General features: G+C 43.9%; 1 protein-coding gene across 1 annotated transcript; it reads left to right on the top strand.

Annotated features, from left to right (window-relative positions):
* Positions 1-24,039: 24,039 nt before the first annotated feature.
* mvb12ba (multivesicular body subunit 12Ba) lies at positions 24,040-65,912 on the top strand. The gene is made up of 10 exons (XM_084034449.1): positions 24,040-24,263; positions 26,643-26,765; positions 37,080-37,187; positions 37,342-37,438; positions 37,679-37,808; positions 42,636-42,779; positions 60,598-60,692; positions 61,748-61,803; positions 62,115-62,174; positions 62,539-65,912. Exons 2-10 carry the CDS (start codon positions 26,655-26,657, stop codon positions 62,623-62,625), a joined length of 888 nt encoding a protein of 295 aa, XP_083890575.1. The 5' UTR covers positions 24,040-24,263; positions 26,643-26,654; the 3' UTR covers positions 62,626-65,912.
* Positions 65,913-68,239: the final 2,327 nt, after the last annotated feature.

Below are 68,239 nucleotides of genomic sequence, written 5' to 3'. Positions count from 1 at the left end.
GCTTCGTTTGGGGAAGTGGACGGGGGGAGGGATTAAGAAGATACTTTTTTCTGTTGTTTATTTCTTTTTTGCTCTCTTTATTCTGCACCAAGGCTAATGCTGCTAATACACTAAAATGTGTCAAATATAAATAAGGTTCTAGTATGACTGCTAACAGCCCTCTTCCTAGTCTGACACTGCTTAGCTGGAATGTCAGAGGCCTGAGAACCAACTTAAAGAGAGGCAAGGTTTTTTCCCATTTAAAATCATTATCTGGTGACATTATCTTCATGCAAGAAACACATATCAAACATACAGAGCAATGGAGGTTAAAATGCAATTGGATATCACAAATATATCAGTCAACCTTTTCTTCTAAAGCCAGAGGTGTAGCAATATTAATTCGTCGAAATATCCCATTTGAACATATTGCAACTATTTCTGACCCCAACGGTCGTTTTCTCATTGTATCAGGCCATATTTTGTCACGTCATGTAACTTTCTTAAACATATATGCACCCAATTTTGATGACCCTGGATTCTTTAGGAAAGTTTTTAATCTTATCCCAGATTTAGCAACCACTCACTTAATTGCTGGTGGAGACTATAATGCGGTTTTAGACTGTTTTGCTGATAGGCTCTCCAGTCGTCCCACCACTCCTTCTAATTCTACCATTATCTTAAACAGTCTAATTGGATCTATGAATCTTGTTGATGTCTGGAGATTACAGCACCCGACTGATAGAGATTACTCGTTCTTTTCGCACGTGCATAAATCGTATACAAGAATTGACTACTTTCTAATAGATGCTAAACTGACCTCTAATATTATTTTGACCAAATATCACAATATTTTAATTTCCGATCACAGCCCTGTTGAGTTAAAAATAGATCTTGGCAGAGCAAAGCCCCCATTCAACTGGCGATTCAACCCGTTATTACTAAACGACAAACAATTTCACCAACAAACAGCCAACCTAATTGTAGACTACCTGTCCCACAATGACACTCCCGATGTAACCGACTCCACTCTGTGGGAAGCCCTTAAAGCTGTTGTGCGAGGACATATTATAGCTTATGAGGCAAAGTTGAAAAAAGACAGACAGAAGAAATTATTAGAAATCACTGCTCAGCTTTCAGTGCTCGAAAATGACTATAGAAAAACGGCCTCACCTTCCAAACTTAATGATATACTTAAATTGAAATTCAACTACAATTCTATTCTTTCCAACCAGGTGAGTATTACGCTATTGAAAGTCAAACAAAAACATTTTGAACTTGCTGACAAGCCAGATAAATTATTGGCACGTCAGCTCAGAAATATACAGGCCAAGAGGACAATTCATAAAATTAAAACCAGAACAGGAACCATGACCACAGACCCAAAAGAAATTAATGAATGTTTCCGCAAGTTCTATGAGGACCTCTATACCTCAAAACTCACCGCTGATGCCACACAAATATCTGATTTCCTCCATGCTCTTCACCTACCCAAACTGAGCTCCACGGCTCAGGCAGACCTGAATGCTAGCATAACATCAAGGGAAGTGGCTGAGGCAATTCGGTCCTTCCCTAACGGCAAAGCTGCCGGCCCAGATGGATTTGGCATAGAATTTTATAAAGCATTTTCGGACAAGATTACCCCCATCATTTTAAGAATGTTTAACCACTCAATTGAAAATTGTCGACTCCCTGAATCATTATACGCAGCAAACATCTCCCTGATATTGAAAAAGAATAAAGACGAAACTGACCCAGCTTCATACCGTCCCATTGCTCTCCTCGGCTGTGATCTTAAGGTGTTTACTAAAATACTTGCAAACAGACTTAATAAATGTATTGCTAACATAATCCACCATGATCAAACTGGATTCATTCCAGGAAGATTTTCCTTCTTTAATGTGAGGTGTCTAATGAATGTAATGTACTCCAGACACAACAAAGATTCTAAAATTTCTGTTTTAGCACTTGATGCCCAAAAAGCCTTTGACCAGGTGAATGGAGGTATATTTTGTCAGTAATAAAGGAGTTTGGTTTGGGCGATGGTTTTGCCTCTTGGGTCAAAATGCTATATGCCTCCCCGACGGCCTCAGTCATTACTAACTCTGATAAATCCCCTACATTTCTTTTACAACGGTCCTGTCGACAGGGTTGCCCTTTGAGCCCTCTTTTATTTGCTATCGCCATGGAACCTCTTGCTATAAGTATAAGAAATCATCCCTCTGTTGCTCCACTGATCCTGGGTAAGGTTGATCATCGCATCTCGCTTTACGCAGATGACGTGGTTTTGTTCCTTTCCCGGCCTGAAGAATCTCTGCCTCCCCTGTTAGAACTCATTAAGACATTCGGTGAACTTTCCGGCTATTACTGGGATAAAAGTGAATTTCTGCCACTCAAAGGAGATTTGAACCCCAATTTTCTTCAAAACTTACCATTTCGCGTGGTCACAGATAAAATTAAGTATTTAGGAGTTGTTATCCCTAAAGATCCCAAATTGATTTATAAACTAAACTTTCTAGACATGGCAGAAAAATTGAAATCTAACATTGCAACCTGGAGACTTTTACCCCTATCTATGATGGAAGTGTCAATGCCATTAAAATGGTAGCTCTTCCCAGGTTCCTTTACCTCTTCCAGAATCTACCTATACTTATACCTAAAGCCTTTTTTAAATTATTAGACTCTATTATCCTGCCTTTCGTATGGGGATTCAAAGTGCACCGTATCTCCAAAAAACACATTATCAAGCCCAAAGCCATGGGAGGCCTTAGCCTGCCCAACTTTCAGCACTATTATTGGGCTGCAAACTGTAGAGCATTGATGTACTGGCAAGATGCATATCCAGGCAGGATCACCGCCTCCACCCCCTCATGGCTTGCAGTCGAACAGGATCTCCCCAAAAGCTCCCTGCCCGCTCTTCTCTTTTCAGCAGCCAAACCTCCAAAGACTATTACAAATAATGACTTTATGGTTACAAACTCTTTAAGGATCTGGTACCAAATTAGGAAGGTATTTGGGTTGCCTGAAACTTCTGTCCACACCCCTGTTTGCCATAATCATGCCTTCCCCCCTTCTCTTATTGATGGTACTTTCATGATCTGGAAAAATAAGGGCATCATCACTATAGCAGACCTTTATATTGACAACATCTTTGCCACCTTCATACAGTTGAAGGAAAAATATACACTCCCAGCTTCACATTTTTTCCGTCATCTCCAGATAAGAGCTTATATTCGCACAAATATTTCAAACTTCGAATCACTTCCACCCCCCAACGAGCTATTTAACCTTTTGAATAAGGCCCCTGACTCAAAGAAACTTGTCTCCAGGTTTGTAGATTTTTTTACAACATATAATCCGGTTTCCACACTGTACTTAAAAGAGGCCTGGGAAAAAGACCTTGGCATTACAATCAGTGATGAAAGCTGGGAAACTCACCTTAAAGCCATTCACAGCTGTTCTATAAACTCCAGACACCAACTTATTCAATTTAAAGTCATCCATAGGCTACATTACTCCTGTACCAAACTGCATTCATTCTACCCTTCTGTTTCTCCAACCTGCCCGAAATGTAAAGCAGCAGAGGGATCTCTGGGACACCTCTTCTGGTTTTGCCCCAAGCTGAAGACGTTCTGGTCGGACATTTTTAATTGTTTTTCTGAAGTATATAACTGTGACATTACACCAGACCCACACACTGCCATTCTGGGCAGGACCCAACATCTACTGACTCTATCCCACTGGCAACAACGGACAATTCAATATGGCATGGTTGTCGCAAAAAGGAATGTTTTGACCCTTTGGAAGGGAGAGGATGTACCTTCTTTCAAATCATGGCTAGCGGAAATGACCAACTTGCTGCATATGGAGAGGATTCGACACAATGTCTCTCTCACCTCTGCAGTGTTTGATAAAATTTGGCAACCATTTCTTTCTTATTTATCAAGAATTACCTAACATCTTAGCGTGTGCACATGTATGTACTATATACTCCTATGTGTAGGTATATGTGTACAGTTTATATTTCACTCCGTATGTAGCTCCTCTCGGTAGTCAAGCATGAGACCCGAGCTCGTTTAAAAAACAGGGTTTATTCAGTCACCGACCGACCCGTGAGAACTGAAGAAAATGAAGGTAAACAAACAATTCCATGAACACATGTGCTAATTGAGAGCCTGCAGATCAATATAACTACACAAATATACAACAAACACACACCTCGTAGGCTGCACACTACCAAAAAAGGGCTGAATCTTGTCCTTTCTTCTTGTCTTCGTCTTCTTAATGTCGTAACTCTTTCTCTTTGCTCTTTAACTTTAGCGAGTGTGGAGACAACCGACTGTGTTGTTTCTCCCTTGCCATGCTCCGCCAGGAGGTGTGTCGCCAATGTGGCACCGTGCAGAAACAAATACAAACAAGTTCCGCCTAAACTAAAGGGCGGGTAGGAACCAAAAAATGAATAAATAAAAAATGTATTAACTGACATGTGGGCAGTTACACTCCCACCAAATCACTTGTGATTTTCTTAGAACGACACATATACTGTATGTGAACATTACCTTAAATATTATCATGTAACAAATCAATAATCAATAAAGCCAGCTAATAACACTGAGAGTGCGAGAATGGTACACTGTGGTCTTTATTCTGCCTCCAACAGCGTGACCGTCTTCTGAATAGGTCTTTCCAGGTAGACTGGTTTGGAAGTGCGTCTTCCCATCTTATCCAGCGTTGGATCACTGAGTAATAACCTGAGCGTCCTCACTCTCCCATCCTTCCCAGGATGAACTTGAATGACCTTGGCCAACTTCCATTTGTTTCGTGGTGTCCCTTCATCCTTCAGAAGAACAATGTCATTGACCTGTGCATTTCTGCGGTCCTTAGTCCATCTTTGTCTGTTTTGGAGATTTAAAAGATACTCCTTCTTCCAACGTGACCAGAAGTTGTTGGCCAGGAGTTGAACTCGACGCCATCTCTTCCGGAGGTAAAGGTCTTCCCGGACGAACTTCCCAGGGGGAGGTGATATGATTGTGGACTTCATGGTCAGAATGTGGTTTGGTGTCAATGGCTCTGGACTGGATGAATCATTCAGGTTATCCGTAGTCAGCGGTCTGCTGTTCACTACTGCCATGACCTCATATAGGAATGTTCGTAGAGAGGAGGAATCAAGTTGTTTGGCGGACTGTTCTAGGATAGACATCAAAACACTTCTGATGGTGCGGATCTGTCTTTCCCAGACTCCGCCCATGTGGCTTGAGGCTGGGGTATTAAAGATGAACTTGCATCCTCTCTCCTCGAGTTCCTCTTGATCCATCTCTCTCAATGCTTCAACAAACTCTCGCCTCGCACCAACGAAGTTTGTCCCCTGATCACACCTTATCTGCCGCACTGCTCCACGAATGGCAATGAATGAACGCAGGGCGTTCATGAAGGCATCCGAGGTCAAGTCATCTAGCATTTCAATGTGAATTGCCCTGGAGCACATACAGGTGAGTAACAGTCCGTACTTCTTTAACTCCTTTCTCCCTTCCTTGATGTAAAACGGACCGAAACAATCCATGCCACAGAAAGTGAATGGTGGTGTAGCTTCTGTTCGGTCTACAGGAAGATCTGACATCCTTTGTTGTTCCAAACCTCTTCTGAATTTCCTGCACTTGGTGCACTTGTAGATATGGGATGAGACTAGGTTGCTGCATCCGAGGATCCATATGCCGTTGGAACGGAGCTCATTTGTGGTCATTCCCCGGCCTTGATGGTGCACTCTTTCATGATAGTGCTTGACCAGCAACGATGAGATGTGACTGTCTCTTGGAAGAACCGCGGGATGCTTTACATGTGGATGTAAGGGAGCATGAGTCAAGCGGCCTCCAACTCTAATGATACCTTGATCATCCAGGAATGGATTCAGTCTGTGCAGCTTGGACTTCGGTGGTGTCTCCTTGTGATCCTGGAGATACTGGATCTCTTGAGAGAGGTTTGTTTCTTGAACCATTTTTATTATGGTTAGCTGTGCTTGCCTCCTTTCCTCTAGGCTCGTGGCCTCACAGGACCGTGGCGTCAGACCTTTAACTTCTCTAGTAAGGCGCTTTAATCTAGCAATGGCCTTCACCAACCTTGACCAATCTGAGAACTTGTGTAGGCGATCCAACAGTGACCTCACTTCCTTTGCCTGTGTGTCATAAACTTGGGCCTTCTTGAGCTCAGGATCACTACTTGGGATCTCTCCCACCTTGACATTTCCGGTTGGTAATTCCTTCTGCCAAAGCAGGTCTGGGCCTGTGAACCAGTTAGATGTTAACAGCTGGTCAGCTGAGAGACCTCTTGAGGCATGATCTGCCGGGTTTTCCTCCGAAGCTACGTACCTCCATTGTGCAGATTTTGTACTTTGTTTAATACGTTCTACACGATTAGCTACGAACACATGACATCTTCTGGCTTCGTTACCGATGTATCCCAGAACAATCTTTGAATCTGTCCAGAAGACTTCTTGCACACAATCCACTTCAAGCTCTCTTTTGAGCATGTCACTGACTTTGACTGCTACTACTGCCGCTGATAGCTCTAGTCTCGGTATGGTAGTCACCTTAGTAGGAGCAACTCTTGACCTTCCCATGACTAGAGTACAGTGCACTTCACCCGATGTACTGATTACTCTGAGGTATGAACACTCTCCATATCCTGACGCGCTAGCATCGGAGAAATGATGCAACTCATAGTGCAGAACTTCGAAGTCTGGTGGAACATAGCACCTTTGGATCTTCACACCAGCCAGGTTTTTCAAGTCTAGGAGCCAGGATTCCCAGAGAGGTCGCAGGTCGTCAGGTAAGGTGTCATCCCAACTGAGCTTGTCGCGACACATCTGCTGAACAATCCTTTTTCCAACCAGGATGAACGGTGCCACGAATCCGAGCGGGTCAAATATCGAGGCAACCGTGGACAAGACTCCTCTTCGGGTGAGTGGATTCTGTTTGACGACTACTCGGAACTGGAATTCATCTGAGGTCACACACCATTGAATGCCAAGCGCTCTTTCCACATGATGTTCACCCAGCGCCATGTCCAGATCTTTGGCAGCCGCAACACATTCCTCCTTAGGAATTGTGGCCAGGACTTCCTCACTAGTTGAGATGAACTTATGCAGCCGGAGTTTGCCTGTACTGCAGAGTTCTCTTGCTTCCTTCACTAGTTGGATGGCTTGCTCTTGAGACCTGACACTTGCCAGCCCATCGTCAACATAAAAATTTATTTTGATGAACTGGACTGTATCTTCACTGAATCTTCCCCGTCCTTCATCAGCAAGGTGTCTTAGTCCAAAGTTGGCGCAGCCTGGGGAAGAAGCTGCACCAAACAGGTGGACTTTCATCCGGTAGATAGATGGTTGAGCTTCCAGATTTCCTTCATCCCACCAAAGGAAACGTAAGTAATCTTGGTCTTCTGCCTTCACATAGAATTGGTGAAACATGCGTTCGACGTCGCACATTATCGCCACAGGACCTCTACGAAAACGACAAAGGACTCCGACTAAGTTGTTTGTCAACTCCGGGCCAGTTAACAGATGGTCGTTTAAGGAAGTCTCCTGAAACCTTGCAGAACAGTCAAAGACGACGCGGATCTTTCCGGGTTTTTGCGGATGATATACCCCGTGGTGGGGAATGTACCATGCGGGAGTCTTGGTGATGTCTTCTTCAGGAACCCTTTCTGCATCTCCGCGAGCTATGATGTCATCCATGAAGGTTTTGTAGTCCTTGTAGTACTGTTCTTTTCTTTTTAGCTTCCTTTCTAAGCATCTGAGACGGTGAATGGCGCAGACCTTGTTGTTTGGTAGGTTAGGTCTCTCCTTCTTGAAGGGTAGCGGCATCTCATAGTGACCATCATCGTTGAGCCGGATGCTCCCTTGCATCTGTGACAGGAACCGAAGGTCTTCTTGGGAGATGCTTGTGTCATCTGAAGCTCTTTCGACGAAGTCAGACTCCAGGACCTTGATGACATCTACAGGTGAGACTACTTCTTTGATCTGCGTTCTGCAGACATAATGCACTTCATTTGTGACATTTGAAGCCAACTGACACTCTGGAACGACTTGCTTCACAACAACTTGGTGACTCACTCCTATTGCGTCTCCATAATCCAGAGAGAGGTTGCCATAGCCTACTATGCTCCAGCCCAAGTCTGTTCTCAGTCCGAATGGCTGATTTCCTTCACCAGGCACCACCTGTCTTGGAACAAGAGCTTGAGGACAGTTGTAGCCAATTAACAAGCCAACGTCACAACTTTGAAGAGGAGCTATCTCAGGTGCAATGTGTTCAAGGTGAGGCCAAACCTTAGCCGTCTCTGGTGTGGGAATATGTTCTCTATTTGCAGGTATGAAGTCTCTTGTATAGGTAACTGGCAGAGGAATTACCTTGTTGAGCAAAATCCTCTTACTTGCAGACCAGTAATTCTTCGACATGGCACGATGGTGTTTCTTGAAGCCATGGTGGACAGCTTTAACTGAACTGGTTCATTCTTTGTGTGCAGAGCCTTTGCAGTTTCTTCAAGAAGGAAGGTTGTGTCACTCTGTGTATCTAGGAGTGCGTACACAAGAATTTCACAATCGGGCTCACTTGTGGCTGACACCCACACCGGAATGATAGTGGATGTATGAGTGTCTTTGATGTTCTGTATGACTCTGTTTGACATTGCCTCAAATGAGGATCTCACTGCCTTGTCTTGTCTCCGTTCAGTGCTTCCGTCCTTCCACTTGTCATGGTTACTTGCTCCATTAGCCTTTGTTAGTGTCCTTCTGTCTTTAGTGCGATTATCATGGAGGCAAGTTGGATGTCCCCTTTCACATATGTTGCAGGTCTGTCTCCTTTCACATTCTTTCGAGCGATGGCCAGATTGCAAACAGCCGAAACACAACTTGTTTTCCTGAACAAACTTAACTCGTGCAGAGACAGTTTCATCCATGAACTTGTAACACTTGAGTAGACTGTGACCTGCCTTCTCACAGAAAGCACAACTGGTAACAGCAGTTTTTTCACCTGAGTTTGTTGCCAGCACCTTTGCTCCAGGAGCTCTGTTTCTTGAAACCTTGTTCCTTTCACCTTCACTTGACTTGAGAGCATGGAGAGATGTTATTGGGTTGCAGGCAATTCTGGCTTCACGTGTGAGGAACTGAACAAAGTTGCTGAAGCTTGGGAACTTGTGACTTTGCTCTTGCACTTCCATGACCTTCCTATTCCATCTAGAGGTCAGCCAGTCTGGAAGTTTAGCGAGTATCTTCTGATTCTCATTACAGTCATTGAGTACTTCAAGGCCCTTGATTTGAAACATGGCCGCCTCACAGCTGCGGAGGAAGTCAGTAAGTTCTTGAAGTTCGACGCTGCTCTTGGAGTTTATCTTGGGCCATGAATCAAGCTTGTCCCTGAAAGCTTTGGCGATGAGGAATGGATTGCCATATCTCTCTTCGAGGATGGTCCATGCTGCACGATAGGCTGACTCCGTGCCTAGCAGGAAGTAGCTCTCTATGGCTTTCTTGGCTGAGCCACTCACATACCTTCGCAGGTAATATATCTTTTCTTCACCTGGTATGTTCTTTCTGTCTATGAGTGTCTGAAATTAAACCTTCCAGTCATTGAATCTGAGTGGATCACCACTGAATGTTGTTGGTTCAGGTATAGGAAGACGACTTGCACTGATGGACTCTGCAAACACTCTCACAAGAGCTGCTGTGCTGTCTTCTCTCTCTAGTAGTGTCATTGCTTGTGGTGGAGATTTATGCTGAGACAGGTTACTTTCAACCTTAATTTCGTCTTTCTCTTTCAGGGAGACAGGTTGATGGAGAAGTTGATCTATTTCATCATCTGAACATTCACTTTCTTCATACACTTTCTGACGTGCTTTGGCAGCCTTTAACTTCTTTACTGTCTCCAATCTTTCCACTTCTCGTCGCTTGGCCTCTAGCGCCCTTTGCCTCTCTGCATTTTCTGCCTCAAGCTGTTCAAGTTCTTTGATATGACGTTCTTTCTCTAACAGTACCTGCAGGGCAGCTTCATTGGCGGCGACTTCAGCTGCAGCCTCCCGTCTGTGAGCAGAATACTGGCTTGAGCCTCTGGATGTGACCTTTGAGTTACTTCGAGAATCAACTGAAGACCTGGTGAACTTGGTATGGTGAGAGATGCTTGTTCTATCTGATGCTGCAGACTTAAACACAGATTCTCTGTCTCTCTCCTTGCTGTGTTGGTTTTCAATCTCTAGATCTTCATCAGATTCTGTGTGTAGATAACTTGTAGCGGTTTTAATTATTGTCCTTGTTACTGTTTCACAGGTGTCTATTCTGCGACATGTGTCGGGGTCTGGAATGTCAATGCGTCTCAACTCTTCATAGACACCGTTCAGATCATTTGCAGCATCACTCACCTTAGTAAGGTGTTCCTGCAGCAAGCTGTTTGGACACCTTTCACTCAGCACTCCTTTAGCATCCTTAATGACTGCCTTCCACTTGTCGTAGCTCTTGATGAAACGGTGTTGAACCCTTTTAACTTGCTCCTTGTGCAATTCTTGGCCCTTTTCCGTCAACTTGCGAGCTCTTTGACTTCTTTGTGGCTCTGGCGAAGGAGCCTGGATAGCAGCTTCGATGCCTTCAGATGCTTGTGGTTGCATGTCTGCTTCATGCTGCTGTTTGTCTTCACCACCACCATTTCGGTCACTCTCAGAGAAAGATTGTATTTGTGACATTTTACCTTGATTACTTCAATTGGATTTAAATGTGATAATACTCTTAGCCTTGTAGCTACTTTCAAAATGGCCAAAATAACCTTAGCGTAGCTGAATCAAAACTCAGTTTTAACATGTAGCAATGGTTATGCCTTTGTTCAAGTTTGGCTTACTCACTTATACTCTTATTGCTACCAGTGAGTGTTAACTGTAGCACAGTTAAGTTAGAAATGCAATAAACACTTGTAATGTACCTTTAAATTACTGTGGTGCTGTTATCTCAATATTACCATTACTTGTTTTGACAGAAATTTTTTACAGTGTAACTATCGATAAACACAATGTCGGCATTAGCGCGATTTGCATCAATGAATGTCAACAGACTTCAACAGTGAAAGGTAAGTACAACTTGAAAATGCAAAAATGTTTCAGTCTCTTGTGCAAAGCACTCAAAGTCTCTTATTCACGCAAATCCACACGATAGCACCTTAAGCTTTCTTGGCTGCTGTGAGGACGGCGATGAACGGCGCACCCGCGACGTGCAGAGGCTTCATCCCGACCGTGGATCACCGTACTCCAGCGGCGTTTCCCTCGGCTACTCACGCGAAGCAGTCGAGTTCTCACTGTAGCTCCTCTCGGTAGTCAAGCATGAGACCCGAGCTCGTTTAAAAAACAGGGTTTATTCAGTCACCGACCGACCCGTGAGAACTGAAGAAAATGAAGGTAAACAAACAATTCCATAAACACATGTGCTAATTGAGAGCCTGCAGATCAATATAACTACACAAATATACAACAAACACACACCTCGTAGGCTGCACACTACCAAAAAAGGGCTGAATCTTGTCCTTTCTTCTTGTCTTCGTCTTCTTAATGTCGTAACTCTTTCTCTTTGCTCTTTAACTTTAGCGAGTGTGGAGACAACCGACTGTGTTGTTTCTCCCTTGCCATGCTCCGCCAGGAGGTGTGTCGCCAAAGTGGCACCGTGCAGAAACAAATACAAACAAGTTCCGCCTAAACTAAAGGGCGGGTAGGAACCAAAAAATGAATAAATAAAAAATGTATTAACTGACATGTGGGCAGTTACACCGTCAATGAAACATCTTGTTGACATCCACCCAGTGACTGGTGACTTAATAACTGTTTCACCCCGAATCCAGTGAGAGCATGTTGTTGTGCTCTCACTGGACTGTGACTGCTGTCTACATGCTTTGGGTGGGGGGTGGGTGACCTTTTTTTTTTCTCTCTCTCTCTTTTGTAACTGTGTTGTGTATTGTAAAACTTAAAAACTCTATAAATAAAATATTAAAAAAAACAAAAAAAAAACAGTCTTGCCCACTCCACAGTGCACCCGAGGCAAATCCATTGTAACGGCAGACTATTGATGTACATATGAGTTGATAGAATGTTTGAAATAAAACCAACCTTGCATTTTTAAGGATTTATGTCTCAGCAGCAGCAGCAGCAGCAGCAGCAGCAGCAGCGTGTCATACTTCCTAGTAGGCTATGGCAGCGGCGGAGTGATATCACCTAGCACTTGTTACCGGTTCTATAATAGTTTGTCTACCTGCTGTCATTGCTACAGACGCAGAGTAGCCTGCAGTGCTAGTTTCTTCAATCTCACAGAAATGGCCACTTTTGGAGAATATACTGAAACTTTTGAAGACTCTGATGAGGAGTTTTTTTCCACCCAAACCCAACCGTACCTGTACGAGCCTGAATATACAGAGGAAGAATTGCGCAAGAGGGATGCTCAAAGGGCAGAATGTGAATGAGCGTCTTTCGAGACCGAGATAGCCCCCGCTGGAGCTGAGAACCGGGACCAAACAAACGGAGACTGGTGGTGCCAGGAGGGAATCCCCCGCAATTGTGGGTTCGCGTGGCCGTGGGCTGCCCGGTGTTTGCGTGAGGTCCAAGCGCTTTTCACCCAGGTCTGAGGGCATGAGTCCCAACAATTCGTCCCGGTTCGATTGCCTATTTACGGGCAGTATTTCGGGCGGCACGTCTTAAGAGTTTTGAGTCCGACGGAGAGTCCGCATGTGTGGATTCGCGGAGCCGCCCGGTGTTGGTCTGCGGTCCAAGGGCTTTTCAACTAGCTCTGAGGGCACGAGGCCCGAATATTCCGCTGTGTTCATGTGTCTATTTACCGGAGGGAATCCCCGCAACGCGTCCGAGGGTTTACGGTTCTCCGGACAGAGCAGTGGTCCGGGTTCGCGGTGCGTAATTGTGGCTTCGCGTGGCCGTGGGTTGACCGGTGTTTGAGTGAGCTCCGAGGGCTTTTCAGACATACTTGGGGGTATAAGTGCCGACAGTTTGGCCCGGTTCGATTGCCTATTTACAGGCAGTATTTCGGGCGGCGCGTCTTAGAGTTTTGAGTCCGACGGAGCAAAGTAAAGTTCCGCTGCTGCTGAGAAACTAGTTCCTCAAAAAATGGATGATTCATGCGATGCAAGGTTAGTTTTGTTTCAAAAATTATTCTATCAACACAGATATGTACATCGACAGTCTAGTGTTTTAATTGATTTGCCTCGGGTGCACTGTGGAGTGGGCAAGACTGTTTTTAATGCCTGTCTAGCTAAGAACCATTTACTTGCGCTAGCCATAGCATAAGCGAACTCGGCAACTAGAAGAACTGAATGAAATGTCTTGAAAACGTCTCCAGACGTCTCCAACACACCGGCTCACTTGGAAAATAGGTCTTATGTCCAAAATTCCGAACTATCCCTTTAACACTCTCTTGGCTATATTTTAACATAACAAGTTCAAAGTGCGTGAGCACGCATCGCAACATGGCGACCGGTCCGAAACCGCATCACGCACAAAGCAACGACACTGATAGTCCCCCTCCGAAGGACACCATCACAATAACCGAGGATGTGCGCAGCACTCGACAGGTAATGTAGCTGCCGCTGCGCTGCTCAGTTGACACTCGGAACTGTTCAGGTCCTTTCGGCGATGCTCGGTAATATGACGGTGAAGTCACAAAAACGGCAGAGTAGGGAAGTTTGCACAGCCGCCCCCGAATTCACCTGGTGAATTTGCAGTACCACAAAGATCCCTGCTTGGCTGTAAGATCGGTCTCAGTCATCTGGCATTTCTGGCAGGGGGATGAGTTTAGCCACTGGTCGTGTGTATGTAGACCCTTTAATGTTTACCTCAGCTGTGCATATCCGGCCATCATCACTATGGATCACTTTGGTGACTCGTCCAACCGGCCACAGTGCTCTGGGCAGCTGTGATGATCATGACCACTTGATCTGGAGTGAGGTCCACAGTAGAACTATGCCACTTCCGACGATGTTGAAGGATGGGGAGATAGTTCTTAGTGAACTGGATCCAGAAGTGATCTGCCAGTACCTGGCTGTGTTTCCAGCGGCGACATCCAAGCAGATCACTGTTGTGGTACACAGCTTGTGGTAGGGATGAATCCCGCCTCCCCATGAGTAGGAGATTTGGCGTTATGGGGTCAGGATCTGCGATGTTTGATGTAACATAGCCAAGAGGCTTAGAGTTGAGGATCCCCTCTACTTCTATCAGGACCGTCATGAGGACTTCCTCTGGGAGCACTTGGTCCTTCAGCACGACTTGCAGGGAAGCTTTAACAGATTTGATCTCTCTCTCCCAAACACCTCCAAAATTAGGTGCAAGTGGTGGATTAAATCTGAAGCTGATGCTCTGCTCAGCAAGCTGGTCCTTTAATGCTGGCTCAAGTGTGGCAGAAATTAGTGCCTCGGTCACAGAGGATCTCGAACGGCTTCCCTCTTCTTGCCACAAAGCGCCTTAAGGCGAGCAAAAAGGACTCAGTGTCCATGCTACACAAAAGATCCAGATGTACACACGGAGTGGTGAGGCATTTAAAAATAATACCCAAATTTCCTCTTGTCTACTGCCTATTTTGATGGTCTATGGGCCAAAACAATCTACTCCAGTAGACCAGTATGGTGGTTAGTTGATACGCAACGGTGCAGCTGGCAGGTCAGCCATCTGAGGAATAATAGGCTTGCTGCGCCATTTGCGGCACTCTGTGCAGCTATGCTGATGTTTCTTGACAGCTTGACGTCCACGAATGATCCAGTATGTCCCCCTTATTTCTGCAAATACACGGTCAGGACCTGCATGGTGCAACCGGATGTCATAGTCCTGGATGAGTAACTTCGTGACATGGTGGTTTGTAGGGTTGTAAACGATAAACCGATGCGACCGGATATTCGGTTCAACAAGTGAGAGATACGGCTGCATCGGTAGCAGCCTCCTCAATCGATACGAATTATCAATGAATTCCTAGATGAATCGGTTACGGAGTCATGGATCGGGTATCGCGAGACTTTGAAGCGGTTGGCGGCATCATATCTATGGGCGGCATTACACCAGCGTCTCTAAAACAACGCGAGAGCTGAAGCTGCCGGCGAAACGCCGTAGCTGCCTCCGTGTTGTCCCTTGTTTATAACTCATACCAGCTAGGCAGCTACGGCGGAGGTGGAGAGGCGGGCGCAGCACAGGTAGGCTGCTGCGACGCTGCCGTGTGACCGCAGGCACTCCACGACCGCACGTGAGAGACGGACGGCTTTGAATGTCGATCGCTTGTGTCTCAACTTGCGCCACAAGAGGCGGCCGCAGCACGGGTAGCGTCCACGACACTGTCCTGTGACCGCCAGCCAACGATTCAGCTAGACTTTTTTTTGGTCCATGTCTAAAAATAAATACATTGACATGTGATTTTGTTGTTCTGTTTTTTTTTTGCCAGTGCCATACAGCCACAATGCTTGGGGATATGTGGTATTTTACATATTTGAAAAGAAACTATTGTACTGTCACTTCCATAGAATCAGCTTCTTTATTTTATAAAATATCTACAACAAATATTAACCGTAGAATCGAATTGTATCGTTCTTACACTGTATGGAATCGATTTCGAATCGAATCGGTCTGTAATAAAAGGATATCGTTTTTGAATCGAATCGGTCTGTGATAAAGGATATCGTTTTTGAATCGAATCGTAACCTGTGTATCTAGATGCATATCGAACCGTTTATCACAAAGAGATGTGCAACCCTAGTGGTTTGGTGCCAGGATGATTGGATGGATGGTTTCCTCTTCTAGATTCGCTGCCTTTCTAAGTCAACCTCCGACCCTTATAAGTTCCACTTCTACGTCATAGACAGGGGATAGAGACATCAAGCTGCTTTTGGAGCTGAGAGGTTTACCTGCCTGCAGTGCAGTAAACTCCCCCGGGAAACTCCTGCTCTCTTCAGGATGGCAGCTTCTGTTTTGACTCTGTCGGCTGGCATTCATGGGGGATGCAGCCACACCGTGTAGGGACTGAAATGTGGCGTTGACTAGTTCTGACCATGATTTGAGCTGAGTTACATCTAGGACTGGAAGGCTGTTTACTGTGATGTTGCCACAGAAGATGGTATCACACATTTCTTCTGCTGGTGTGTGTATGGAAATTACACCAGGATTAGTTGGCCACTCGGCTGGTGGCTGGTGGAGGAAAGTCGGGCCACATGTCCAGCGGTTGGGCTTCACTAAATCCGCCAGTGATTTCCCACGTGTGATATCATCAGCAGGATTCTCTTCTGAGGGAACATGTCTCCACTTGCCTGCTCCAACCAGCTCTTGAATCTCTGTTATCTGTGTCCTCACAAACATTTTGTTCTGCTGGGATTCGGACTGGATCCAGTGCAGAACGGTCGTGGAATCTGTCCACAGTGTTGTTTCCTTTACTGGCAGAGTCAGCTCCGTGTGCAGGACCTTGGCTAATTGTGCACCTGACAGGGCTGCACATGGCTCCAGGTGAGGTATTGAAAGTTGTTTATTGGGTGCTACGCGAGACCTTGCCATCACAAATGCCACCTGTACTTTTCCTTCACTGTCTTCAAGCCTCATGTATGCTACAGCACCATAGGGTCTTTCTGAGGTGTCGCAGAAAATATGTAGTTCAACAGGAGTGTCAGTAGCCACATTAGCAGTGTAACAACGTGGCAGTGTGATGTGTTTAAGCTGTGGGAGTTAGTTCTCCCATGTTTCCCACACAGGGAGAAGACTGTCACCGATGGGTCATCCCATCCTCTCTCCTTTCTCCACAGAGCTTGAACCAGGATCTTGGCACGCATGGTATAAGATATGATGTAGCCTAGAGGGTCCTATTGACTGGCTAGAACCCGATATACATATCTCATGGTTGGTTCTGTCACCGGGATGGCTCTGTCTTTGTATCCAAGAGTATCAGGGCAGCAGTGCCACAGGAGACCGAGTGTTGACTCCTGTGGGTCGGTCTTATTTGCAGTCAGCCATAACTCACATCCTGCTGATTTGACTTCGGGAGGTAGATGAGCGATAACCTCAGGCATGTTGCTGGACCACTGTCTCATATCAAAGCCTCCGCTGGCAAGGAGAGCTCGCACCTTTTGGATTAGCTGTCTGGCTCGATCCTGGGACTGCAGAGACTGGAGACAATGTTCTACATAAAATGCTTGAAGCACCGATTGTACCACATCTTCACTGCTATCATAGTGTTGTTGCACGTGACGTTGTAATGCATAAGATGCACAGCATGGGCTGCAGGTAGTCCCAAATGGCAGCACACGCCACTCGTAGACATCTGGGCTGCGGTCTCTCTCTCAATCACGACACAGGAAGCGAAGAAGTGGCTGGTCTTCAGGGAGGAGACGCACCTGATGAAACATGCTGCGTATATCTCCACTGATGGCCACAGCGTGTTCTCTGAACCTCAGCAGCACACCAAGCAGTGGTGCACTCAGAGTAGGACCAGGAAGCAGGTTGTTATTGAGGAAGGCTTGTTGATAGTTGAATGAGCAGTTGAAGACAACTCTGGCTTTACCATTATGATAAACAAGATGGTGAGGAAGAAACCATGACTCCTCTGTTCTGCTCACCTCATCAGCGTTGATCTTGACAGCATATCCAGCTTTCTCCAATTTGTGTATCTCATTGTATACTGCAGCTTGTTCAGGGTTAGTAGCAAGGCGGCGCTCTGTTGCTCTGAGGAGAGCCATCACGGCTGTGGGTGGAGCATGGAGCATGGGTGCATCTGGTTTACGAACAATGGAGTAGCATAGTGGGCCATGCCGTCAACTGTGACTCTGATGGTCTGATTATCCCCACCAGAGCGGATCACCTCCTTATGGTTTCTGAACGGTAATTTGTCTAGCTTCCAGAGCCTTTCAACATTTTGATGTAGCTCATCCGACGGGGAGAGGAATGAAGAATGCAGACAGCTGTTCTCACCTGATGAACGCTGCAGGAAGGTGGCAGGTCCCTGCACAGCCCATCCCAGAGCCATGCACACAGCTACAGGTACACCGATCGGGCCAGACCGGACTGGGGATACTGGTGTTATCAGGTGGGCGTTGTCAGAACCGATGAGTAGCATAGGCTTGACTCTACTGTAGGAGTGCAAGGGAATGTCTCTCAAGTGTTGGTAGCTTCGTTTCAGATTTTCAGCTGCACATGATTGTTCAGCCAGATTCAGGTCTGCTGCTGTAAAAGCATGTTGAATGTCATGTTTCATCCCGTTCTTCATCATGGGTGACACTGTAGCACCCGTTAATTGCACCTTGTCCTGTCTAATTGTCCTCAGGGACAGGATTTCTTCCTTACCCTTGAGACCCAGGTGACGTACAGCAGCTGGTAGTATGATTGTTCTTTTGGATGCGTCATCCAGGACAGCGTAAGTGCTGAGTGTTTTCTTGCCATTGTGCAGCCGTACTGGGACAACCTTCAGCATCACTCGACCTGAATGACTAATTTGGTCCATGTAAATCATACTGGGGGACATACTCACGGTCAGGACAGTCTCTGTTTGAGCCACATTATGGAGCACAGAATGTTGTTGTTCTCCACAAGTTGAACAAGGCTCCTTTAAAGTGCAGTTGTCAGGTGTATGTCCTCTCCCACACCTCCAGCATCTTCTCTTTCCCTTTATCCAGCCAGCCTTAGCATTGTTTGTGAGCTTAGCAAAGTCATCACAGGCGTCGAGGTAGTGTTCTTGGTTATTGCAGTAAGGGCAATAAGGCTTAAACCTGTCACGCTTCACAGACTGTAGTGGGATGATGGATACAGGAGCTGGGTTAGGTTGCTGAGCCCCCTGGTGGTTACCCAGTAGAATAGTTGCAGATTTCACTCTTGGCTGTGTAGAAGAAAATGTGTTACCTTACATTTCTTATTTGTTCCTCATATAATGTTCCTTTCTCTCGGGAACATCAAATGTCCTGCTGAGCTGTTTCTATTGAATTTAACCCTTGCCGTCTTGATGAAAAGACTCTTTGATCTTTCCCTCTTCCTGAACTGTCTCCGTAACATTTGTCTTTCATACATTGATCAAGGCCCGATAAGTGACCCCTGTAGTGACATCGTCTAGCTCTCCCGAGAACGGTCACACCTTGTAGACATCAACAGATGTCTCTTCCTCTGCAGAGAGACATGTGTTGATTCAATGCAAATCCACTCATGACGCCTTCCCTTTTGTTCTCCCGAATGTTCTGCATAAATCCACCTCGGCCAGGCCATTCGGGAGACTGGATCTTCATGGATACACTGTGAATTTCTTTTCTCCACTGTCAGTGATTAAACCTCATTTGAACCAGCCACAGAATTGGACCTGAAGAGTTTTTCTTCTACAGCTGCTTCACTGATCTGCGCTCCCGGCTGTCAGCATGTGAGGGTTCGGCATGCACTTATCCGACGGGATACCTGCAGGGTCTGGACCTTCCTCTCAAGCCAGTCTGCCAGATCTGGAAGAGTATATGTCCTGTCACTGCCACTCTGGATAATTCCCCTGGAAAAGCAGTATTCAGCGAAGGCATCTCTGAAGTTAGCAGGCAGCTTAGTGAGCAGTGTGTCAACATGAGAGCCACACATCAGCTCTGAAGATGAGGGACCTTGCATTGTGCTTAACATTCCCACTAGTGTTCCAGCTGATGCTGCAAAATCTTCAATACCTTGATAGTCTCCGGCCTTCACTGGTGGAGTATTCAGGATGGCATTGAGTTCTCCTTGCACAGGCTGTCTAGGCTGACCATATCTTTGCATGAGGGCTTGCATGGCAGTAGTGTATGGCGATGCACTGTTGATGAACCGCCTGGCTATTTGAAATGCAGCAGGGAATCTGAGGTGGTCAAGAAGGACTTGGTACTTGTAGTCTTCACTTAAATGTCTGTGGGGCCCAAGAACACTGGCCAGGCCCTTTTTGAGCAGCAGCTAGTCACTTTCCCTTCCTGATGTAAATACAGTCAGTTTGAGCTTGGGGATGCCAAATGATGATGCAATAACCATCTCTAAAACACCGGGGCCCAGTATTTCAAAACGAATCAGAATAATCCGGATAATGAAATCCTCCTTTTCTCAGTCATGGATCAAGGTGATCCTGCTGACTTTATCTGAGTATTTCAAAACACTGGCCGGGTGGATGACCGTGATCCCGACCTGGCTGGATACGGATTACTAAATCTCAAGTCTCCGCCTCCGGATCTGAAACATGGCGGACTACTACTACGGAAGGAGCAGCTGGGAGCATGACTTTCACGTCAAAAAATGTAAGTTTACTGTCGTCTAATGTTTAGCGGTTTAAGGACCATATGAACGCCAACCAACATATCGTGCTAGCTAACTATATGAATTGTCACGTACTTAAAACCAGGCTGTAGCGATCTCTAATTGAGCCGCGGCCGTGCTAACGGCTCCATTGACTTGCGTGTTAAGCACCTTGCGTGTTAAGCAGCTAGCGGGCTAGCGGTAGCTGGCTTTGTTTATGAATTTTGCGGTCCATGGTTTGATTTACAAGGTAATTAATCTGATGTACATCATACCATATTATTAGCGTAACGTCATTGGCAACACAGCAGACTTAAAATAGGCTACATGTAAAAGAAATTAAAAAAAGGCTACATGTGAACAGACCCGATTGCTACAGTGCTTTGGAAACCTAACATTACACTGTGTATGTGTGTTGTGTATGAACTATGCAGTTCATTCAGAAGTGTCATACTCCTTCCCTTTCTTCTACTTTCAGAGCCCACTCAGCTATTAAGGACAGGGTCTGTATGAGTGCTGGAAATCCTTGGAAATGCTTCAATTGCAGTGATAAGTTGTTGGATTTAGAATAAAGTGCTGAAAAGTGTTTGAAATTGTACCAAACACAGTCTTCGAGATCCTAGATCTCGGATGTTTTACCAAATGGTGGAAACAACCCTCACTCAGGAATTTTTTTTTTTTTTATATATGTTGAGTAAACCCTTTTTTCTGATTCAGTTAATACTCTACCTAATTTCTTTTTGATGCCTCAGATTCCTCCTTCGTTTGGACCCCGTCACTGCTCTCCTCTCCAGCCGGGCCCGCCTTGCAAGGTGTTCAGGTCCAGTAGTTGGAGAAGAGAAACAGATATTGGGCCCCACGTTAGGCGCCAAAATGTTAAAAGAATTTGCCCGTAATCTAATAAATTCACCAAGGAGGAGATCAGAGACATAAGTAAAGTCGACGTCTGACTTTAATCTTGTACAAGAGGAGCAGTTACAATGCAACAACGTGTGAGGATGCTACAGAGGAAGTGCTCAAATCAGTGTTGTGACTTGAGTCTTTTAAAGGCACAGGAGATGATGCGGCATTGACAGTAAACCTTCGTGTAGACCAAGACATCATCTGCACAAGGTCCCTGACAACAATTAGGCATACCTAAGACATGAGGTTATTCATACCTAAGACACAAGGTTAAGTCCTTGTCTGTGTAGTCATCACAAAATTCTTATAACAGTGTACATCCGGCTCGAAGGACCACTTGTGAATGTTTATGTATGCTGGCGTACACAGGTCTGGTCTTAGTTCTCGGTTAGAAGAACTGCAGCTACTCCAGTGTGTTGATATCCCTCTTTATTCCACACATGTACATACAGGAAGTATCGAGTTGTGGTTCCCTTGGAATATATAAACAAATGAGCAATAAACAAGTTAGTAATAATAATGATGAAGTAATACTGATTAAAGCAATGTCGCTAAACAGGTACATAATAATCTATTATTCAAGAAATTCAGAGAATAACAATGAGGTCAAATAGTACCCTCTACTGATCACACAGTGTCGCTCAGACAGCGTCATTACAGAGTAAACATGAACTAAATCAAGCATAAATATCAGCAGATGTAGTTTCATGAGTGTTGATCTGGTGTTAAACGGTAACAGAGGTCACATCTTCTCCATGCCTTCCTGACATCTCTCTGAGTCCCCTTAGTGTTTCTCTGTCCCCTCCCCCACTATTTACGGTCACAGAGCTGATATGCAGGTGGATAAAACATTTTTTTTGCCCACTTCCTGTTGACTTTAGGCGGTGGCTTTTTTGTACATCTCCACATGGGCTATCTAGCAAAAAATCTTTCATGTGTATACGCCCAACCTAGAAGGGGTGCTGTTAGTGAGAAAAAGGGCATAAAATCAGTCACATTTCATGTTGCCATTAGGTGGCGCTCTGACTGTGAGTCAAAATTGCAGTGCAGATGTGTTCAGGACGACACTGTTATCAAGTATTAATATTTTGGAGCAGATCCGAGAAGAAACGCTGAAGTTATAACAGCTTTAATGCCTTTGGCGAAGGTTCAAAATAGTAGTGCAGTCATGGCGTCACCCTGGCCACGCTCCTAAACTTTTGGAGCATCTTTGAGTAACTTTTTGTCCTTCAGGCCTTTCCAAGCATATATCCAATTGTGGTATCAATCGGATCAACGGTATATATAGTCCAAGTTAGATTTATTACAACCCCCGTGAATGGCCAAAAACGGCCAAACGGCCAAAAATGACAATAGGCGAATTCGACTTGATGTAGCTGCCTGCAGTGCGCTACCTAACGTGATGTATTGTGGGTTGAAGCGATGCATGATGGCTAGAATTTGTGTCCGACTTACCAGCCGACTGCAAAGATGTCACAGGGTCACGACCATATCACGTGACCCAAAACATCGCGGGAACAAGTTTTTAAGAGCCGCTTCTTGCAGCTCTTGGCAGCGCGGTCTACAACGGCTGCAACCGGCTTGTCCACACCTGCTACAGCGGAATGGTTCTCATTGGTTAAAAGTTCAATGACGTGTGTTCAGGTCCGCACTCGGCGGCCACCTTGTGGTGAAATGATTTGCCTTTTTATTTTGGTCGCCTTGATCTCATGGCTTGATCTAAAGTTCTGTGCATTGTGCTGTGAGTAGGCCTATTGATGAATACTTTATACTTTATTTCAGACTCAGAGGGTCCATATAAATACATAAAATACATTAAAAGACAGAGACAGTACAAATACAGAGACAGTACAAATATATGTGAGGTCTGGTTAATACAAACATAGAATGATAATACAAATATACTGAAAAAAAAATGCCTTCCACATGTTGCCTTGCGTGTGTGTATGTATGTATTTATATATAATATAATATATATATATATATCAGACACCTGCAGCTCTCGTCGGCGTGATAAGTCAAGTCAAGTCAAGCCAAGACCATCCTGAACAAGCCTAATTTTTTGAATTTTTTGGAAGCGCCCCACATTACTTGATTTTATTGAAATTTCGAGTTTCGTAATTATTGGGCCAAAGGTTATGGAGCTAATTGCATTTTGGTGGCACAACCCTCTTATGTTCATTGGCCGATATCTTCCGAATAAAACCATATTTTCAAAACCTTTTTGGACCATGACCCCAGTTAGCTCAAAGGAGTATTGCACACCAAATTTCGTCTCATAAAATCCAAGATGGCGGAACATTTTGGTAGGCGGACTTTGGTACTCCAAGAGGATGTTTTGTAGAGGACACTTGTTCACACGTGTGAAAATTTCATATCAATCGGAGTTACGGTTGCGGCGGGGCTGGCGAATAGACACGCTAGGTGGCGCTAGCAGGCAACTTTTTCTTGGCCGAATGCGAAACCGCCAAATTCTCACATTTTTCACCAGGCCATATGGACACGACAAATTTGGTTAGTTTTTTTTTAATGCTGAGGACCCCAAAAGGCACGTCGAACTCGTAAAAGAATAATACACATTCGAAAAACAATAGGGCTTCGCAGCCCGACGTTGTCGGCGCTCGGGCCCAAATTAATAATGACAAGAAACGAATTGCAACAGTGTGTTTGGGTGAGGACGTCTTTGCCTTGTAGACCTAAAAACATGTTTGCATGATGTTTATGTTTGGTACACTGCAATCCCACAGGCTACTTTCCACGAGAATCCAAGAGAAAGAGTCCAAACAGCAGCTGCACCATTAGCAAGTGTTATTGTTTACATTTCAACACGTAAGCACCGGGGCGGTAGTGGAGGAAAGGCTCCTCCACTCGGCTCAGTCATCACTCCCCCAGTTCTCACTTCTCAGTCCCCCCCTCCAACAGCTCCACCGATGGCACCCTCCCGAAACCGCTAGCTGGAGAACCACCATGCAAATATATAGCATGCAGCTTAGAATTATCTTTGGTTCGTTGATTACAGCAATTTCGTAGAAATGCAAGTCTCCACGAAGCTGTGAAAAGGTGTGAGAGAAGATAACGCCGAAGAAAATACACGGAGACCGGTCGAATTCAACTATTAACCTCGCTGGGTAAGTGGGCTACGGAGCTAGTTAGCTAACATTAGCAGCCACTGCAGATTTGGTGTCAGCGACACCATAGCAGGCAAGGCTGCTTTTGTCCTAAACGCTGGGACAATGTTACTACAGGGAGTTTGGACATCTATGTGGGATTGCTTAATCGCCTGGCGGATAGCGTTTGGCTTGGCCAGGAACACCCTAGCCAACCGTAACGCCTGACAGCTTTAGCTACTCGTTTGTCGCAGCTGTTGTTTGGTTACCACTTAGGTCTGCATCGTTAGCATGCTAACACTAGCTGACTAGCTTGTTGGCTGTGTCGCATAGATAAGCTACCTCGTCCCGTATAAAGAGAACAAGAGTGACAGGCGCCGTAATGTTCCACGACGTTATTTTATGCGTTATTTTAGTTATTAGTTGGGTTTGTTATCTACTTTCTGTTATAACCACAGAGCCAATGCGTGCCTTGAGGTGAACATGCAAGCAGATTCATTTGATATATGGGCGCAGTTATTGATGTTTTTCTTTTTAACAGATGCTTGACGTGCCTTGATAGGACAGGATCAGGGCCAGGGCGTTATGTGGAATTCTGTAAAGGCCTGTAGCTAGTTAATGCACAACGCAATGCTTGTTTTTTTATTTTTTATTTTTTTTACATATTAGAAAACAAAAAATCATGCTGCTTGTGTGCAATAATTTGTATTGAAGCAGCACCCGTATAGTAGTAGCTTCAACACGTAAAGGCAGCATTTTCAATAACTTTAATTATGTATGTAAAATACAGCAATGTGCCCTTTGATTGCCACACCCGAAACGGATTACTAAGTGGGGTTAGTGTTCTCTGTACGATTATATCTGTCAAACCAACATTACACACAACAAACAAGCAGTTTCATTTAAATACATGCATCAGCACATCAGAGAGGACAAACCGATTTATACATTGAGTGTTGTTTTCCGTGAATGCTTCCAACTATACAAACAAAGTTCATTTGGTAATTTCTTCCACATTATGAATGTAGATCAGACCAAACATGTTAAATGTAACTAAGTAACCTGCAAATCACAACAGTGATTGTGTATATTCTGTAATATTTTTAGTGGTGCCACGCTAATGTTTTTCTCTCGGTTTCTTTTCTCTCGTTTCTGTTTTTTAACTCGAGACAGACAATATTGTGGCAGGCAGTCTTTTGTTGAGTTATGTTCTCTCTTTGTGCCAAAGCGCTAAACAGATGAATAGTAGTCAAGGAGATGTTGTGCAGGAGGCCTCTGTTGTCCAGGCAGCTTCAACAGGGTTTTTGCTCTGTATGTAAATCCCACACTAGGGACAATTACAATTACATTACAATTACAGAGGCAATAAGTCCTTGGATGTGAGTTGAACATGCTGAAAGCAGCTTTTAATGTCTTAAACCATGAACAAACATAGCATAATATTGAAGGCTGTACATTTTGTCATACTTTAAGTATATAAATTACACAACCAAATCAAATAATAATCTTAATTTGAGCATAAAGATTTTACATTACAGTAGAAAAGTCTCCAAAGTTTGATATTGAATAACAGTTTGTAACTACAACTGTGCTACATTTTAATGTTTTCGTAAGGCTAAATTTATCACTTGCATTTAGTCACGGTCTTTGGTAAATGGTAACAAACACAATTGAATTGCCCTCCTGTGATGTTTACTAGTAGGCTGTTAGGACATGCAATACCAAAACCGGCCACAACACCCCCACCAAAATCAGGATTTTAAAAAATCACTGCAACAAAATGAGGCAAAACACCCTCCTGATTTTTTTAATATGATTTTAACAAGACTATGATCTTTCAAAAAAAGTAAGTTTGGACCTGATACTTGTTGGCAGTTTTTTTGGAATATGACTCTGAAGTTGGGCACAGATGTGTTTACTTCCATTTTTGAGCCTTAATATCTGTGAAACTAATCATCTAAGAGAGACCATATTTTGTAGAATGTTTAAGCTAACACCAGAGATCGAGGCAGAAGTGATAGAAGTCTTTTATCTGCAAAAATGGGAGCTCAGCCACTCTTCAAATGTACTACTTTATTTCAACAAGCCACATTTTAAGTACCTACCATACTAGGTTATCATTGAGCTACACCCCTGATATTCCATGTCTGGAGGCTATTAGTAACAGATATACTTAGAATTTAGATAGATAGAATTTTTTCAGGACATTCTGAGATGGTCAGGTGGAAGGCATTTGATGAAATGACACGGAATGACCCACCTGATATCTATGCTTGAGCATAGAACAGTTGTTTAAGATTACTGAATTTGATGTAAACTGACGTTGATGCAGCACTTTTCTTTTCCTTTCTTTGAAGCACTTTCCAAGAAGTTAATCTGTCATGGTGCTTTTTGTTGCAGAACGCTACAAAGATGCCTGAGGTTCGGGACCTTTCTGAAGCTTTGCCAGAGATGCCCATGGACCCAATCACTGGAGTCGGAGTAGTAGCCTCCAGGAACAGGGCACCCACTGGATATGATGTTGTAAGCCACTGAACACAACACATGACAGACAGCTGAACAGCAAAAATGCAAAATAATCATCCAATTTGATTTAAATAGGCCAGCACATTTTGAATTTGTCATCATTGAAACCACAACGAAATAAAATGCACATTTCAGTGTACTTCAGGACTACCAATTGAACAAGAGTCAGTGATTGCTGAATCAAACCATCTACCCATGACTCCCAAACTAGGGATGCCCCGATACCACTTTTTTCAGACGGAGTACAAGTACTTACATTTGGGTACTTGTCGATACAGAGTACCGATATGAGTACTTAATAATGCCATAACAGTTCTTATAATTACTTTGAGAGAGAAAGCATGATGGTGAGAATGAAGTCAGCAGCTCCAGTGCACGTAAGGAAAGAGTAGGCCTTTTTACACAGAAGATTCTGGTGAAATTGGGGAAAGGAGAGTCAAAAATATGCTCTGATCGCACTTGAAGCATCTTTGCTCTATGGCCGACTTTTTGTCTTCTTCGAATTAACGTTCTCAGCTTGATAAATGCTCCGGCAGCGGGTTGCCCTGGTAACACGTTTTCAAAACATCACAACTTTTCTGGCTCCCGGCTTGCTCCGTTCACAATGAGGCCATCTCGCCTCTGTTACGCTCTGTGACGACCTCCGTTGTCGTCTCAGATGCGTAACATTCTGTCACCCCTTTCCGTCTCCATATGACAGGGTGGAAAAAAGTAATGATACGCCCGCAACAAAAATCGGTATCAGTGCATCCCTATCCCAAACCGTAACCCAGAGTTAGGACCGGGTCTCACATTTTTGATACAGATTCCTGTACCTTGAATTTGATACCAATAATGCAACAATGCTTTCTGTATGTGTGAATGTAGGCCTGTCACCATAACACATTTTGCTGGGCGATTAATTGTCCCAGAAATGATTGCGATAAGTGATAATATTGCTGTTTCAACTGATACAATGAAAATGGCATAATAATGCAACTACACCCTTTCAAAGAACAATAAACGTTAATTTCTAAAGAATATTTAACACTAGAACCGGAAGACATTTTAAATATCCCAAGTAAATAAACAAAACAACCAAAAACAATAAATTAAATGGACTCTGTCCATTTTAACAAAAAATACACTTGAATAAAAACCGAACACAACCAAAAACAATACATAAAATTGAAATAAAAACACACACACAACCGAGAGGTGGAGATGCATGTTTAGTTGCTAACTGTTTTACACCAAATGCGGCACACCGGCTCGCTCAGGTTAAGTTGTTCACCGGTCATTCGGTTTGAACCCGACTTGCTCCCACGTGGCAGATGTTGCGTTCGGCTTTGAAACCAATGCCATCTTGGTTTTTATACCTCCAAACCTCAACTAGCGTTTTCTCTAACTTGCTCTAACTCACAGGCACTCACCTTCTTTTAATATGTCCATGGCGCTCACAGGGATCTCATTCTGCACTCGGTGTAACACCAGGGGTCCGCCTCCCCACACAGACCAAGCGGCCGACACGTGAAGAGGGTTCATTATGCTAAGGAAGCGAGAGGGGTCAGTCGAAACCGATGCACCGGAGTGAAACTTCTTGTAATCCAGTCTCTTTGATAGAGAGACACGAGGAAAACGGAAGAATGGAAATTATCGCGGCTGGCAAAGTTATCGAGCTCATTAAAAGTTATCATGCGATAAAGTGATTTATTGCTTATTGCTTATTACTAACAAATTAGTAGACCAACTATGTTTCAGGTAATTTCTCTTCTATATTTAAAATGGTGTATAATGCAACAATACCCTTTCTTGAAGCTCATATTGTAAACAATCTGTCATTGTTAATGACAAGAGGTGTGATTCATTGTTATCATGGCAAAAGAAATTCATTAAAGGGATAGTTCAGAATTTTGGACATAAGACCTATTTTCCAAGTGAGCCAGTGTGTTCGAGATGTCTGGAGACGTTTTCAAGAAATTTCATTCAGTTCTTCTAGTTGCCGAGTTCGCTTATGCTATGGCTAGCCGGTTACCGGTTCTATAATAGTTTGTTTACCTGCTGTCATTGCTACAGACGCAGAGTAGCCTGCAGTGCTAGTTTCTTCAATCCCACAGAAATGGACACTTTTGGAGAATATACTGAAACTTTTGAAGACTCTGATGAGGAGTTTTTTTCCACCCAAACCCAACCGTACCTGTACGAGCCTGAATATACAGAGGAAGAATTGCGCAAAGGGGTGCTCAAAGGGCAGAACGTGAATGAGCGTCTGTGGAGACCGAGATAGCCCCCGCTGGAGCTGAGAACCGGGACCGAACAAACGGAGACTGGTGGTGCCAGGAGGGAATCCCCCGCAACGCGTCCGAGGGTTTACTGGTCTACGGACGGAGCAGAGGTCCGGGTTCGCGGTGCGTAATTGTGGGTTTGCGTGGCTGTGGGCTGCCCGGTGTTTGCGTGAGGTCCAAGCGCTTTTCACCCAGGTCTGAGGGCATGAGTCCCGACAATTCGTCCCGGTTCGAGTTTTGAGTCCGACGGAGAGTGTGGATTCGCGGAGCCGCCCGCTGCCCGGTGTTGGTCTGCGGTCCAAGGGCTTTTCACCCAGGTCTGGGGGCATAAGGGCCGAGAGTTCGGTTTTTGTGTCTATTTACCGGAGGGATTCCCCGCAACGCGTCCGAGGGTTTAAGGGTCTATGGACGGAGCAGAGGTCCGGCTTCGCGGTGTGAAATTGTGGCTTCGCGCGGCCGTGAGCTGCCCAGTGTTTGAGTGAGCTCCAAGGGCTTTTCAGACAGTCTTGGGGGCACAAGTGCCGAGAGTTAACCATATTTTTATTGAACCTTTTTCTTTTGCAAAGCAGGTCTGCCACAGACCACACAAAAACAGCAACACTACCAAAGTACATAAACTACAGACAATAAAACCTGACACAGAAATAAGAAAGAATGAAAAGTAAAGACAAAAAGGGTAAAAGACAAAAATAATAGTAACAATCACACTTCAGGGAGACCAAGGAGGACAGCATAACCCCTACAGCAGTTCGACATATCGGACTATAGCCCTACGCCCTTTTTCCAGGCCATGTTTATAAGCCCTGACCTCATCCTACGAGATGCAGTGGCACCCATGTAGTCCAGAAATGGATCCCAGGTCCCATAAAATAAAAAGGGTTTACCCTTCAGTGCTGAAGAGAAAGCTTCAAATGGGATGATGCTTGTCACTCTATCGGCTCTATCGGTGATCCATAAGGTCATGATACATTTCCGGGCACAGTGCAGCAAAATGTGCAAAAGGTCTCTGTCACGAAAGCCAGCAGGTATTTCATCCTTTAGTCCCAACAAGCAAGTCGTTGCACCCAGATGTAGGTGTCGCTTGAAAATGACATTAAACTGTTGCAGAATTATAATCCAAAACTGGTGGACATGAGGACAGCTCCACAGACAATGAATAAATTATCCAACAGCAGATTGACATTTAGTACACAGCTCTGACAGAGATGGATTCATTCTATGTCTGGCTTCAGGAGTGATATAGAGCCTATGTAGAATCTTGAATTGCCTCTCCCAGGCTGAGTTAGACACCAGAACTTTGGAGGGCTGGCCGCACAGGTCATCCCAGTCCTCGGACTCTATTGCACCCAGCTCAGATTCCATTCTGGCTCTTACTTTACCAGAATTATCCACATTAAGATTACAGAGGATCTTATAAATCTTCTTAGTGAAAGATTTAATTTGCGTATTATTTACCAATAAGGATTCTGTAGGAGAACTAGCCAGTCCTCCAGAGAAGTCTTTCAAATTACACCGAATAAAATTTTTAACTTGTAGATATTTAATGAAATCATTATTGGTGACACCATATTTGTTTTTCACTTGTTGGAATGTGAGGATTGAGCCTCCCTGAATCATGTCCCCAACAACTTTAATACCTTTATGCCTCCAGTCAGCGAGGCCAGCCTGAAGTCCAGGTTGAAAGTCGGGGTTTTCATGAATAGGAGTTAACAAAGAGAAGCAATTAATGTACCCTTCCAATTTCCTGACCTTACGCCAAACATTCAACATATTCTTTAAAAGCACATTGTCTTTTACAAGTACTGCAGCTCTGCCAGGAGAGATATATAATAAATTTCGCAAGGGGATCCTACCTAAAGAAGCTGATTCACAACTGAGCCAGGCCGAGTCCGGGCCATCCATGAACCATTTCAAAAGAAACCTGAACTGTGCAGCCCACAAGTAAAATGGAAATGAAGGTGCCGCTAAGCCACCATTTTTAATGGGTAGAGAGAGAAAGCTGTATCTTAACCTGGGCCTCTTTTTGCGCCAGATAAATGATATAATAGCACTATTTAATTGTGCAAAAACTTTCTTTGACACAATAACTGGTAGCATCTGAAAGACATATGAGAGACGTGGAAGAATGTTCATTTTGATCAAGTGGATACGACCCAGAAGAGACAAGGGCAGGCCACACCATCTATCAAGGTCCTGTTTTATAGTTTGTAGGAGAGGGGCAACATTTAATTTATATAAATCTTTTAAACATGGCGAGACTTTTATACCTAGATATACAAATCCTGCTGGAGACCAGCGAAAAGGTTGTGAGATGTTTGGAACTAATGTTTGTGAACAGCAAAGAGGCATAGCTTCACTTTTAGAAAAATGTATCTTATAACCAGAAAAAGAGCCATAGTTATTAATTAGCGATGTCAATTTAGGAATAGAATGTGCAGGGGAGTTTAAAAAAATCAAAACATCATCAGCATACAGCAAAATTTTATGCTGATGATTATTCAAAAAGATTCCACTGATACTAGTGTCCTGTCTAATGGTAGCAGCTAAGGGCTCCATAGCCAGTGCAAATAACAGTGGGCTCAAGGGGCAGCCCTGTCTAGTACCCCGTTCAATATTAAAATTACTAGACCTGAGCCCATTTGTGATTACAGCTGAGAGGGGGGATGTATACAAGATCTGAATCCATTTAATAAATACTTCCCCTAGGCCGAATTTTTTGAGTGTGAAGAATAGGTAGAGCCATTCCAGCCTGTCAAAGGCTTTCTCTGCATCAAGAGAAATGACCAGAGCTTCTGCGTTGTACAAGGAGGAATGCTGAATAATATTCAGTAGGCGTCTCACATTATGTGAAGAATACCGTCCACGTATGAAACCAGTCTGGTCACCAGCAATGACAGTGGGAAGAACCTTTTCCAAACGTGAGGCCAGGATCTTAGCAAGAAGCTTCGAGTCTAAATTTAGAACAGATATAGGCCTGTATGAAGAGCACTCTTCCGACGGTTTCCCCTTTTTTAGTATCAGTGAAATATTAGCCTCCATTAAAGATGGAGGAAGGGCTCCAGCCGCAAAAGAGGATTGCAACATTTCAAGCAGAGGATTAGTTAGAATGGAGTTAAACTTTTTATAAAATTCTGCATTAAATCCATCGGGGCCTGGGGCTTTGTTATTCGGGAGGAGCTGGATACAATTCTTAATTTCACTCAGAGTTATTGGTTTACACAAATCATCTCTCTGTTCATCTGTAATCTTTGGTAAATCCACCTTTGTGAAAAAATCAGACATATCTTGCTTTGAGAGTGGATTGAACTGTGATGTATATAGCTGCTCATAGAATGTTTTAAAAGTGTCGTTGATTACTCTATTGTCATAGCTATGTATGCCAGTTGAGTCTCTGATATATGAAATATTCTGGGCCGTGGCCCTATTTCGAAGGAGATTGGCCAGATATCGATTTGGTTTGTTAGCAAACTCATACATCCTTTGCCTCATAAAAAACATAGATTTTTCAGCCTTCTTTGTGAGTAAACTCTCTAAAGCCACCTTAACCACTTGTATATCATTTCTAAGTTCATCTGATGGAGATAAGTTGTATCTAGTCTGAAGTTCGTGCAGTTCCATCTCTAGTTTTCTCTGCTCCGTTCTACTGTTCTTTTTAAGCCTAGCGGAGTAAGATATAATAAGCCCGTGGACATAAGCTTTCATGGTATCCCATAGCAGCCCAGGGGAGACATCAGGAGTCTTATTCGCGTCAAAAAAGTAATCCAATTGCACTTTCAGATATTTATCAAAATTGGGGTCATGTTTCAAAAAGGTGCTGTATCTCCAAGGCCGGCTCTGACACATAGGATTCACGTTATTTAAGGTTATATAGATGGGTGCGTGGTCTGATATAATGATATCTCCAATAGTGCAGCTCTTAACATTACTTAATGAGAGTTTAGGGGTGAGAACAAAGTCAATCCTAATGCATGTTTTGTGTACACCAGAATAAAATGTAAATGCCTTGTCATTAAGATGTAAGACACGCCAGGTATCCACTAGATCAAGTTCACCGCAGGTATCTAACACAGCCCTAGCTCTTCTAGACATTGGAGTTTGTACTGAAGGCGATTTATCCGTCACTGAGGAGAAATAGCAGTTAAAATCTCCAGCTATGACTGTATTTTCACCAATCCAATCAGCAAACAAAGAAAAAACGTGTGAGACGAAATCGTTAGATTGTACAGGGGGAAAGTAAATATTCAGAAATGACACCAGCTGGCCCTGGAGGCGGCCCTGTAACATTACATATCTACCAGATTTGTCAGAAATAGTTTGGACGTCGGACAATGGTAGATGTTTATTTATCAGAATAGCAACACCTCTACTCTTGCTGGTGAAGGATGAGCTAAACACCTGTCCGACCCAGTCACGCCTCAGCTTCGAATGCTCACTAACGGAAAGATGTGTTTCTTGTAAGAGGGCTACATGAACATGTTCCTTTTTTAAAAAGCTTAAAATCTTTTTCCGCTTAATTGGATTGTGTATGCCCCCCACATTCCAACTGCACACTTTTAGTACGGGTCTGTCACTGGCCATTTTGCATTAAGAAGACTATCCTGGCTGCTTGTGGATAAGAATACTGAGAACAACTAGAGCTCCCTGAAGTTAGACTGAAACACATAACATAAAAAGAAATCGAAAACACTGCTTTGCTAACATTTAAGACATAACTATGTATAAGGAACAACAGGCAAAGATAATAGGTAGACATTGGGGTCAGACTTTGGTCTGTTACAACCATCAGGGGTGTGAGCTAACTTCCCTACTCAAAAAGAGGAAGATGCTGGACCAGCTATTAAACTCCTTTCACTCTTTAAATTTTGCAACAAATCTCAACCTCTCGCCCGCATCTCTAATAAAAAAATAATATATATATATATATATAAAAAATATATATATAATAATAATCAAAGTCAACAGCGAGCGTGTGAGCAACCATCAATGTGTTTTCAAACAACAACAAAAAAGAAGTTGCATAACCTACAGGCTATGTAGCTACAGAGACCATATAGCACATAAAACAACATGGCAAATCTCCCATCAACAACAGGAGGAGAAACAAAAACAAACAAAGGAGATACCAGTCTCTGTGCTACATTATACAGTTTTATGCTCACCCACTCAATCAGTCAATCCTGACGGATTCAGTAAAGTTCAGTAGATGTCCACGGTGGCGTACGATGTATGAAATGAGGGGAAACACTCAGTCAGCAGGGATCATGGAGGAAGATCCTCCGCACTGCAACTCTCGATCCAAAAAGGCAGTCACCTCGTTAGGATGTTTGAAGGTTTTCTCCTGCCCGTTGTGTTTAATCCTGAGCATGGCTGGGTAAAGCATGGCGAAAACGATCCCTCTCTCCTTCAGCTGTGGTTTCACCGGGTAAAATTCCTGCCGTTTCCGTACAACAGCTGCGGAGAAATCCTCAAATATCATAATTGGAGCGCCGTTGTAGACCAGGGACTGCATTTTCCTTGCCGCCTGCATAATCCGAACTTTTTCTTGGAAGTTGTGGAGCCTTACGATAACAGCCCGGGGCCGCTGTCCGGGTAAGGGACGGCAAGCGAGGGCGCGATGACAACGATCAAGTTTGACCGACCCCCCCCCCTTGAAGCTCACCTTCAGTAGCTCTGGCAACCAAGTCTTGAAGAAAGCGACGGGGTGAGTGCCTTCGCTGCCTTCAGGAAGCCCAATGATATGTAGATTGCACCGCCGGCTCCTGTTTTCCAAATCATCGATCTTATCCAGGGCCGCTTCCAGCTTGCTCTTGACTTCAGACAGCTTAGTAATGTGGATTGCTGTGGCATCCTCAGAGTTTGAGATGCGGCCTTCCGCTTCTGTAATCCGGGTATCCAGTGTGGCGATTTTAGACGAGCAGGCCTCGAGTTTCTTCAAAACCAGGTCGATCTTCTTGTCAAAAGAAGCTTCCACGCCTTTGAGCACTTCAGTGGTTATTCTTTCCACCAAGCTGTCAGCGTCAACTTGGCTCAAAAGTGGCGCCGTATCATCCGCCATGTTAGCTTGATTCACTTGGTTAGCTTGGCTGCTCTGGGGCGATCGAACCTCAGCTGATTTAGTGGATTTCGCAACAAGGTTGAGTTTTCTTTGAGTACCAGGCATTCTCCTACTTCCAGACTATGACGCCCGCTCACCGTGACTGCGCTTTTCTCTCTCTCGCGGTTTTGAGCCGCGTGTTTACCGGCTGGATTGCGAGCGGCGCGTCTTAGAGTTTTAAGTCCGACGGAAAGTCTGCATGTGTGGATTCGTGTGGTAGTGGGCTGCCCGGTGTTTGAGTGAGGACCACGGGCTTTTCACCCAGCTCTGAGGGCACGAGGCCCGAATATTCGGCGGTGTTCATGTGTCTATTTACCGGAGGGAATCCCCGCAACGCGTCCGAGGGTTTATGGTTCTCCGGACGGACCAGGTTCACGGTGCATAATTGTGGCTTTGCGTGGCCGTGGGCTGCCCGGTGTTTGAGTGAGCTCCGAGGGCTTTTCAGACAGCCTTGGGGGTATAAGTGCAGACAGTTTGGCCCGGTTCGATTGCCTATTTACGGGCAGTATTTCGGGCGGCGCGTCTTAGAGTTTTGAGTCCGACGGAGCAAAGTAAAGTTCCGCTGCTGCTGAGAAACTAGTTCCTCAAAAAATGGATGATTCATGCGATGCAAGGTTAGTTTTGTTTCAAATATTATTCTATCAACACACATATGTACATCGACAGTCTAGTGTTTTAATGGATTTGCCTCGGGTGCACTGTGGAGTGGGCAAGACTGTTTTTAATGCTTGTCTAGCTAAGAACCATTGACTTGCGCTAGCCATAGCATAAGCGAACTCGGCAACTAGAAGAACTGAATGAAATGTCTTGAAAACGTCTCTAGACGTCTCGAACACACCGGCTCACTTGAAAAATAGGTCTCATGTCCAAAATTCTGAACTATCCCTTTAAACTTTCATTCCATCACCTACCTACCCATCAAATTCTGTTCTCAAATTGAACAATTGAACTGTTTCATTTATTTATCAGTAGATTTTCCAAATATTTATCATCAGTCTCCTTTTCAATCCACATGAGCCAGTCTTCACATTGGAATAAATAAGATCCACCACGCACCACTTTTAATTAATATGTTAATTTTGTACTTTGATGACCATTTGCAGACAAGCAATCAAGCATAAGGCTTTTTTTCCCGATGGAGTCCGGTGCAGTCTACATTACATCACCAGTAAACTTCATGGAGAATGAGGTTGATGAAAAAGATGTTTGGTTAAGCAAATTCGATGATATCCAGATACTGTCTCAGTTTGATAACCCTTCCTCCTTTGCAGAGGTGGGAAGTAACAATGTACAAATACTTAAGTTACTGTACTTGTTCAGGTGTCAGTATTATACTTGAGTATTTATTTTTGTGACAACTTTTTACTTTTACTCCCTACATTTTAAAACAAGTCTGTACTTTCCACAGGCTCATTACATAAGTTTAAATGCATTTGAGGGGAATTAGATAATATTATTTCTTATTAATATGACAGGAATTCAGTTAGCCTTGTAAAAACAGCCAGTAGAAATGTCCTTCATAGGGATACTTTTTACTTTGAGTACATTTCAGAGCCTGTACTTGTCATTTTTACTTAAAGACGTTGAATCAGTACTTCTACTTTTCCCAGTCTTTTTGAAGTATCTGGACTTACATTTAGATTTAGGGCATTCAGCAGATGCTTTTGTCCAAAGCGACTTACAATAAGTACATTTGTCAAAAGAAAGAAACCACAAGGTATCATTGCCGATAAAGTAAGAGGGAAAAAATAGAAACAAGTGTTAGGTCCTCGTCTGAGTAAAGTAGTAACTGTTCAGCAAGTATACCTGAAGTACAACAGTGGTATGATCAAAGGGCTATAGGTAAGAACATAGAAGTGCTTTTTGTTTGCTTTTTTTTTTTTTTTTTTTTTTTTCTAGTTGACCATAGAATGTCTTTTGACACCTCTGCTCCATTGACTTTTTTGTCTCGAGGTTTCTACAACAACAGACGGCCTGGATGCTGACTTGTGGAAAGATGGCCTTTTCAAATCCAAGGTGACCCGCTACCTCTGCTTCACGAGGGCATTCTCCAAAGAAAATGTAAGTCCACTCGTCTCATCAACTAGCTATGCACGTTACCATCTTATGTCATGCATGTAGCATTTGAATTAATCATTTGGTGAAAACTTTGAGCTGGTTAGATTCACTCCTTGCTCCATCATCATTCTTCCTTCTACTTTGTCTTCTTCTATAGAGCCATTTAGGCAACGTTCTTGTGGACATGAAGCTGATTGATATCAAGGACACTCTGCCAGTGGGTTTCATCCCGATCCAGGAGACCGTTGACACTCGTAGGTTATCGAGTCAAGTGGATAAGCACTGACAACATCACTGTATGGTAACACTGACAGATGAGCCTTAAGAACTGCTGTGATAATCTTCAGAGAACCACTCTGGAATTAGTATTACATTGTGCTATCAACATTGACTTCATAATGACAAGTTAAAGCAAAACACTTGTCTGTTACCACTTTAATGAGCAGACTGTTTGCAGTGGGGTAACACTCTGTCTCTGTCTTTGTGTCCCACAGAGGAGCAGGCCTTCAGGAAGAGGCGACTCTGCATCAAGTTTATTCCTCGGGACTCCACAGAGGCAGCCATCTGTGACATCCGCATCCTGGGACGCTCCAAGCAGGCCCCCCCTCAGTACACCTTCATAGGGTGAGCAGGATGGGAGATGATGATGATTAGGGGTGGGTGAAAAATCGATTTTTCGATTAATCGCGATTTGGACGTGGACGATTCTGAATCGATTCACAATGGTCAAAAATCGATTCTTTTTATTCCGTATTGTTTGGAACGCAAAAAGCGGAACTCATAAATGCAGCGCCCGGACAGTCTGTGGCATTGCGCATAACAGAGACACATCTGAGAGAGAAATCCGACCGGCACCTGCTGCATTTACACCGATAATGTTTCATCATTCATGGCCGAAATGAACACTACTGCTTTGTACATGGTTGTGAAGTCCCAGACACACCTGGGGAACTAACAGCGTCCTGTCCGAGTCTCTACCTTTACCAAGAGGGGGATCGGTGAGTCTCATAGACCTGTATTCACAGCAGCGGTCGCTATCAAAAAACATGCTGTGATTTAATTACAATTTACGGATAAAGAGGATGCCGAAGTAACGACCATTAGTGAAAAGTCCGAAGTCATGGTTTAAGTTTGTCCGTTAAGACGATACGAAAATAACTTTAAAAATGCTTGTTTTGGCGTTCGGCTCGCTCAGAGCTAAGCTAGGCTAATACGGTAGATACTGAACATAACGTTGTCTCGGGATAAATACGGCAGCGACCTTGTTCCACAGACAGTCTATGGTTTTACTCCAAGTGTGTTAGTCTCTGTATGAAACGTAAGATACTATCCCACGGCGCCCAGAGACCACAGAACGCTATACTGTGATGTGTTGAAATGCAATCCGCATTGATTATAATCTTTTTTCTGTAATAAAAAATTAGAGAAAGAAATTCATCTGTTTTTCTTTAATGATCAACACACAAAAGTAGGAAGTGATTTGCAAACTATTTTTTTAATCACGCATGGAAATGTGCATCAAAAATCGAGATGAATCGATAATCGGTTTAGAATCGATAATCGTTGACCTCTGAATTGGAATTGAATCGAATCGTGAGGTGCCAAGAGATTCCCACCCCTAATGATGATGGGAGAATACTTTTTGGTTATACACTTCACAAGTCCATAGAAGATCATCTAAAGCAGGGCTATTCAATTAGTTTTGAATGAGGGTTTGTTGATGAAAATGATCCGAAATGAGGGGCCGGAAAAATATGGCTTGATGATGATGAGCATCACATTAATAGCTACAGATACTAGGGATGCTCTGATCGATCGGTCGCTGATCATTATCGGCCAATATGGACCCTCAACAGGTTGAGCGGTAGGCCCTCAAGTGCCGATCAGAAAAGCCGATCGCATATTTATATGTATATATTTTTTTACCCGAGACTGTTTTTCTGCGCCTGACGCAGGGTGAGAATTTCATGGCCGTCGTGGGCGGTGGCCTGTCAAGGCCGCGTGGTGAGCTTTTATGGAATTACAGCCACTTGTGCGCACAGTAGGCTAGTCCTGTGTCTGTGGATCAGAGCGATTGCTCTGCTGTGATTGTTCCAAAATATGCGAGCCGCGCAGGGGAGGTATCAACAGTCAGCTTAATTACAGCCACCTGAGTGGAGCTGAGCGAGCAGGCAGTGAAAGCACACAGCGGCATTTTTATTATAAAAGTAGCGGTCCGGTTCTGCCCCCACGTGTGCACATGTTTCTAGTTAACACGAGTGGAGCTGAGCGAGCAAGTGTCCACAAGCGGGCAGCGGATTTTGCAGAGAGTGGCATTTTTATTATAAAAGTACCGGTCCGGTCCCGCTCACACCACAAGTCTAAAGCCCCAGCCCGACCCAGAAGCCCAGCCCGACCCAGAAGATTGTGGCGAGCGATCACCGAGCAGTTTGGGATCGGGGACGTGCGGTCCATGCTACTATTGGCTACATTTTGGAGATTTTGGCTGAGGCTGCGGCGTCAGCGGGGAGGGGGGAGGGGGATTGTGGCAAGCGATTGCCGAGCAGTTGGGGATCGGGGACGTACTGCAGTAGTGATGAGAGAGAAATCCGACCGGCACCCGCTGCATTTACAACAATCCTTATTTAATTAACATAGGCTGCCTAGTGTTAACTAAGAGCGCACTCACACCAGGGCCATTCGATCCGTGCCTCGGCACAATTGCTGTCTCTGCATATATTTCTGGTAAACACTCGACCGGCATCAGCGCACATGAACACGAGCGGATCAGTGTGAGCAGGCAGCGTGACCGCAGCAGATTTTGGACGAAGACACACAGCCACATATTTATTATAAAAGAGCGCAAGACTAATGGCGTCTAAAACCCCAAAAGATGCAGTAAACCCACTATCATGCACCCTATTTTCCCCAGGTAATTCTAAATTATGAACAGCAAGTCCATGTGGCATGAGGAGAGTTAGTTAAATTAAACGGAGCATTAAAATAGCAGGAAACAAATCTTTGCTTTGTAAAGATATAGTGGAGTAATGTCTACCTGAGCAGAGAATTGAGTCACTCTTCCTCTGTGTGTGTTGTTATCACAACTTCCCATCGCTTTGTTAACATGGCTGGCTGGATTTACTTTTAGTGCATGTTAGCGTGCCCCACTGGCTAGCTCAAGGCCTCCAATCTACACTGCTGTCATACGGTGGTAACAGCTCATAATGCTGGGCTGATAGACGGCATTTTCATGGAAGGTAAACACTGTTAGCTCTATTAGCACCTTCACTTTTGTTGGGTTAATGTTAGCGGCTGTTGTCATGTTGAGAGGCAGGAGAAATGCTGCCAATCCCAAATTTAGCATCTTAACCGATCTCCATGTTGAGTTTTATTAAGACACGTTCAAACTCTAGTCAGTAGAAATGAGTAATGCGCGAAGTTGAAGGGTGAGGCCATTGCTGAAGTGTCTTAAACTTGCTTTCTCTCTACTGGCCATCAGGGGGTGACTCCTTTGGTTGTAAAAAGAAGTCCAATTGCATGGAAGTCTGAGAAAATTACCCTACTAATCACTTGATTACATTAGTTTATGGTCTCAGTGTCTAGTTTCATTCTTCCTGAGAAGACCATAAAGCAGGGTATGCTTTAGGCTAGAACACCAGAAGCCAGATGCCGTAAGGTTGCTGCTCGTGGTGCCGCTCTCCCGCTCTGCTGCTGCCGCTGCTTGTGTAAGTCAGATCCACCCATCGCTCCTCCACAGTCCAAATATGGTCACTTCCTGCACTGGTTTCCAAAATGCCGACAGGCAAAATACCAAACTCAAGGCTTTAAAACCGGAGTCCACAAAATAATAATTCAAATAACAAAGTAAAAATGATTGTACAAAAACACACTTGTTAATAGGAAACATCCAAAATATTAGGTCTCTACTGTCAACAGTCTTCTCATGAAACATTGAATGAAGGGTAATTTAGACAGTTTTTAGCATCATACTCTGAAAATCCATTTTTAAACAGCAATATCTGGAAAACTATCTCACCTATGGCCTTCAAAATTTCTACAGTGTATATCTGTTACTAATAGCCTCCAGACATGGAATATCAGAGGTGATGATAACCTAGTATGGTAGGTACTTAAAATGTGGCTTGTCGAAATAAGGTAGCAAATTTGAAGAGTTGTTGAGCTCCCATTTTTACAGATGAAAGACTTCTATCACTTCTGCCTCCATCTCTGATGTTAGCTTAAACATTCTACAAAATATGGTCGCTCTTAGATGATTAGTTTCACAGATATTAAGGCTCAAAAATGGAAGTAAATACATCTTTGCCCAACTTCAGAGTCATATTCCAAAAAACTGACAACAAGTATCAGGTCCAAACTTACTTTTTTTTTTTTTAAAGATCATAGTCTTGTGAAAATTGTGTTTTGCCTCATTTTGTCACAGTGAGTTTTTTAAAATCCTGATATTGGTGGGGTTTTTGTGGCCGTTTTTGGTACTGCATGTCCTAATATTCTACTAGTAAACATCACAGCAGGGCAATTCAATTGTGTTTTTTACCATTTACCAAAGACTTACATGTGACTAAATGCTACTGATAAATAAATAAATATATATATATATGTGGCGTTGACACGATGCGCAATTGGTACTAATGGGCTCAAAGTGTGCCAAGAAAATATCTCTGTAGAACATTTGAAGGCCACAGGTGAGATAGTTTCCCAGATATTGCTGTTTAAAAATGGCTTTTCAGAGTATGATGCCAAAAACCGTCTAAACTACACTTTATTCAATGATGTATCATGAGAAAACTGTTGACAGTAGAGACCTAATATTTTGGATTTGTCCTATTAACAAGTGTGTCTTTGTACTAGAATTTTTTTCAAGAAATTCTGTGATGGTCAGGTGGGAAGATTTTCAGAAATTTGACACGGAATGACCCATAAGTATTTTAAAAGTTGTTTGCTTATCGTCTTGCAGACAGACCTAACAAATCATGACTAAAGAATTTTTACAAATCCTCATCATTATGTCCTTATTTCTGCACCGTTTTCATCCGTTTATTGCAATTAAATCACAACAAAATTGTGGGTTCATCCAGCTGTATTAAACCAGCCACCTGCAGCTTGCTAGTCACAGTGAATACAACTCAGTGAAATTCAACAAGCAACTCTGGATGATGTCATGAACTCAGACAGGACGGCGTTTGGTTTCCCAGCATATCTGGGACTTCACAACATGTACAAAGCAGCTAAAGTGGTTCTTTCAGCCATGATTGATGAAACTTTGTCAGTGTCTACATGGAAGTAAGTGCCCTTCCTCTCCGGCATGTCTAGTGATGTGAATAAACACAAATGATCCTGCGATCAAACTTTGCGAATAACACAAGACAAAAATTTACATTTGGTGTGAACACCCTTTAAGCTTATAACTTTCGCCATTACCTGAGGAAGTATTTTCTTTCCCTTGTTTAACAGAGAGCTCAACAACATGGGGATCTGGTATCGCATGGGGAATGTACCTCGGGCCCAGGACGCCACTCATACATCAACCACCAACAACATCCACAATGTGAACTCGTCCTCCAGCTCGGCCCCAGTCCCAGCAGCATCCATGCCCAAGTATGTCCACTCTAATGATGTGTTTGAACCCACGTGTGCTTACATCTGTTTCATTTGTCCTCACTTATCCAGCTAGCTCCCGTGTGTACTGCACACAGCTGAGACACTCTGCTCAGTCCTGATACAAGGAAAGAGGATGTTCTCTGTCCTTGAAAATAATTTCCTTAAATGACACAATGTGGCATCATGACTTTTCGTAAATATACACGCCACTTCCTGTGGCGTGTTATCTGTACGCAATTCAAGCTATCCGCATACGTGTACGTTCTGAGCGGAAAGACCCATCACATCCGCATGTTTGTCAGCGCCCTCTAGCGAAACGACCCATCACATCTGCGTGTATGTAAACGCCCTTTAGGGTTAGGGTTAGGGTTTGGCATTGATAAACACGCAAAAAGGCGATTGTGCGTAGTGATAACACGCCATAATGGCATACGAGTTGGCGTGTCATACATACGCCACTTCATGAGATCAGTCTGAAGGACAGGAAACAGATCTATCTTTAGATCACAATGAAGTAGAAAAAGTTGGCATTTTCAGCTGGAAAACAAAGAGTAGTGACTTGATTTCTCCCATGTAGAGGAAACGAAGGGAGGAATGTTGTCTGCTGTGAAGTATAATACATTGTATTCTTGGATCTGTCAGTTCAACTTGAATACATGTTTGGAATTGTGCTTATATCCTCTTATGTATCAGGACATATTCTCGTTCCCTAGATAATGACATCAAATTTCATATTCAATGTAGCAGTTTTTAAATTTTAGGATGAGCAGTGTGAAAATGAAAATCAACTAGACTATGCTGAATAGGGATGCAGTAAACCGGTTTCATCACTCACTGGTTGTTAGCAGTTGTAAGGTTGTTGCTGATTGTTGTTGTAGTTGATGTTGCTCTTTTTAATCATTCCTGTGTTTTCTTTGAGAGTGACTTTGCCTCTTCCTTAACTGACACAATTCAGAAAATTAGGCAAGCAGTCAGCACCTCCACATCAGGTGCAGGACATGTGTTGCCATGTGTCCACTCGAAATCAATTCAAATACCATAGCACAACTTCACGTGACTAACCATAACACCTTGGAGGACTTCATACAACATCTGAAATCCTCCTCCTGCTGCCTTTCTATTCGTTCAACAGGCCTTTTCAAAAATGCTTCAATCTGCATGGCCCAGATCTTTTACAGATTGTAAACACGTCTCTTCTGTTAGGTGTCTTCCCACATGCTTTGAAAACTGCTGTTAGCAAGCCTCTCCTAAAAAAGAACAATTTAGACACTTCACTAATGAACAATTATAGACCAATATCAAACCTCCCATTTTTGAGTAAAATCACCAGAAAAGCAGTTTTTAAGCAGCTTATGAAAGACTTCATGGTAATTCCAGTCAGGATTTAGACCACACCACAGCACCGAGACAGCTCTTGTTAAGGTCTTCAATCACATCCACTTGGTAGAATTTCAATCCTGGTTTTACTGGATCTCAGTGCTGCATTCGACACAGTCGATCACAACATACTCCTAGACAATCTGGAAAACTGGGTGGGACTTTCAGGGGGCTATAATCCGATACCAGCACTGAATTGATGCATTGAGCAAATCAATGCATGCAGCAGAATTTTCTCCAAGTAAACAAAGACAAAACTTAAATAATTGCTTTGGAGCCAAGGAAGAATGGCCAAAAGTTAGCACCCAGCTTCAAACGGTAATGCTAAAAATCACAAACCAAGCCAGAAATTTCATGGACTCAGACCTGAACTTCAACAGCCATATCAATTACAAAGTCAGCCTACTATCACCTAAAGAATATATCAAGGATTCAAGGACTTATGCCTCAGCAGGATTTGGAAAAACTTGTCCATGCTTTTATCTTCAGCAGGCTCGACTACTGTAACAGTGTGTTTACAGGTCTCCCTTAAAAGACGGTCAGACAGCTGCAGTTAATTTAGAACGCTGCTGCTCGAGTCCTCACTAAGACCAAAAATGTGGATCACATTACTCCGGTTCTCAGATCTTTACATTGGCTTCCTGTCCAGGGTTTCCCCCAGAAAACCTGCGAAGCCTGGTGGTATGGCCGCTAGAGAAGCCCAGCGGCCCACCGGGATTTTGTAAAAAAAAAAAAAAAAAAAAATGTTACAAGCTCACAGGAATTTTGAAATTATGAATATTACGTGTTATTGTAAGCCATTTATTAACAATACTTAAACACAGAGTCTTACAAAAAGCTAAAATCTTAAAATACGGTTTTAACAAACACAAAAAAAAATACAATTAAACTTAAGTTAAATCCTGAATCTTAAAACAAGCCATTGCTGGTCACATTTAAAAGTAAAATTAAAACTGCGAGCAGTGATAACGGGCCCTTGCATGGCACGTAACTCGGTTAGTGCTACGACCGCCTGACGTGTCGGACTGCCTGGCCTGGCCACCGCCACGGGGCGGGTCGTCCCCGGCCACCGCCACGTTGCCAGTCGTCCCCGGTCGTCCCTGGCCACGGCGGGGGTCGTCCCCGGCCACCGCCACGTTGCTAGTCGTCCCCGGTCGTTCCCGGCCACCGCCACGGCGCGGGTCGTCCCCGGCCACCACCACGGCGCGGGTCGTCCCCGGCCACCGCCACGGCTGGCGTCTGTCGTCCCCGGCCTCCGCCACGGCGCGGGTTGTCCCCGGCCATCGCCACGCCACTGGTCGTCCCTTGCCTGAATCGTCCCGTCCATCACTGTGTCAGATGAGTGAAGTTTTCATGCTCGACTGGGGTGCAAAGTTCCACGACACTGGGACCTTATACAGGTGTAAAAACATGACATTTTATGTCGCCAATAGGTGGCGCTCTGATTGTCAGTCAATATTGCAGTGCAGACGTGTTCAGGGTGGGACTCTCATCAAACGTGAGAATTTTGAACCGGATCGGACAATGGACACTGAAGTTATAACAGCTTAGAGTGTTGTGAAGCATGAAATTCGTCCATGTTTGTGGCGTTGTCCTGGCCACGCCCTTGGACTTATGTAAGACCTTTCGATGATTTTGCATCGTTGAAGCCTCTAGAATAGTCTCAGCGAGTTTGGCAGGAATCGGAACAACCCTTTAGGAGGAGTTCGTTAAAATATACTGCATGAAAGAGGCGAAAAATCGCTTAAAATTTCACATTAAATGCAACATGGCTGACTTCCTGTTGGGTTTAGGACATGGGTCCAAGAGGCTTTTTTGTACATCTCTACAAAAAGGAGCCGTAAAAGTGTAAAAACATGATATTTCCAGGTACCATCAGGTGGCGCTCTGACCTAAGGTCAATATCACAGTGCATACGTGTTATACCCAGGGGGCAAAATCCCATTTTTTTGGAAGACACGGAGCGTTGTAAAAGGTTTGACACCAGAAATGATATCTAGGACCTTCAAGGAATAAAACCTGGGTGGACAACCCGGTCAACTAGCTGCTGGAAAGCTACAGGGGGCCAAAACCCCTCTATTTGGGTAATTTTCCTGGCGAAATTATGTAAATGCAAATATTTAGGTACTACAATGGAATAAATAGTCATACAACTATAAAATTTGACAGAGAGTATCATGACACATAGGGGGAGGCATGGAAACAAGATTCTGGGGCTTGTTGCAACTCAATTTTAAGATATCACCCTCAACATCCCAAAAAAGACAAAAAAAAGTACTGTTCGCCTGACAAATTCTCATGAACATTATTATTTTTCAGCACTTTATGGAGAATATCTATGCCCAACATGTATATACAAAACTTCCTTAATTCATAAGCTTCCATTTGAGTCCAAGATGGCCTTTCTATCTCAAAAGCCTCACTTGCTGTGGCCAACGGTCTTCTCTCTATCCCAAATCGAGAATTGTGCTGAAATAGAATTTCCAGTCAGTGTTCTACCAGATGGGGTTAAGTGCTGTTTCTTCATTTTTTCTTCTATCATTTGTACAAATCAATGCCTCAGTGTTTATGAAAAATATGCAATATTGATCAATGAAGAAACAAAATTCCTGGCAGCAAAACATTTATTCAGAATCTGACTGCACACAGTGAGAAGATCATGCAGCAGGTTGAAACTGTTGGTGTTTATGTCCCAGAGACAATGACTAAAAACTGCAAGATTCCCCATGTGTTTGCCATGGACAATCTGGACTGGAAGAAGAAGACACTAGATGGTGGGAGTTTCAATGCCACCTCTGCAATCATAATTGAAAACAAACAGATTGAGAGATTCCAAGAGGGTGCCAGTCTTCCCACTTCCACTCGTGACAGAAGAAAGACTCTCCATGATGTTGCTGACCCACCTGTTCCCATGTGTTACATCTCAGCTAAAGACAGGCAGAGGTCCAGGTCACTTGAGCACATTGAGAAGCTAGAGAGTCTGGCAACTTCCTCAGATGGTACAGCTGAAGACCTGTTGCTTATATGGCGCCTAGCAAGAATGGTTACAACTTCACAGCTGTTGAATTCTCCTCCAGATGCAGTACTGCCTGGATTTTCTGCCTTCTGTGCAGACCTCCATCCACATAGACAGGCCAGCACCATTGGTTATCTTCCTCTCATCCCAGCATCTCCAACTGATCCCGCAGTGATGAAAGAAGAGATGAAACGGCTGGTCAATACATCACATGCACTGGGAGACAAGTATACCATTATCACTGGAGACCAGGCTACATATGAACTTGCAGTTACCATCAGAGACAAGCACAGAGATGACTTTGACAGTGTAATCTTGCTGCTAGGGGGCTTTCACCAAGCTCATAACTATATGAAGGCTGTTTGCAAAATCATCAGGGATGCAGGTGCAGAAGATCTTCTTGTCGCAGCTGGTCTATGTCAGGAAGGGACTGTCAAGAAGATGTTTGGTGAGAAGGCTGACTACTATCAAACACTACATGCCCTCAGGATCCTCAGTGAGGCAATGTGGCGCTTGTACTGGGAAGCATTTGAGACATGGGCAGCAGACAGAGAAACAGAACACTGGCAATCACAGGTCGAAAATGTTGTGAAGAGGTTGTTTGAGAAAGATGCTACTGCCACTCAGAAGTTGGAGATCATCCAGATGTCACATCCACAGTTATCAGTTCTACGGGAGCAGATGTTGCTTTTTCAGAAATCACTGAGTGAACAACCAACATCCGTTTTCTGGTCAATCTTCCTGGAGATGTCCGACATTCTTCACAGGTTCATTTACTACCAACGAGAAGGCAACTGGGTAGGCCATCTCTCTGAATCAGCACAAATGCTGCCTTACCTCACTGCAGCAGGTCACTATAAATATGGGCAGCAATCTTTGCCTCTGTATTTGGCCGAGATGAAGAAACTACCTGAAACAGCTCCAGAGGTACATGAAGCACTGATGGCAGGTGCATTTGTTGGGAGGAGAGCAGATGGCAGTCACAATGGGGTCTCCCCTGACATGCTTCTGGAGCAGACATATAATGCAGATGCCAAGGAGGCAAGCGGTTTAGATGGCATTACACTCAACCCTGCTGCCCGGATGAAGTGGCTTTTCACAAAACCACTCACTGCAGCCATCTCTGCAGAGCTCAAGTCTATGTTGCACATCCATTCCTCCAGCCCACACCATGAATCTGGTTGGAGTCGTGTCACCAGGGATGCAGAGATGGTAGTCAAGGTCATGGCAGCAGTAGAGACCAACCCATTCACAACAGCCACGCCATGCCTGATCAACATATCAACTGGACAATGTGCAGATTCCACAGTCAAGGACAACCTGACAAATGTGAAAGTACTTGGTTTGAAGGCTCTGTCAGAGTCACTGTCCAGTGATCAGAAGAAGACAACTATTGTGAAGCTTAACACCTTCCACACACAAAACACGAAAGTCTCAAAGAAGTCTGAGGGTAAAACATCTTCATCTGGCAAGAGCAATGAAGTTACTGCCCTTCTGCGCATGACACAGATCATTGCTAGTGGTGGCGAACTCAACATTGTGGACTTCATCGGCAACCATGAGTGCAGTGACTTTCCCCCATCCCTCTTCCAGGAAGATGGCAGTATGAGAAATGGTACCAAGGCAAGCCTAGTAAAGATTCTGAAAGAGGAGACCAAAGTGAACAGCATCCCTAATCTGCTTCAAGATGGCAAAAAGACAGCAGTAGTAGTTGATGCTATGTGTGCCATACGACATTGGTCTTTTCAAAAAGGTGAACTATTTGGAACCATTGCTAAGCGATACAAAAGCTTGCTGCTGAATGATGTGCCTGCTTGCACTCAGATCATACACTTCTGTTGTGACAGGTACAGTGGGCCCAGCCTTAAATCAGCTGAGCAGGAGAAGAGATACGCCCGATCAAAACCAGCCAAAGTGTATGAAGTCAGTGAGCAGTTCACAGCTCCAGACCCAAATGAGTTTTTTGCAGTCTCAGCTAACAAAGCAAATCTTCTGAGCTTCCTCTGTGATAAATGGTGTCAGAATGAGCAACTGGGGCCTGTTCTTGGCCCAACTCATCTCTACCTGGGTGGTGGTTTCAAAGAAGAGACCAAGAGTGTGGTGCTGACAGAAGGGTCTGTTATGCATGTTCCTGCTCTGGAGTCTACACAGCAGGAGGCTGACACCAGGATCATACTCCACACCCTCTACAGTGTCCAGAATGAAGGAGTTGACAGAGTTGTCATACATGCAAATGACACTGACGTCATTACCATGTGTCTGTACTATGGTGCAACGCATCTAAGTGATCTAGCAGAGCTGTGGGTGAGAACAGCCCAAAATGCATACCTGCCTATCCATGAAATGGTTGTGGCACTGGGACCTTCACAGTGTTGTGCAATGCCATTTGTCCACAGTCTGAGTGGCAGAGATACAACTAGTTACCCATATTTCACTGGGAAGAAGGCATGGTTTAAGAACAGCATGATTCTGGACATACCTGCACTTAAAGAATTTGGTGAGAACTCAACCGATGCCATAACAGATGACGTCCTGAAGCAGGCACGGGACCTCACCATAGCTGTGTATACAGCCACAGCAGATCACTTTGAGGATTCAGACCTGGGCAAACTAAGAGCATACAAGTTCCTGAACAACAAATCAACACTCTTAAAGCTACTACCCCCAACAGAAGATGCATTTCTCCTGCACCTGAAAAGGGCTGCTCTAGCAACACTCATTGACAAGAGTGCACACATATCCAAGCCAGATATTCCCTTATGCACAGAATTTGGATGGTCTATGGATAATGGAAAAACAGTTCCTATCCCTTCTACAAAGCCAGCCTGGCCTGTGTCAATGAACAAGACAATCTCATGTGGATGTGTCAAAGGCTGCCAGAAGAACTGTTCCTGTGCAAAGAAGGCAGTTCCATGCTACATAGGGTGCCGTTGCCAGGGACTGACAACCAGATGCAACAGATTAAACACTGTGACATTGGAGCTCAGTGACAGCAGCAGTGAATCAGAAAACTAGGTACTAACACCAAAACGTGTTGTACCTGCTGTAATTTGGACATATATATGTCATGTTTTTTTTTTTTTAAATCCTATTATTATTAAATCCTATTAAATCCCAATCCTATGTTCTAGTTCTGGCCATGAGGATGGTTATTCTATGTTCAATTTATGAACATTTAAATGAAAATAAATGTTTTGCTGCCAGGAATTTTGTTTCTTCATTGATCAATATTGCATATTTTTCATAAACACTGAGGCATTGATTTGTACAAATGACAGAAGAAAAAATGAAGAAACATCACTTAACCCCATCTGGTAGAACACTGACTGGAAATTCTATTTCAGCACAATTCTCGATTTGGGATAGAGAGAAGACCGTTGGCCACAGCAAGTGAGGCTTTTGAGATAGAAAGGCCATCTTGGACTCAAATGGAAGCTTATGAATTAAGGAAGTTTTGTATATACATGTTGGGCATAGATATTCTCCATAAAGTGCTGAAAAATAATAATGTTCATGAGAATTTGTCAGGCGAACAGTACTTTTTTTTGTCTTTTTTGGGATGTTGAGGGTGATATCTTAAAATTGAGTTGCAACAAGCCCCAGAATCTTGTTTCCATGCCTCCCCCTATGTGTCATGATACTCTCTGTCAAATTTTATAGTTGTATGACTATTTATTCCATTGTAGTACCTAAATATTTGCATTTACATAATTTCGCCAGGAAAATTACCCAAATAGAGGGGTTTTGGCCCCCTGTAGCTTTCCAGCAGCTAGTTGACCGGGTTGTCCACCCAGGTTTTATTCCTTGAAGGTCCTAGATATCATTTCTGGTGTCAAACCAGACGCTCCGTGTCTGTTTTTTTGCTTGGCCCCCTGGGTATTAAGGGTGAGACTCTAATCAAACATGTCAAGTTTTGAGCAGATTGGACATTGTATTCTGAAGTTACAACAACTTCCTGTACACTGGCCAAAACGCAAGCCCTGGCCACGCCCTTTGACTTATATAAGACCTTTCGATGATTTTTCATCATTGAAGTCTTGAGTACATGATGACCAAGTTTGACGTTAATCTGATAAAGCTGCTAGGAAGAGTTCGCTGAAGTATAATATTTAACACTTTCTATCACCAGTAGGTGGCGCTCTGAATATGAGTCAATATTGCAGTGCTCATGTGTTCAGGGTGGTACTCTTGACAAACATGTACATTGAAGTTATAACAGTTTAGATTTTTGTGGTCGAAGCATGAAATTTGTCCAAGTTCAGGACGCTGTCCTGGCCACACCCTTAGACTTTTGTAAGACCTTTCGATGATTTTGCATCGTTGAGGCCTCTAGAACAGTCTCAGCGAGTTTGGCATGAATCGGATAAACGTTGTAGGAGGAGTTCGTTAAAATACAAAGCTTACAATTGGCTAAAATGGCCCAAAATGGCTGATTTACTGTAGCGCCCCTGAGTGGTCAATATTAATAAAACTTTCAGGATATGTTCCAGGGAGATATGTCAACATATCCTGCAAGTTTCGTGACGATTGGGTTAAATAATGTGGAGTTATGTGTATTGATTTCTAGAGCCCCGCCCCTCTGACGTTCATTGGCTAATAACTTCTGGACGCAACGACATTTTACAAAGCTTTTAATGGCACTTGACCAGATTGGTCTAATGATGACGCACAGCAAATTTGGTGAGAATCCGGTTTAGGAGAAGTGAGCAAAAACGTGTTTTTCACAAAATTCAAAATGGCGGAAAATTTCAGTAGGCGGACTTTGGTGCCATAATGTAATTTTTTGTAGAGGACACGGATCTGCATATCTGTGCAAAATTTCAAGTTAATTGGAGTTACGGTGTGAGCTGGCCATCCTTCTTTGCGTTAGGTGGCGCTAGCGAGCCACTTTTTTGTTTCCAACTATGAAACCTTTAAAATATCTAAATTTTCACCGTTTTCTATTAGCATGCCAATTTTTTTCAACTTCTGAATATGTTTAGGCCCCCAAAATGGCACCCGAAGTGGCGAAAAAATAAGAATAGAAAACATTCGCATTTCAAGAGAGCTTCGCAGCCCGACGTTGTCGGCGCTCGGGCCCTAATAATAATCCGTAAGGTTTCAATAGGGCTTCGCAGCCCGACGTTGTCGGCGCTCGGGCCCTAATTAAAACTGCGAGCAGTGATAACGGGCCCTCGCATGGCACGTAACTCGGTTAGTGCTACGACCGCCTGACGTGTCGGACCGCCTGGCCTGGCCACCACCACGGGGCGGGTCGTCCCCGGCCACCGCCACGTTGCCAGTCGTCCCCGGTCGTCCCCGGCCACCGCCACGGCGCGGGTCGTCCCCGGCCACCGCCACGGCTGGCGCCTGTCGTCCCCAGCCACCGCCACGCTGCGGGTCGTCCCCGGCCACCGCCACGCCGCGGGTCGTCCCCGGCCACCGCCACGCCGCGGGTCATCCCCGGCCACCCCCACGGGGCGGGTCATCCCCGGCCACCGCCACGTTGCCGGTCGTCCCTTGCCTGAATCCTCTCTTGCCTGAATCGAAGTGTTGATCATTGTATCAGACGATTGAAGTCGTTGTGCCCGACTGGGGTGCAAAGTTCCACGACACTGGGACCTTATACGGGTGTAAAAACATGACATTTTATGTCGCCAATAGGTGGCGCTCTGATTGTGAGTCAATATTGCAGTGCAGACGTGTTCAGGGTGGGACTCTCATCAAACGTGAGAAGTTTGAACCAGATCGGACAATGGACACTGAAGTAATAACAGTTTAGAGTATTGTCGCGAAGCATGAATTTCGTCCATGTTCAGGACGCCGTCCCGGCCACGCCCTTTGACTTATGTAAGACCTTTTGATGATTTTTAATCGTCGAGGCCTCTAGAACAGGCTCACAAAGTTTAGTAGGAATCGGATCAACGGTGTAGGAGGAGTTTGTTAAAATACAAAGCTTACAATTGAAAAATGGCTGATTTACTGTAGCGCCCCCCAAGTGGTCAATTTTAATAAAACTTTCAGGATATGTTCCAGGCAGATATGTCAACATATTCTGCAAGTTTCCTGATGATTGGGTTAAATATTGTGGAGTTATGTCCTTATATGTGTGTAAAAACATGACATTTCATGTTGCCAATAGGTGGCGCTCTGATTGTGAGTCAATATTGCAGTGCAGACGTGTTGAGGGTGGGACTCTCATCAAACGTGAGAAGTTTGAACCAGATCGGACGATGGACACTGAAGTTATAACAGTTTAGAGTATTGTGGCGAAGCATGAAATTCGTCCATGTTCAGGGCGCCGTAATTGCGCTCCTGTAGGACTTATGTAAGACCTTTCGATGATTTTTAATCGTCGAGGTCTCTAGAACAGGCTCACAAAGTTTGGTAGGAGTCGGATCAACGGTGTAGGAGGAGTTCGTTAAAATACAAACCTTTCAATTGAAAAATGGCTGATTTACTGTAGCGCCCCCGAGTGGTCAATTTTAATAAAACTTTCAGGAAATGTTCCAAGGACATTTGTCAACATGTCCTGCAAGTTTCATGATGATTGAATGAAATGTTATGTAGTTATGTGCATTAATTTCTAGAGCTCCGCCCCTCTGATGTTCACTGGCTAATAACTTCTGAACGCAACAATGTTTTACAAAGCCTTTGATAGCACTTTCCCAGGTTGGTCTAATGATGACACACAGCAATTTTGGTGAGAATCAGATCTACGGTTTAGGAAAAATGAGCAAAAACGTGTTTTTCACAAAATTCAAAATGGCGGAAAATTTCGGTAGGCGGACTTTGGTGCCATAATGTAATTTTTTGTAGAGCACACTTGCCTGCATATGTGTGCAAAATTTCAAGTCAATTGGAGTTACGGTGTGAGCTGGCCATCCTACTTTGCGTTATGTGGCGCTAGCGAGCCACTTTTTTGTGGCCACCTCTGAAACCTTTAAAATCATTGAATTTTCGCCGTTTTCTATTAGCACACCAAATTTGGTAAGCTAATTATTTTGCTAAGGCCCCCAAAAATGCAGTTATGTGGGACAAATAATAATAAAAAACAATACAGTTTCAATAGGGCTTCGCAGCCCGACGTTGTTGGCGCTCGGGCCCTAATAATCAATGCAGTTTCAATAGGGCTTCGCTGCCCGACGTTGTCGGCGCTCGGGCCCTAATAAGAAAAAACATTCGCATTTCAGTAGGGCTTCGCAGCCCGACGTTGTCGGCGCTCGGGCCCTAAAAATCCGTTCAGTTTCAATAGGGCTTCGCTGCCCGACGTTGTCGGCGCTCGGGCCCTAAAAATCCATTTAGTTTCAATAGGGCTTCGCTGCCCGACGTTGTCGGCGCTCGGCCCCTAAAAATTTGACAAGCCCAGAACATGAAAAACGTAAAAGCTATTTGTTATTTTATAAAAGATATTTCATTTTAGTCAGTGTACTGTATTTACATTATTTGTTTTGGTGGTGTAGAGTGTAGAAGTTGTACAAGGAGTGTCAATGAAGACTCTGGTTGAGGATCCTCCTGGCAGTGGTTGCGACACACCTGCCCACATGGCATCGCTAGTCTTCACATCGCCTGTCCCGGCCACATTCTGCTAGAACACATTCACCACCACAACTTCCGGTGACCCCTTCACAATAAAACTACACATCCTGTGTGATGAATACCTGATAAGTCTACTGAGGGCTGCCACAACAAAAAGATAGGTTACATACCTCCCCCCCTCCAAAAAGAAACGTCCTCGTTTTACACATGAACAGCATCAATTAACAAAACCAAAGTCACATCAACATCAAACTTCCTAAAATACGCAAGCAATACATTGAATACATGTTGGTAAAGGAGCAGAAAGATGTAATTTACCTTCAGATCGGACCACTTTTTCGTAAGTTCCGCCACCGCTCTGTCCCACTGACGCCATTGACAGCAGCAGCAATGTGTTGCCACTCGCACTGCTTCTTTTTATTTGTGATCCCACTGCTGTGGCCACTAAATAAAATAATTTTCCGGGCCTCCACCTCTCCAACAAGTGTCTATATCACCGCTTCTGAAAATGTACGTTTCTTCGCTTTTTTTCCTGACCTGTCGCCGTGATTCACCACACGGAAACGATTGCATGCCGGCTCCTTAATATGGTAAAAAGTGGGCGTGTACAGGGCGGGATTCAGGTACGCACACTTGTAGGTGATCTGTGATTTATTAAGGGAACATTGCGTACAGCTTGCGTGCGCACAGTTTTATAAATCAGATTTTTTTTTTTGGGCAAACTTGGCTTTTGGGCAAACTTGGCTTTTGGGCATACATACACTTTTAGTAAGGATCCTACGCACAGTTTTATAAATGAGACCCCAGATCCCCCACAGCATAGGGCCTGTGAAGAGCTGTTCCATCATGATACAGTTTCTGTTTCTCCCGGGCACAGGTGCTGAACTGTATGGCAGCACCGAAGGCAGTCTCCAGTTTCTCCAACAAAGAGGTCACTTAGTCCCCCTGAGACGGAAAGACCCCCCAGCGCCCCTGCTGTGACGCCAGCTCCATCCTGTGAGAGTGAAGACAAGAAAGACAAGTCATCTGGCTCACTGTTCATGTCCCTATACTGCCCCCAGTGGAGGCATCGCCGGCCTGGAGACCTCCAGCCGGCAGGTGCGGCCCAGTGGGGTGTGAGGGGTGAGCACGTGACTCCTGTTGTGAGTCTATGGTGTTCACATGAGCAGCCATTTCCTGTTGACGGCTATCTGTGGCCTCAGACTCTTAGTCAGGGGGTCTCCGCGAAAGAGCGTCAGCATTAGCATGCTGATGTGTTTCATGACCCAGTTGAAAGGATCCAGTTCCAATATCCATCTTGCTCTCCTTCCTGTAGGATCTTTGTCAATGGACATGCCACGCAGGCCCAACATGTCCCAAGAACACCACATGGTCTCTAGCGAGGTGGCACTTTTTAGGGTTAAGTCTGAGGCCAGCTGCCTGAATCCTGGAGAAAACCTCACGGAGGCTGCAAAGATGGTCCTCAAACGTGGGGCTGTATATCAGGACATCGTCGATACACCATACACACCTGCCAGGAAAGTCCCCTCAGCACCAGCTCCATCATGCGCTGAAACGTGGCAGGTGAGTTGGTGAGGCCCATCGGCATCGATCGCCACTGGTAGAGACCCCTGCCGGTGGTAAAGGCTGTCTTCTCGCGGTCTTCTTCTGCGACCTCCACTTGCCAATAGCTGTTCGAGAAGTCTAAGGTGCTAAACCAGAGGGAGCCGGCCAGTGCATCCAAAGTGCTCCACTCTGGGGAGAGGATGAAAGTCTTTCACGGTTATACTGTTCAAGCGGCGATATTCAATGCAAAATCTCCACTCACCGCTCTTCTTCTTAACAAGAAAAACAGGCGAGGCCCAGGGGCTGAAGCTTCCCTCTATCACCCCATCCTCTAATAGGGCCTTCACCTGCCTATCAATTTCCTCCTCATTGTCTGGAGAGGCACGATAGCCCCACTTATAGGTCTTATAGGAGGATGGTTGCCTGTTTTGATGCTATACTTGATGAGGGTGCATTTACCAGCCACTCCTTTTTGCCATGTTGAATATCTCCTGGTGTTCCGCCAGCAGAGCAGCTATTTTTTCTTTTTCTCACTCTTCCAGTGACACCAAGGGCAGTTCAGTGGATGAAATAGCAGAGACTGTCTCGACCGGAGCATGCATGAGTGGCACAATCTCTGATCCGTCCACAGAGAAAAACTCCCCCAGATGTGTCCCCTCTCTCAAAAATATGTCCTGATGTGTGGGATTTAACACACGGGCCAGTGTAACCGCTTTCTTCACAGAGGTTACTGCATGAGCCACCACACACTCACATTTGTTCTGAATGTTGGGCTTTAAATAGCCCACAAAGTCAGGAAACTGGTCCACGGGCCTGGTCGGTGACACAGACCGGCACCAGCATTTCACTGAGGGGAGGTAGTGTCGTGGCAGTGGTTATAGAAACATTACAACACAGTGGAATCAAGTCTTTTCCACACAGGAGCGGGACGATCATGTTCCATAGCTGCAGTGCGCCATGAGCATAATCCAGAAGGGCACGGTTCGAAACCAGAAAGTCCAGGCCCAGTAGTGCTGTCTATGTGGACCCCCGCAGCATGTGTTCCACATGCTGCCAAGAATTATTTCCCAGATGTAAGGTGGCTGTTATGGTCCCCAAGGTATCCAGCATCTGTCCATTCACAGCCCCTCCAGCAACAAAGCCTTTAGGGGGCGCTTGTGCAGTGTTGGAACTGATTCGCAGAAGTCTGTTTCTTCCTCCAGGGGCCCATAGGGAATGTAGCTGATGTCTGGGCCGCGACACCAGCTACATCTCTTTTCCCGACTGATTGGAGGTAGGGTTGGGCGGTATGACGGTATTATACCGTGTGACGGTATAAAAGTGTCTACCGGTAGAGATTTTGCAATACCGTTTATACCGGAGAAAGCGCAGATGTCTGCGGCGTCGCTCTGAGTCACTGTAATTACACCGCCTCGACACACGGGGCACTGCAGGCATTGCAGCAGACTGCTTGCGTGGTTGCATGAGCACGACGAAGAAGAAACAGCTTTACCTGAGTAATAACAATCATGGCGGAGGCGGAGAGTGAACGTCACGAGGAAACGGAGGCAACGCGACCCACCCATGACGAAGAGGAGGAACTCGTTCCGAAAAAGGGCGCTACGTCTGTTGTGTGGAACTTTTTCGGATTTAGAAAATCCGACAACGAACAAAAAGCGATACTCTGCAAAGAGTGTCGCGTGACTGTTGCTGCTGCAGGTGGAAACACCGGTAACCTCTTCCACCACTTAAAGCTAAAACACGCGAAGCAGTATTATGAGTCTTTCGCCAAAGGCACCACGTATGACAATAAATCACATCGATGGAGGGAGATAACGGAGGCCATCACAACGCATACTTTTTCTCATTTGTTATTTTTATTTCTTATTAAGATGGAGCTCTGTGTTTACATTTGCACACACACTATAGCTTAAGTTAAAGCTGGAGTTCAAATGTTTACCAGACATTTGCACATTCTTGGTGGCTTCTTATTTATTATATTATTATATTTTCTTTAAAATAATGTTATGCTGCTGTGAGAAAATAAAAATAAAAAAGGAAAATGATCAAATGTGACAGTATGGTTATTTTTAAGCCATTAATTGAATTTACAGGGGGAAAAAACCATACCGTGATATATACCGTTACCGTGATATGAAATTATTCATACCGTGATATAAGATTTTGCTCATACCGCCCAACCCTAATTGGAGGTGTCCTCCCTTCTGGGTGAGAGGAACCGTACTCCTCGGCGTCTCTGTGTGTCATCATTAAAGGGGCCCCTAGAAGGTCGAGGACCACGCCAGGTTGGAGAGGGCGCTCTATCATCATAGGCAGCCCGGGGAGGCGGTCTGTCCCCGGGGCCCCCCTCTGCTCTCTGCTCAGGCCAGCGACGGTCCGGTGACCGCCCTCTCGGTTCCACCCGAGGGCGACGTGACTGGCAGCCCTGTTCCCCACACACACACACTGACACCCTGGGGAAGAGGTTCTCCCCTCATGGGGGAATGAGCCATTGACTCTCAGGCCCTTGTTTTTTTCCATCATACATCTCATATCCAGCCTCATTTCACTCATGTCCTCAGTAAGTCTCTCTATAGCTTTGTAAGCCCCTCCTCCATCCGATATGGAGTGCACCATGGCGGTTGCACTCCCCCCAGGGGAAGCGTGGCGTGCTTGGATATTGACATAGTCCAGTTTCAGCGTGCTAACATCCATGCTAACTCGTGCTGGCTCTGCCTCATCATCGAGGCTTGGTCTGCTCGCCGGGGATGCACTCCCCTTGGCCTGGGTGTGAACGAGCAGGCAATTGACTTTAAAATACTACTGCTGGTTTACAAAACACTGAATGGTTTAGGACCAAAATACATTTCTGATCTTCTGCTGAGCTATGAACCATCCAGATCTCTCACATGGTCTGCTCTGTGTCCCCAGAGTCAGAACCAAACATGGAGAGGCAGCCTTCAGTTTTTTATGCACCACATATCTGGAACCAACTTCCAGAAAGATGCAGGTCTGCTGCAAATCTCAGCTCTTTTAAATCGGGACTGACGACTTTTCTGTGTGCCGCTGCTTTTCAATAACAATACAATTTATGAACTGCCTGTCATTCCTTTGATATTCTTGTTTTTATTTATTTATTTATTTTATTTTAGTTCCTTTCTTATTATTTCCTTTTATTTCCTTTCTTTTTTTATAATGATGTTTCTTTCCAATACAATGATTTTATTGTTTTATGTAAAGCAATTTGAATTGCCTTGTTGTTAAAAGGGGCTATACAAATAAAATTGCCTTGTCTTACCTTTAAAGAAAAAAACAGTGACACCAGTCTTTGAAACATAAATACAGAATACAGAGTTGTTGTGTCTTATGTGTTTAATCAGATACCTTTATCAGGAGCTACCTAGCAGTTATCTATGGGCTGAATTAGCCAACAAAAAACACCTCCACATCAGGCGGCAACCTCTGGTTCTGAAGTGAAGACAAGGCTGAAGTGCCTTAAATTTGCATTCACTCTACTGGCCATCAGGGGGAGACTCCTCTGGTTGCAAAAAGAAGTCAGATTGCATGCAAGTCGATGAGAAATTGACCCTACTTCTCACTTTGTTTATTAGTAAACATTGTAAACATGAGTTTATGGTCTCACTCTCTAGTTTCAAGTCTTCTTCATTACAGCATGATGTTCATTTAGTACATTATGGTCCATTTAGAATCAAATAGGCCATAAAGCAGGGGATGTTTTAGCGTGGCTACCGTGGGAATGACAGGTTGCTACCACAGCGTCATTACTTCTGCTTTAAGGAAATGCATAGTTAATAATGGATCCCTGAAAGCCTTTTGGCTTTGGGTGAATGTGAAGGCAGCAGAGAAATCAAGAGGAGACAACACCCTAGAGCAGGGGTGCCCAACCCCGGTCCTGGAGAGCCCCTGTCCTGCATGTTTTAGGTTTCTCCCTACTCTAACACACCTGATTCGAACGATTTTCAAACCTGTGACAAGCTTCAGTTGCTTGATAACGAGCACATCATTAGAATCAGGTGTGTAAGAGCAGGGAGAAACCTAAAACATGCAGGACAGGGGCTCTCCAGGACCGGAGTTGGGCACCCCTGCCCTAGAGGATCCAGCTGTTTCCTGTCCTGCAGTCCCTTTCTCTGTAGATGCCCCAGGGTTGTAAGTGTATTTCAGAATGACAAGGTTTAAAGACAATAAATAACTATTTCTTGGGGTGGTGGCAGAGGGATCCTTGATCATTGAGGCTTGCAGACTCATCACTGAACACCAACAACAGTATGGATGTGCAGCAAGGGATGGATGCACAGTTTTAGTATTTTGTCACAATTTAACTAACCAGATCCTGTTTTTTTTTCTTCTTTTATTCTAAAGACATATTTCCATGACCCTCCCAGCCAGCTTCAGAGGGAAAAACACAACCAGACCAGACTATGAGCACCAGAACTCCAACCTGTATGCTATCTCAGGTCAGCAGTTTGTCTTCTCATCATCCTCTATTCCATTGAAGTGTGCCGATCAAATGCATTCTACACACCGTGTTGTTGTTACTGTGTGTAAAAATGTACTTTTAAATACTTCCATTTACCCCCTTGAGTTTAAATCAAACTGGGGACGGCAACACTGTGAACAAAGTATATGAAAAGCCAACCCACCATAACACTACACGGCTACACTCACAGACGATTCTGCCATAATCTGCCATAATAAATAGTTAAACTAAAAGTAATTTGGTTAATTAAAGTGTGAAAATGGTTTACTCAGAGATTAAGACAAATTAATCATAAATGAGTACATTATTGTAAATGTTTGTAACAGTAAGGTAAACTGTAAAATAGAGACTGCCTTTATTCTTGTTTGTGGAATTTGATTCACTGCATGTATGTCAGTGTCACCTGTTGTGATTGGCCGCGGGTAAGGAAGAGCCTGGGAGGGGCGGGGCTTAAGGAGGAGGGGCGGGAAGACGTGAGAGGGAAGAGAGAGGAGAGATAGGATAGTGTCATGGACCAGTAAACGGAGATCACAATCTTTTGGAAGTATTCTGGTTAATTGGTAAAAGGACGTTCGTGTTAATGGACATTTTTATGGTCCGTCTGTCGGGGCGCGCTGAATGTGATCGTATGTGGATGACTTTTGCTCGTGTTCTGGAAAGTGAGAGAGTCGGCTACTACGGAGTCCCTTAAAACAAAACAAATCTGCGGAGTCAAGAACTGTTTTTAAATCGTGATTTCACAAACTGGAGGAAAGTAAAAATGCAAATTAATCAATTAAATAAAAAGTCACGATACGACGGGGTGGAAAAAAGGCGCTGGGCTATAGAAAGCACAGCGTCTGTATATCTGACTATTGAAAATCAGACCTGGTATATCGTAATACCGCCCATGGCTAGTTCAGTGTGCACAAAAACTAGCACTTTGCTCTGGTCGTTAAATTTGTGAACAAATGTTGAGTTTTTTCAGTTAATACTTTGATGCTACTGTAAAAGACACATTTATGGAGCTTTGATTCGAAATTTTTCTTTCAGCAATGGACGGAGTGCCTTTCATGATCTCTGAGAAGTTTGCCTGTGCCTCATCTGATGTGAGTTGCCCAAATTGAGTCTTAAACCCTTTGGCTACAGGTTGACCTGATGGTGGGTCACAGATTTGATCAACCTGTAGCTGATGTGTCATGTGCTTTAAAATCTCTGTTTAATATAACCAGTATAAAATAAACCTTCAACTGTAAGCCTGTCCTCTTGTTTCACTGGCAGATGTGGTGTGAAGCTACAACAGGTTTGCGGAACCTAGAGCAGTTATAGGTTGAAAGTTAATAACTGTATAGGAAACACTAGAGTTATCGAAGTAGAACTTGTTTACATCTAACTAACTGTTACTGCTCTCCACCTTCAGCTGCAGCAGGTGGATCTGATGGGCATTACTATCAAGTCATTGGCTGAGATTGAGAAAGAGGTGAGTGGACATAATGTAATCAAGTTGGATTCACTGTAAGACGTGACAGAAATGGATCACATTGTCTGATTTTCAAATAATTCATTTGCTTTTTATTGCATGACATAAGTATTTGATCACCTACCAACCAGTAAGAATTCCGGCTCTCACAGACCACAGACCTTTCAGAAGCCCTCCTGTTCTCCACTCTATTTTTCTTTTCAAAATGCATTTTATGGAAGTAATTTATTACCTCATTCTGGGAAAGATGAATCGGTGCGGGCAGAGTTGTGTTTTAGATTTTTGTTTAGTTTGAGATCCATGGCATTGCCAGACCTAATGACAGAGTAATGTTTGTCTGTCTCTCTCTCGCTCTCTCTCTCAGTATGATTACAGTTTCCGCACAGAGCACAGTGCAGCAGCTCGCCTTCCTCCCAGTCCAACAAGGACCTCCCTGAGCTCTGAGGCCTGAGGATCCCCTCCTATCAACAGTCTCCCACTAGCAGGAGAGACCTGTACACAACTACTGAGGATCTGCCCACAGCAAGACACAAACAAAACGGATGAATTTCATAGCTTCGGGAGATGTTGCTGTCTCTATGTACTAGTTGTGATGTTGAATTTTAAAGGAAAGCCAAACCGAGAGAAAGACGGAACCTTGAGGGACTCTGGGGCTGGCTGAAACCACTACTTACACAATTGATGAGCTGGCTTTTAAGATGGGAATGGAATTGCCCATTGCTGGACACAACAGACTTTTCTTGCTCAAGGAAATTGAAAAGAATCTCACTCATATGATTTAAAAATACATTTTCTTTTCTCCAAAACAACCGTGAGATGTTGTTGCCTGCGACACAAATAACCACGTCCAACCTGACCGACAAACACAATTAAAGGACACTTTATTGTGTTGGAGGCCACTTGTTCAGCCTTTGCTCTCTGGAATGGAATGAGAGAGTGGTCATCATGTTGGGATCATTGACCTGAATCACAAATCAAACCAGTTCATATGTTGGAAATACAAAAGGAAATGTCATGGTAATACGTTTTAGATTTCAAGCTTGTACTGTTTCTCTTGATGGGGAATTCTCACTGTTCTCTAGATATTACTGTTAATATAGTGGTGTGACTACGAGTACACTTTGTTTGGGAATTTCAATGTGCTTCCTGTTTGCCACAGATTTATCTTAACCACTCTTCTACTGTCTACAGGAGCCAGCAGCTTCGCTTACATATAGAACCACGGCTACTGTTGTTAGGAAACAGGTTACACATACACCACTCTTCTTAGTAATATAACGTCTGCCTTTCTTTAAAGCTGGGTATCATATGATCACAGATAAGCACAGTGCATTGCTTGGCTGTCTTGCCCAAAGCCAACCCAGCCGTCTACATGGACTATGTAAATCTATGACCGAGCCACTGTTGGTCACAGGCTTAATCACTTCAGCTGACAATGTATGGAACCAGGGTTCTATGAATTCTCTTACACCAGCTTCAGTTTACTGTCCATGTGGAGTATCTACTACAATCCCTGATATTAAAAGCAGAATTCTTCAGATTTGTAACAAAGTTGAACTTTTAATTTCTTAGTGAAGAGAAAAGTACAGCTCCTGCTAAAATAATCTGGAGTTCATGGGAAACAGTCTATGAAAACCAAAGTGTTAAATTAGGAATATTTTTGTTTGTTGGTTTGGGTTATTTTTCTTGCCTACTTTCTTTACTTTAAGATACTTTAATACCCAGCCAATGTTTCTTTAGATCATCATATTTCACTATGAGTTACTTTTCGAAGCACAAAGCGTAAATGTGCTAAATGTGATATTCAGAGTGTGTGTTGATGTCATAGCTTCTCCCTGCTTTGTCATAGCCGGGACGTTCATGTTAGCTAGCTAGCTTGCCACTGTTACAGCGATAACGCCCTCCAGACCCAGGCCATGTTTTCTTTTTCCTTTTGCAATCTTTTCCACATTCCATGTAGCACATCAACTGTATAATACAAATAGGAATTGGTTTGAAAGATGTGAAGGGAAAATTCTCATAATTAAAACTAAACTAGAGACGCATCATGATGGATCGAGAATCGTTTAATAATCAAATCTTGAGGTGACTGACCGTTACCACCACTATTAAGACTGTTTTCTCTGTCAGCGCTGTTGCCATTGTTTGCACTGTTAGCTTCTGGGCTCCGACTCAGCCGTCAACAGAGAGCCATGTGGAGGCAACAGATATGCTCTGAATTTCACATTAAGCACCTTACACCAACACATGTTGCCGTAAAAGTGATAAAGTTTTTCATCATGCACAAACAAAGGTCAAGTTGTCGAGCAGAGGTGCTCCTTAAAAAATGGTTTGAGTCCATTGGCTACATTGTGCCTCCGCTGCATATTCAGTAACAATACTAGGTCTTTAATTGCGCTCGTTTTCCCGCCTTCTGCTTAAACAAACGTCTTAAAACTTGAATCTGTTTAAGAAGTTGGATAACTTTATTTTGCAGTTTAGTTTTTTAACCATTTGAAATGTTAACTCGGAAGAACTAGAGTTTCGTCATGCAAATTTGAAGGGATTGTATCGGTATAATTGTGGCCCAGTGTTTTCCCATCATTAGTTACTGGATTGTAATCTTTGGTTGAGCTTGATCCATTGGAACCTTACAGCACTGGGTTTTTGACAGCAATACCAACAGCTGTTTTTTGTTTTTTTTTGTTTTTTTAGTATACACAAACATCATAATTTTACAGAGTGAAACTCAACTCGCCAGTGCTCTCTGGTGGACAATATGTGTAATAGAAACAGTGTTTCTAAATGGCCTCAGCATATTTTGCTATACTGACGTTTTTTGTAACTTACAGGCAGCAAATGATATAGCCAGAAATTCTCTCTTGTTTTTAAAATACATTGGATCGTATTTTATTTCACGAAGACGCATATCATACTCACTGCTGCTTTTCTTGTAGCATTTTAATCGCCATTAGGTTACTGTTAATCAAGTTAAACACTTCCTGCAGATGTTTCAAATTAAAAGACTACCAGTTGCTCAGGCTTAATCGTTTCCATTCCTGAAAGGCCTTCATGTAAAATATTTTTTTTAATCTGATTTTCCACTCATTGTTACCGTTACTCTTAAATTCACTCCAAATAGACATCTCTGTGTATTCAGTACAACTTTTTCTTTATGTTTATGCAATCTTGTGTTTCAAAGCCCCACGGAGGTCTGTGACCCTGTTTTATTTTGCTTATTTCACTCCATTTGTGTCACTGCAATATTAGCAAGTCATAAATGCATGGATTAACTCCTTTTATTTTATATTTTTGTGTGTCTAATTTATTAGTCTTTTCAGTATTGTGACAATGTTTTCCTAAAGGCTCCGTTGTTTTTAGAAATTTAACGTATACAATTGCACTGCCACCATGTTTGATGGACTCATGTCCATGTGAAGCTGTGTGTGTATCTGCCTGCTCTGGGTTCAGCTACACTTATCATTTCTCAGCTGTGGTGTTTACTTCCAGACAAACATTTAATAGCTAACTAATATTGTGTCTGCATTAACAAATAACAATCCTGCTTTGTTATGTCTAGTAATGTGCATGCTTGGTGACACAAGATGTCAGGTTTTAATAGGACAATTATTTTTGTAGGTTATTGATCAAAAAGTGACAGATTTTGTCTCATAAATAGATTTTATTCACTAAAGAATGAACAAAACCGTATCAGTTGAATTTGTATTATAAGAAAGTTTTATTAAACTATGAACTGGAGTTCTTGACTTAATGTGGGATTTAATTTCAGTAAAGATGGTGATGTCACTCAACTTTAAGCCGGATCAATACTGTATTTCTGAGGTGGATACCAATGAAGTTAAAGAATTACTGTACTGTCTTTATTTATTTGTTTATTTAACAGGGACAGTGCACAGCTTCTTAGCTGTAGCAGTTGGCTATAAATACATACATACATACATCTATAGTCCCTGGGCTGGAAACAGAGAATACCATCTCTTTTGAGAAAATTAAAACTGTTGTATAAAACACAATTACAAGACAGTACATATTCACTGTACAACAGCAACAACATTATCAACAACAACAACAAGACATTTGTTCCTATGCCAGTCCTTCGTTGTCATGGCTCTGTGCTAAGGTCGTTGTCCTGTTGGAATGTGAACCTTCGGCCCAGTCTGAGGTCCTGAGTACTTTAGACCAGGTTTTCATGAAGGATATCTCATTGCATGCTCTGCCATAAAGCCCAGATCACTGGAGTGTTTCAGTGATGATTGCCCTTCTAGAAATTTCTCCGATCTCCACACAGGATCTCTGGAGCTCAGCTGGAGGGACCATCAGGTTCTTGGTCACCTCTCTTTCCACATCCCTTCTCCCCCGACTGCTCAGATTGGCCACACGGCCGGCTCGAGGAAGTCCTGGTTGTTCCAAACTTCTTCCATGTAAGACTTCTGGAGGCCACTGTGCTTTTGGGGGCCTTCATTGCAGCAGAAATGTTTTTGTAGCCTCGACACAATCCTGTCTCGGAGCTCTGCTGGCAGTTCCTTCCACCCCATGACTTGGTTTTTACTCTGATATTCCATTTTTGATACTCCACAAGCTTGACGTCACCACCTTCATGCAAAGACATCACTTTTTCTCTTAGGATATTTCATGACCTTATAGGCAGGTAATAATCTTTTTATTTTTTATTTAACCAGGAAAAATGTCTCATTGAGTTTCAAAACCTCTTTTACAAGAAAGTCCTGGCCAAGAAAGGCAGCAACACAATTCCACAATTATAGACAAAGGTTCGAAACAACAGAGAACATATAAATAAAGTCATTATCAGATCATCACCAAAAAAAGCATGTACAGACAGAAGAGTCTGTATCAGCATCGATGAGAAGGGATTTAAAACTGTGAAACCTTCCGTTTCAGTTTATTCTGCAGCTGGTTTCATGCGGAGGGTGCAGCATAACTAAATGCCATTTTCCCCAGTTCAGTACGGACTATAGGTATATTTAATAATGTAGCATCCCTCAAATAATGGCTACAAGAGTTTAGTTGGGGTTCCCCGTTCTTTATTTATCTTAGAACACAGGCTACTGTGGGCCGTAGCCAACGCCAAAAATAACAAAGTTAGCGCTCCTCAAACTCTCCTTCCATCCCCTCGCCTCTCTCCCTAACACACTCACCCTGATCTCTCCACCAACCTTGCTCTCTCTCCTCTCCACCAATCACACCACCCACATTCTCCACACGTTACCTATCACAGCAACTGACAAGCGTCACAGCCGAACTTGAACAGGTTCACTGACATCAAGGAAACTTAGCCATTGCATAACATCAACAATACAGCTTGGAATAACATCATAAAACAGTTCCATAACCTGTAGTCCGGACAGAAGAGTCTGTTTCAGCATCAAGAGAAGGGATTTAAAACTGTGAAACCTTCAGTTTCAGTTTATTCTGCAGCTGGTTTCATGCGGAGGGTGCAGCATAACTAAATGCCATTTTCCCCAGTTCAGTACGGACTATAGGTATATTTAATAAGATAAAATCCTCAGAGCGGAGCTGATGAGTTCCTGTGCCTTTTTGAATTACATACATCTGCAGGTATGAAGGAAGAACACCAAGGATAGTCTTATAAATATGCCAATGATGGAGTCTGCGGGTGGACAGGGCAAACCAGCCAACTCGAGCATACAAGAAGCAATGGTGCGTGAGGGTTTTAAAATTGGTGATAAATCTCAGTGCTCCGTGGTAGACCGTGTCCAGAGACTGTAGGCATTTCGAAGATGCATTCATATATAAAATATCACCATAGTCCAAAACAGACATAAACGTTGCAGCAACAAGTCTTGTCTCTAAAGTAAAAACCTAATTTTATCTTTAGTTTTTCACAAGTTGCTGGATATGAGGTTTAAAAAAAAGTAATCATCAATTATAATAATCTGAGTACATTTAATCTCCCAAGAGGATGAACCTCTCCTCTGCTGGAGTGCCACCCTAAGGACACACCCCACGACTTGAGAGGCTTGAAATACCCAACTTGTTTTGTGGTGTCATGGAAATTGCAGCCTTTGAGGGCCTCAAGTAAATGT

This window comes from Eutrigla gurnardus (genome assembly GCF_963514095.1).
Source record: "Eutrigla gurnardus genome assembly, chromosome: 19".
NCBI classification, from domain to species: Eukaryota; Metazoa; Chordata; class Actinopteri; order Perciformes; family Triglidae; genus Eutrigla; species Eutrigla gurnardus.
Note: the sequence above shows the minus strand (reverse complement) of the source record. Positions and strands in the feature narration are given on the sequence as shown.

Coding starts and splice junctions, on each gene's coding strand:
- mvb12ba (XM_084034449.1), top strand. CDS start 26,655: ATGCCTGAGGTTCGGGACCTTTCTGAAGCTTTGCCAGAGATGCCCATG. Junction 37,809..42,635: donor CCTCAGTACACCTTCATAGG/GTGAGCAGGATG, acceptor CTTGTTTAACAG/AGAGCTCAACAACATGGGGA. Junction 62,175..62,538: donor TGGCTGAGATTGAGAAAGAG/GTGAGTGGACAT, acceptor TCTCTCTCTCAG/TATGATTACAGTTTCCGCAC.